Below are 60,948 nucleotides of genomic sequence, written 5' to 3' on the forward strand. Positions count from 1 at the left end.
ATAACAGTGAAATACGAAAGCAACAAAACTTTTTTGGAGGCTAATTCAACTAAGGACTCATGTCGAATGCTGAGAACTTTTTAACTCCTAATGAAGTCACAGCGTGTCAGCACCTCTCTGGATCAAGCCTGTTGTGATTGCCGATCAATAAGTGTGTGGTGTCATTTTGGGAAGGAAACTCACCTTTCAGACAACCTTCCATATTTCCTGCTGTTTCAGGAGTCAAAATGTGCAAGAGGCCCTTAGAACTCATGGCTGATCAAAACACAATCGCTAGAACTGCATGCAACATTTAAAATAAAAGTAAAATGTTGGTCAAATGTAAACTATTAAAAAAAAACAGGTTTTCCCCCTCTTTTCCAATGACCAAACAAAACAAACAAGCCAACAAAAGGAAATATTTCTTCATGCAACGCTCAGTCAACCTATGGAACTCCTTGCCAGGGGATGTTGTGACGGTCAGGACTTTAACAGGATTCAAAAAGGAGATAGATAAATTCATGGAGGTTAGGTCCATCAATGGTTAGTAGCCAGAATGGGTAGGAATGGTGTCCCTAGCCTCTGTCAGAAGCTGAGAATGGGTGACAGGGGTGAAATCGCTTGTGGTTTGCTGTTCTGTTCATTCTCTCCGGGGGCATATGGCATTGGCCAATGTTGGAAGATAGGATACTGGGCAAGATGGACCTTTGGTTTGACTTAGTATGGCTGTTCTTATGTTATTATGACCCCTAAAAGCTAATTATTTCCTTTTAGGGAAATAATTCTAGTGCAATATTCTAGTCTGCTTAGTTTCTATGGCATACTATTGCCTGAATGCTAGGGAATAGCATTTCTTTTTGGACAGCATGAAGGGATGATTGGCCTGTAAAAGGAATATGCATCTGTTCCATTCGTGGTATGTGTCTGATTTAGTTTAGTGAGAATCCCGCACAATACAACCTGGAGAGACTAGGAACAAATGATGAGTGAAATGGGGTGGAAGCTGTGCACTTGGGCAGCTGCCCAGGACCAATTCAAATGCCACCCAGCTGATTAGCAGAGCACTACAGCTAGCAGGCCGTGTTTCTACTGGTGGTGCACATCCACCCATGGCTTGGTGCACAGAACAAAATTTATTCCGCACACGGATGGACAAAATTAGAGGGAACATTGGCAGCCTCCCCCAGTAAGGGCTAATAGCCTGGAGGCAGCCAGTCCAGTACAGTTAGTCTTGCCTGCCACAGTTAGTCTTGCCTGAGAAGGGAGTTGGGATTTTTACTTAAAAAGAAACAGCTGTGTCTAGAGGAGATGGTGCTCTTAAAACAGGTGTAGGCACAACAAGAGTTAAGCTGGGGGTGAAAGAGTTCAGCGGAAGCCTGCTAAGGCAGGGAACGGCTGCTAGTAGAAAATAGGCTCTGGAATGAGAACTCTGAGGTATCGGGAGGGAATTGAGAACCTATAGCAGGAATTGGAAAAGACTACACAGCCTGCTATAAGTGAGCCAGCTGCACAAGGGGGCCTTGAGACTTTGGGGGAGAGACTCTAGGGCAGTGGTCCCCAACACGGTGCCCACGGGGGGCATTAGTGTGCGCCCGCCAAGTGCTCAGGGCTGGCCTGGCCCCGGGCGTGTGGCGTATGCATGGTGCCGGAGCCGGAGCCGGCCCCGGGTGCATGGCGCATAGTGAGCGCCGGCCCTGGGAGCGCCGTGAATTGGCCGCCCGCGCTCTGGGCACGCGGTGCTTGGGGGAGAGGGCACCGGCCCCGGGTGCGCGGAGCTTGGGGAGGGGGATCGACGGCCCCGGGCGCGCAGCTATGGGGGGGGCCCCGCCCCACACCCAGGCGCGCAAATGTCCCCGCCGTCTGGCGCCCGGCGGGCGAACGGCCACGCCCCCTGGCGCCCGGCAACCTCTATTGGTTGAGGACCACTGCTCTAGAGAGATAGGCCTCATAGGCCCTGGTAGGAAGGATTACACAGTTGCATTTGTGGAAGATTTGAAAGCTCTGTTCTGGGACTGATTGGTCACTTTCCTTGATAAATCCAGCCCCACAAAGGAGTTTTGTTTTTAGAGTTTGATTTGCAGGACTCTGAGTTGAAAGAGAGTGGGGAAACTGAGTCTGGTTTGCTACAGACTGACCTTGGCCACAGGAGGGATTTGGGAGCTGGTTGGCCTGGTTACAAAGGATTTTTCTTCACAATCAATTCCAGTTGGCAACTGGTACGCAGCTTGTTTTCATTTTCTCCTTAAAAGGAACAGCCTGAGAACATTTTTTCCCACTGATCCTGAGAAGAGCTCAGTCAGTGCTTTCATGTGCTAGACGTTATGCACATGTGCAAAGTTAAGGGGTTTCGGCTTTAAAGTTTATAGAGCCTGTACTTAAGCCAGCCTCCTATTACAGCCAATGAACTGTAAAGCCTGACACAAGTGAGGCGGGGGTGGAGGGAGCATAATTAGCTGTTTTGACAAGTGGGGAGAAAGTTTTTTAAAGTTTTGCAGGAGGGGATCAGGAAAATATTGAGACAGTTTAAAAAATGTATAGGGAAGGATGAATCTTTGAACTAATCACCTTCCTTTGGAGATGGGGAAGGATCTTTTTGTTTGCTTTCCGTGCCTCTTATACGTGCATTCAAGTCATGGCATATGTTGGCCCCAACTCCTTTGGTGGTCCTCAGCAGCACATCAATGGACTGTATACACTTTGGCATAATCCCAGCTTCCACGTGGTGTCTCCCACTAGAGAGCATCCTGGAAGTCTGCGTCTCTGTGTGTGGGTTTTATATTTGCAGTCATTTAAAAAATAACACAGCATCTTTATGTTTGCTTTCTGGGTCAACTATTTAGCCTTCTAATCTCTAGGGCAGTTCATCTGAAAAACAAAAGGCCCTCGATGTCTCAGCTGGCATGAAAGGAGTGTCAGTTTCTAGTGCGTGTTTTTGAATCTGGGACTGTTCCTCATCTCTCATCAGCAGTTTTTATCCTGTAATCTTGGCCACATACAAAGGCTCCAACAAAGTAAATGTAATGGTTACACATAAATGGCCAAGATATAATACAATAGCATCAGGCCTTCTGCTGGTCTGACATATTTCTGATGAGCGGAATGAACTTTTGTGAGATCACTTTGCAACTTTTAATAAAATGCCCTTTATGATGTATTGCACCATAGGAACTACAGGATGAAAGGGAAAGTGCCAACTTAAACTTGGCTCCAAATAAACATTTTGCTGAAGGAAGATTTCATGCCACCTTAGACTGATGGGAATGTTTCCATGCACAAACTTCCCAATGAAAACTTAGCTGACGGTTAATAGTCACTCCCCTACGGTGCTTGAAACCCACACATTTCAGCACCAGTTCTGTAAGTCCTTCCTCACTCAAGTGGATGGGAATTTTGCCATTAAGGAGGAGGAGGAACAAGATTTCACCATAAGGTTCAGTAAGCCTGTGATAATTTATACCACCTGAGGACTGGACTCCTTACTATGAAGTTGACCATACCTAAAAGCCAGGGACTTGCAATTTGAAAACCTCACCCATTTCCAAATACAAAATAAAAGTCATTTCAGGACCTTGAGTTCCCAATATTCTCATTTTACAATCACAGTCTCCTTTTAAAGAATTTCTTTTCGGCTGTGTCTAGACTGCATCCCTTTTCCGTAAAAGGGATGCAAATTAGACACATCGCAATTGCAAATGAAGCAGGGATTTAAATCCCCCCAGCTTCATTTGAATAAAAATGGCTGCCGCTTTTTTCTGGCTTGGAGCTTTGCCAGAAAAAAGCGCCAGTCTAGATGCGGATCTTTCGGAAAATAAAGCCATTTCCGAAAGATCCCTTATTCCTTATTTTAAGAGGAACCTTAAAATTCCTTATTTTAAGAGGAATAAGGGATCTTTCGGAAAAGGCTTTATTTTCCGAAAGATCCGTGTCTAGACTGGTGCTTTTTTCGGCAAAGCTCTGAGCCGGAAAAAAGTGGCAGCCATTTTTATTCAAATGAAGCGGGGGGATTTAAATCCCCGCGTCATTTGCAATTGCGATGTGTCTAATTTGCATCCCTTTTACGGAAAAGGGATGCAGTCTAGACACAGCCAAGAAGCCTGAATCTTAGTCATACTAAGAACACTACATTGATTCCTTTGTGTCACCAGTGCCGGATTTATGCCCAAGGTAAGAAAGTTACAGCTTATAGCCTCAGATTATGAGGGGCCTCCGAATCAAAAAATTACTGGTGTTTAGTTGCATCCTTGCCTAAGTATTTATACTCGTTATTATTTCTATTTTCACTGTCCTTTCTCTTAGAATAATACACATTTTGGGGATAATGCTATGCAGACTTTTAAACTTGACATAGTTTAGGGCCTCAGCATGTAGGGTTGCCAGATGTCCGTTATTGAACCAGACAGTCTGGTATTTTTGGTTTCTGTCTGGTAAAGAAATTAAAGAAATAAAATGTCTGGTATTTTCGGCTTTTCCCAGCTCGGCATCAGACGGACGCGCAGCAGGGGTGGGAGAAGTGGCAGGGGAGCGTCCCTTAAAGGGGCCATGACTGCATTTCAGTAGCCCAGCGCTTTTTTTTTTTCTCAACAAAATTTTCCCAGCACTTTTTTGGGGGGGCGGGGTCCGGTATTTTGTAAACTGTCTGGCAACCCTATCAGCATGTCTTGATCCAGCCCCGCACCAGAGCCATGTAAAGTTGTTTTCAAACTCCTGGGTGGTGGAATGTCAGGCACTGGGTCTCGTTGCTGCAGGGAGATCAAGTGACCAGCGGAGGTGCAAAGGCAGCTTCCTGCCTGCCCTGGCACATCAGACTGCGCTGCACCCCAGAAGCAGCCAGTGACCGGCCCAGCACCTAGGTTTGTGGTGCACGGGGAGAGTGCACAGGGCTCCATGCACTGCCCCGAGCATTAGCTCCACACTCCCATTGACTGGGAACCTGCTGCTGGCTGTTTCTGGGGTGCAGCCTGGTCTGCGGTGCCAGGAGAGGCAGGAAGCTACCTTAGCATCCCCGCTGCACCGCTGACCAGGAGCTGCTCAAGGGAAGCCATTCCTGCCCCAGCCCTGACCCTCCCCTCTCAAAGCCAAAGCCCCCTCCTACATCCCAAAGCTCTCCTCCTCAGCCCCACCCTGGAGCCTGCACTCCAGTCAAATTATGTTGGGTGGCACGAGAGAGAGAAATGCTTGGTGGGCTGGATTTTGCCCACCCCTGCTCTAGGCAGTGCCTCCTGCCCTTTCCACATCCCGGTATCCTGGGGGACAATATGTTGGGTCACTCCCACAGTGCTTGATGAGCCCTTTTGCAGGTTTTTTACCCAGAAACTCAAGGCATCAGGTTTGTAAAGAACTAGTTCACAAAATGCTGAATAAAAAATGTGCTGCCTGACGGCTCAATGAAACTTTATCTATCTATCCCCATACACTCTATCTATCTATCTATCTATCTATCTATCTATCTATCTATCTATCTATCTATCTATCTATCTATCTATCTATCTATCTATCCATCTCCTTCTACATGTAAATGGTCTCCTCTGAAACTGTAAGTCAGGTGTGGGCAATCATTTTTTATGGGAGCTTCTCCAAGAATTTGGAAGTGGTCAGGTATCACCCTCTTCCATGCTATTAATGGAGAAGATGTGGGGTCTGGGATGGAGGTTAGGTGCAGAAGGTTACATTATTGATAGCACATACTGGGTTGAAGTGAGATTAACAATAAACCCAGGGCCGGACGGAGGTATGGGCGAGACGGGCAGCTGCCCAGGGCGCCAACCGATGGGGGGCGCCTGATGGCAGCTGTAAGGGGCGTAAGGCATCCCTTACAGGTGCCATCAGGCGCCACGTGCCTGGCTCCCGCAGCGCCGGCCCGCCCGCATCCCCATGGCGCCGGCCAACAACGCCCTTCCCCCCACGGCCACGGGGCCCTACATGGCCCAGCGCACGCGCCAGCAGCAACAGCCAGACCGGACTGGGCCGCACTTGTGCCATGCGCCCAGGGGGCGGGCCTGCGCCCCCTAGGGGGGCGGACCCGCTCCCCATGGGCGGGCCCGCGCATGCATCATGCGCCCGGGGGCAGCGCCGTGCGCCCGTGCCCAGGGCACCACAATGCCTCAGACCAGCCCTGAATAAACCACCCTACTTTGGGGCAACCATGTACTCAAGCACACTTTCTCCCTACTCCTCTGCATCTCTGGAAGTGACAGCTTTGTTTAATGGGTCAATGCTTCAGTGAGGGTAGGCTGTGCCTACTGCTTTAGGGTAGGCACTCCTGACTCTGTGTTTGGCTCATCAGCCCACGGGCAGCGCATGTTTCACACACAACTCTCGGAATCAAGGGCCTGGTCCCATACACAATCACATTCCAAAGTGCTAGCAGGATCAGGCCTTTCACAAAAGAGTCCTTTGCCAAATATTCATGGTGATATCATTAATAGTGCACCCAATTTTAAATTCAACGGGCACCAGTGACGACAAGCAAACTGAAAACTAGAGTGCTGGCTGAGAGGAAGCTTTAGAAGAAATGGACCCAAGCAGATATAGCTGGGCAGACTTTGATTCTGCAAACAGCTTTGCATGGATGCAAGGGTCCATCTGTGCAGAGCAATGGGCAGGAATAAGCCGTCTTCATGCTAATTGTGTGTAGCTTCCTGCGATGGATTTGGAAGTTGGTTTCAAATTGACTTTCCCTTGACCGGGCCGTGTAGAGGGGATCTGTAATGATTTATGAACAGTGTATGGGACTGGGTTGGGCGGTGAGTTTTCACTGTATGGTTGTGTTGGTTTAGTTTTATGGCAGGCTATTGGGAAAACAAGAGGAAGGTAAGACCCTGGCTCCAGTTAAGACACCTGGGGATGCCTGAACCATGAACAGAAAAGATCCCACTTCTTTGTCTCCAGCCACGTTACACAGCGGCTACGTCTACACTGGCATGATTTTACGAAAATGCTTTTAACGGAAAACTTTTCCGTTAAAAGCATTTTTGGAAAAGCACATCTAGATTGGCTTCTCCACAAAAGCACTTTTTGCGGAAAAGCGTCCGTGGCCAATCTAGACGCGGTTTTCCACAAAAAAGCCCCGATCGCCATTTTCGCGATTGGCGCTTTTTTGCGGAAAACACTACCGTGCTGTTTACACTGGCCCTTTTGCGCAAAAGTCTTTCGGAAAAAAACTTTTGCACAAACGGGAGCAGCATAGTATTTCCGGAAAAGCACTGACGATCTTACATGAGATCGTCAGTGCTTTTCCAGAAATTCAAGCGGCCAGTGTAGACAGCTGGCAAGTTTTTCCGCAAAAGCAGATGATTTTGCAGAAAAACTTGCCAGTCTAGACACAGCCAGCTTGTTTTGTCAGTGCTGAGAACCAACAGATCAAAAGGACCAGAAAGAGTTAAACAGATTCCGGCCAGAGGTCAGGCTGTTGCAAAGTATAGATTGACACACAGTGTGCTGGGGGGTGGGTGAAAAAGAGGTTACCTGGGCTACCGAAGGGATGGTGAACCTTCAGCAAGACAGCTCTATGAAGGTACATCTACACTGCACACTTATTTCAAAATAAGCTGTTCTGGAAGAAATACTGGGAAATAGTTTATTTCTAAATAGCACATGTACGCTACAAAATTCCAGGCAGGCTTCCCTAATGTGGATGCACTAACTCAATTTAGAACCCCAGGAGACACTGGAAATTAGTTACTTTGAATGGCCCAGGAGCGTCCACACTACTGCTATTCCAAAATAGTGAGTTCAGAATAGGCATTATTCCTCATGGAATGAGGTTTACAGAAGTCGAAATAAGCCATCAGTTATTTTGAATTTATTTCAAAATAACGGAATTGCTGTGTAGTCGCACGCACGGCCGTTATTCCAAAATAACGCTGCTGTGTAACGGTGTGTCTAGACTACACCTCTCTGTCAACAGAGAGATGTAGATTAGGCACATCAAAATTGCTAATGAAGCAGGGATTTAAATATCTGGTACTTCATTAGCATAAACATGGCTGCTGCTATTTTTTCGAAACGGAGCTTCGAAAACAGCAGTCTAGATGCAGATCTGTCATAAATAAAGCCCTTTGCCGGAGGATCTCTTATTCCTATTTGAAAGATCCTCTGGAAAAGGGCTTTATTCCGGAGGATCGCGCCAGGCTAGGCGCTTTTTTCCGGCTTTTCCCCAAGCCGGAAAAAAAGCGGCGGCCATGTTTATTTAAATCCCGCAGGGGATATTTAAATCCCCCGCGGATTTCCCTACTCCCAAGTTCAAAATTAGCATACCCCTTCCGAAGAAGGGGCCAGTGTAGACGTAGCCTTATAGTTTAAAACCTCTTTCTCTTACATTCTGCTTTGTTCTGACTGTTCAGATTAAACAACACAGAAAGGTGCCTTGGATCACTGTGTTTACTGTTGGTTATAAGCTCTCAGAGTTAAGAACATGAGAATGGCCATACTGGATCAGACCAAAGGTCCATCTAGCCCAGTGTCCTGTCTGCCAACAGTGGCCAATACCAGATGCCCCAGAGGGAGGGAATACAACACGTAATCGTCACATGATCCCTCTCCTGTCATCCTTTTCCAAACAGAGACTAGGGACACCATTCCTACCTATCCTGGTTAATAGTCATTGTTGGACCTAACCTCCATGAATTTATCTAGCTCTTTTTTGATCCCTGTTAAAGTCCTAGTCTTCACAACATCCTCTGTCAAGGAGTTCCACAGGTTGACTGTGTGCTGACTGAAGAAAAACTTCCTTTTGTTTGTCTTAAACCTGCTGCCTATTAATTTAATTTGATGACCCCTAGTTCTTATATTGTGCAAATAAGTAAATAACTTTTCCTCATTCACTTTTTCCACATGAGTCATGCTGATAGACCTCTATCATATGCCCCCTTAGTCTCCTCTTTTCTAAGGTGAAAAGTCCAAGTCTTTTTAATCTCTCTTCATATGGGACCCGTTCTCAACCCCTAATCATTTTTGTCAGCCTATATTTTCCAATGCCAATATATCTTTTTTGAGATGAGGTAACCACATCTGTACTTAGTATTCAAGATATAGACATACCATGGTTTTATATAGAGACAATAAGATAATCTCTGTCTTATTCTCTATCCTTCCCCCATGCCCCTTGTCACAGATACTTAACCCCATTCACATCTATAGGGAGTAAGCATGCACAGGTTGTTATAGCTAAGGACTCAGTCTAAATTGGGAGAAGGGTAGGATTCCCCCACTGGGAGAGAAAGACCTCATAATCGAAAGATTGCATTCAGAGAAGGGGCCGGTGAGGAACTAGCCTTGTAACTGTGACAAGGGCAATCATTGCTGGCAACTCTGGAGTTGAGAATCTGGACAATCCCATTGGTCAATTATAAGTATTTTCATTGTGTGCCACAGTAGCAGAGCTCCGTCCAATACACTAAACCTCCCCAAGGTCCTTTGGCCTACATGTATCCAGACAGTTTGTAGAAGTGCAAGTTCTCTTGAAAAAAATCTAAAACTAAAAACACAGCAAGGATCCTTTTTCCATTATCTCCTTGAAGATGGGATTTATCCCTCTCTTCCCCCCTCACTATGTAGACCCTGCAGAAAAAACTATAAGGGGGACTTCCCCAAACCTACATGACCCCCAGAAACCTATTCAAGCCCCAGATATCTGCATCAGCTTTAGCAAGTCCACTGTGGCTGCACTACTGAGACCCAGAAGTTGCTCCACAGAAAACATGATCCTGCCCCAAGCTGTTATCCTTGATTCTAGCTACACAGCCCCTCACCCATTACTCTCTCAACTGCCTGATTCTTCTCCCCCCCGAGATGGATCTCAAGCCAATCAAGCACTTTCCATGGGATCTGAAGGAAAACTACATTTTGTAAAAGTGGTCCACTCCCTACTTTAGTGTAGGTAGGGCCGATATATAATGCAGTGCCTCTTCACCCATGGTTCACGAGGGGAACAAGACGGGACTTGGAATTTAACCACGCAAGAAACTATGATTTAGTTATTCCACCGTCCTCCTTTTTTACAGCTCTTTGGGGGACTGAGACCACGTACATTACAAAGGAATGCAACGAGGCTGCCAATAATGCAATTAAAGAATCCGGCCCTGTTTAGCAAAGATCTCCAGCCAGCTGGCGTTATGTTGGGACAAAATCAAATTCAATAAAGATTTTTAAGGGAAGATGAGAGAATTTTATTGTGTTATTCAATTACCCAATTAGTACATTAGTAATTCATATAAAAACACAGCAGAAATTACAGGCAGGGTAGGAAGAGAAGCATGATTGTTTGGAATTGAAGTTGCCCCAAAAGGAATTAGCTTCTGGCAGAGCCTCAAATTAGGGAGCCAGGGAATGAGATCAGAAACTCATGCAAAGTCAGCCTGCGTTCATCTGGTCCAGGGCAAAAAGAAACACACTTAAGAAACCAGCCAAAATAGGATCCCATAAAACCTGAACTTCCCAAACTTTCCCTGTGGCTTTTGATATGTAGGACCAGATGGGTGCTAGCTGTATCCCCTCCGATGAGGAGATACGGGTACCCATGTCCACATTACAGATATTATGGTGATAAGTATAGTGTAAAGGACCTAGTAAAATAGAAGTGTTCCCTTCTTCCCAGTACTCTAGAAGCTGTATTCCACATTCGGAATGTGTCTGGGGAGGCGAGGCAGGGATTGGCTGAGAGCAAGTAGAGGGCGACACCATCCTCCAATGGTTCCACAGAGATTACCCAGGACAACATGGGTTCATCTACGCTGCACCGTTATTTTGAGATAACTAGCGTTATTTCGAAATAACAATGCGAGCATCTACACAGCCATTCCGTTATTTCAAAATAATTTCAAAATCACGGATGGCTTATTCTGAAATCTGTAAACCTCATTCTATGAGGAACAATGCCTGTTCTGAAATAACTATTTCAAAATAAGGTGTGTGTAGACGCTCTGCAATTTTGAAATAGCTCCACAGCAGGGCCATTGTAAGTTATTCCTCCCCAGTGCCTCCTGGGACTCTAAACTGAGATAGCATGTCTCAGTTAGGGAAGCACGTCTACATTAGGGAAGCCTGCCTCGGACTAATTTTGAAGCTTCCCTGAAGTGTAGACGTGCTATTTCAAAATAAGCTATTTCGGAGCAATTCTTCCAGAATAGCTTATTTCGAATAAACGTGCAGTGTAGACATACCCAATATAATTTACATGGTATATTTAGGGCTAGAGATGTGAGGCAGTTTCTCCAAGAATTTTGTTCAGAAAAAAAGAAAGAATCAGGAATGTGGTAGGGATGAAAGATTTGGGTTTTTCTTGTTGTCTGTTGTTGTTTTGTTTTTTCACCATTATATTGAAATAAAAGTGAGCTACGTACTCTGCAGAGCATTAAATTCACATGGCGTGTGACAGGAGAAACTACTCCACAGAGAGCTTTAAGCATATTCCTGTCAGTGTTACAGCTGAGACTGCATTCCATAGCTTCATCAATGCAATTCCATTCATCAATTCGGACGGTAATGACATATCACAGGTCGGTAATGCAATCTGGTTTTGAGCATTGCTCCTAAGCCCAGCACAGATCTTGTAGGGTGACCTAGCTTTTTTCAATTTGTGTTCTGCAAATAACCAGCTCATTTTCCTGCTGAAGTAATGTCTATTGTTAATTCCGGTGGGTAATAAACAACATACTTATATTCAGGCTTTACAGTACATTTTTCATGTTGTTATTTCTCTTGATATAAGCAATTCCCTGAGTCTTCCGAATTTTCATCTTCCTTTCTGTCTGAAATATGTGGTAGCAGATGCACAAAAGGGAACATGGAGGGAAACAGAATGTGACTGAGAATGCAAATCATCAATTAAGGTTTTGTCTACCCTGCCAGCTGAATGACAAAACTTTGGTTATTCACAATCATTTTAAAAAGTCCTTCCTGCCCCCACCCCAAAATAAAAGACAAAAGTTTTGCCGTGGTGGTACAGCCAGTGAGAGTCCCACTCTTAGGGGGTAGAAGTAGTTTGTCCACAGAAATGCTGACAAATTGCGTTCACGCTACCAGGTGTTAGCAACACGGCTGTGTCAAAACGGTCAAGTGGCTAAAAGCTATGTAGTGTGGATAAAGACTTAAGGGGGGCACTTGCACAGTACGTCCAAATAATTTCCATGTTCCCCTTTATGTCTGACATAGGAGGATCTCCCATAGATAACACCTGTGGAAAAAGCAAGCTCCGTCATACTTAACAGCCGCGACTGATGGGGACCCTGCGCTTCAACAGTGAAGTTCTACTAAGGACCCTGCTCATCTGGAAAGTTTTGTGCGCAAATAAAATGGTGGCGCTGCTCACGATATGCTTCCTGCCTGCAGAACTTTCATAAGAAATCCAGCTGGAGTTCGGAACCTTTCTGTTCTAGCCAGTTACAGGGGGACCTCCCTCTGAGTTACTGGTGGGTTTGAGACCTGGACTTTTATGCTTCTTCCAAAACCTGCACAAAACTAAGCTATGGCTCAGCAGGCTGAAAAAATGTGACTTGAACAGTTAAGGAAGTTATATCAGCCAAGCTCCAGATGTGACCCACAAAAAAGTTTCTGTCACTCACACACAAACCTTTACCCAGTTCTTAGAGCTTATGGTGTGACCCTGTTAATTTACATATCCTAGGGCTCAGGGAGTAACTTCCTGCAGGTTTGCAGGACCTTTGACTGGTGAAATAGCCTTACGCCATAATATCCTTACTCTCTATTTATTGATAATTACCAAGCAAGCAGAATACACATACTAAGCATAGAGTGCCATGCTCACCGATCCTGATCAAGGCAGGTGAACTTCCCCTGATGGCCAGGCGAGGTCAATCTCCTTTTGGTTCTTGTTGCTGCATGTCACGGTCATGCAGGGGATTCTTAGCAGCTCTGATCTTACGCTGCGTTTTGGAGGTGAGTTCTTCTATTATTATTCTTTCTGTTACATAAGAACATAGAACATAAGAACGGCCGTACTGGGTCAGACCAAAGGTCCATCTAGCCCAGTATCCTGTCTGCCGACAATGGCCAGCACCAAGTTCCCCAGAGAGGGTGGACCGAAGACAATGATCAAGCGATTTGTCTCCTGCCATCCCTCTCCAGCCTCTGACAAACAAAGGCCAAGGACACCATTTTATCCCCTGGCTAATAGCCTTTTATGGACCTAACCTCCATGAAATTATCTAGCTTCTCTTTAAACTCTATTATAGTCCTAGCCTTCAGAGCCTCCTCTGGCAAGGAGTTCCACAGGTTGACTACACGCTGTGTGAAGAAGAACTTTCTTTTATTAGTTTTAAACCTGCTTCCCATTAATTTCATTTGGTGTCCTCTAGTTCTTCTATTATGGGAACTAATAAATAACTTTTCTTTATCCACCCTCTCCACACCACTCATGATTTTATAGACCTCTATCATATCCCCCCCTCAGTCTCCTCTTTTCTGTTCTGGCTTTTCCTTTCTTGCTGGTCTCCTTCTTGGACTTCATTCTATACAGGGCAACTTAGTCATACTTAAAAACAATGAGTGGTCCTGTGACACCTTAGGATATGTCTACATTACCAAGCTATTTCGAAATAATAACTCCCGAAATAACTGTTTCAAAATAAGTTTATTGCTCTTTACGAGCAGGAGTTATTATTTCGAAAGAACAGGCTCGGTAGTGTGGACGTTCGCTGTGTTATATCGAAATAAGGGGAGTTATTTCAAAATAACTACCCAATGTAAACATGCCCTTAGGGTACATCTACACAGCAATGTTATTTTGGAATAACTGACATTATTCCGCAATAAGATAGTCCACGTCTACACTACAAGCAGTAATTTTGACATAATGTCAGAATACTGTCAAGCTGGAGGACTTCTTACTCCGACTCCTGTAACCCTCATTTTACAAGGAGTAAGTGTAGTTGGAGGAAGGGTGCTCTTCCTTCGACTTCCTGCTGTGTAGACAGTGCCAAAAGCTGAAATAAGCTATTTCGACTTAAGCTACGCAATTAATGTAGCTGAAATTGTGTCGCTTATTTCAGCGTTAGCCCTGCTGTGTAGCTGTGCCCTAAGAGACTAACAAAATATATAGAATCATGAGCTTTCATGGGTAAAATCCACTTCACAGATGAATTGGAGTGGTACCACAGGATTACTCCCTTTTTTAAAGTTACACCACTCCACGGAAGCTCATGAGTCTATATATTCTATATACAGTGCATCTACACCTCACCGTAACTTGAAGTAAAATACGCAATTTGCACTCTCTAATAGCTATTTAGCATACACATAGCCATAGAGCACATCTCGCAAGGAATCGTTTGTCTCCTGAATTACACAGAGGCACCATTCAAGCTCTCAGGGGCGATGCCCTTTAAAGGGTCTGTGCAGAAAGCTACCCAGCTCCCTCCTGCTTGTGACAGAGCATCCTAGGCTTCAGAGCTTCAGTCGAGAAGCTGATAGGCAGCTGCTGCTGTGTCTTCCCGCAAGCCTCTGGAGAAAAGAATCCCTCTCGCATTATTCATTGCTGCGAGAAGGATTTCTCACCTGGGAAGAGGCCACCGCCGCCCCACACACACACACATTGTGGTGAGGGCTCTGAGGTAAATATCAGACAGTCCCAAGATTATGGTAATCTCCACAGGGCTGGAGGAGGGCACAATGTGTCAGTCTGGCTCCACCGGCCTACCTAGGCTTCACTTCTGCCCGCTTCACAGATTTCGAAGGTGCAGAGAGGCCTCATGGAGGTCCGGAGAGGTGAGGAAGTATGTTATGGAAGGAAAGGGCTGGAAGGGGTGGGAGGAGCCACCATTTTGCAAGGGACAGTCCTGCCTGAAGAGCTATTTTGGCTTCCCACACGCTCTTCTGAGGGCATATTGAAGTAATAAATGCTACCCACCGTGCAAAAAAGGCACAATTGTTCTCTAGGCTGAGTAAACATGGCTCAGAAATGTGTCTCTCTCGCCAACAGGAGTTGGTCCAACAAACGATCTTACTTAAAAAACAAGGAATAGTCTAGTAGCACTTTAAAAACTAACAACACATGTAGATGGTATCATGAACTTCCATGGGCACAACCCACTTCTTCAGATAACTGGGTTGTACCCATGAAAGCTCATGATGCCATACATGTTTTGTTAGTCTTTAAGGTGCTGCTAGACTATTTGTTGTTTTTTAAGTTTTTCCAGTTACAGACTAACTCAGCTACCTCTCTGAAGCTTTTAAACAGAAAAGATTTTACCTCACCTATCTTGTCTCTCTAAACTTCCTCTTTGTAAGTGGCAAAATGTTTTGAATACATACATCCAGGACGCAGTGTGAATGGGAACATTTATCTAATCAAATTCATTTGCCTAATGTGTCTGATGCACCATAAAACTCGTTAACAAGAACAAACCCTTTACATCCCATTTGCCCTGCTTGAGGCAAGCCGCTTGTACAGAATCACTTGCCTGCATTTTGCATTCCCTTTCATCTTTATTCCATGCTATACATTTCCTGCACCCATTGGTAACACACATCTGACATGGCATCCAGCAGTCAGCTTTCCCCCCTCACAGAAGAAATAAACATACAAAAGAGTCAATATTTTTAGATGGTACTGAGCCTAATACACTGTCCTAAGAGGAGAGAGTTGCCTGGACTTTATGGGTATGTCTAGACTGCATCCCTCTGTCAGAAGAAGGATGCAGATTAGGCAGGCTGACATTGCAAATCAGGCAGGGATTTAAATATCCCGTGCCTAATTTGCATTAAAATGGCTGCCGCGTTTTGTCAGAAAAAAGCAGCAGTCTAGAGGGGGATTTGTCGAGAAAGAAAGCCTTTTTCGACAGATCCTATAAACCTCCTTGCTCGACAGATCCCCCTCTAGACTGCCGCTTTTTGCCAACTAAGTGCTGAGTTGGCAAAACGTGGCGGCCATTTTATGCAAATTAGGCACGGATATTTAAAATCCTGCCTCATTTGCAATGTCGACCTGCCTAATCTGCATCTCTCTGCCGACAGAGGGATGCAGTCTAGACATACCCTATGAGAGGAACAATTGGCTCAGCTCAGGTCTTAGTAGACGTTTTTCCACCAGAAGTGGAGTTGATTATAACTTTTTGATTATGCTCTTATTCCCCTATTTGTCGGATTCATTCATCCGTTTCTGGATGTTTGACCACTTAGAAGGTATAGCACAAGTAAATATGAATGCTGATAATATTTCAGTGGAATGATAGATATATTCTAGTAGCTTTTTTATTCTACAAGCACAGGCAACCAATCTTGCATCCAAAGTGCAGGGTCCAGCGGTGCACAGTTTTGCAGCAGTCTCACTTTGATCATAATTCATCGGCAAAGAAAAGGAGGAACATAAGAACAACATAAGAATGACCATACCGGGTCAGACCTATCGTCCATCTAGTGCAGTATTCTGTCTGCCGACAGTGGCCAATACCAGATGCCCCAGAGGGCGTGAACACAACAGGTAATCCTCATGTGATCCCTTCCCTGTCATCCATTTCCAGACAAAAGGAGGAGGAGGTAAGGTGGAGAGAGAAAAGGAGGAGGAGGAAAGAGAAATGGCAGATTTTACCTCCCATCCTCATCTATGTATCTCATTGCATGAGCTTAGTGGTTATCCAGTTACATGCCAGCTCTCGGTCCAGCTCCTGGGGAACCGGCTGCTGCCCCATGCTGCTGCCTCTGTAAATTTTTAGTGGCTAGACGGTTACAATAATAACCATTTTTAACAGCTGTATGTTCTAATAGAACATATCATCCAGCTGTGTGCGATAATAGAACATACAGATGGATGATAACATTGAAAGCAGATGTTCTTCTATCTGTCTGTAGGGCATGTCTACACTAGGAAACTATTTCAAAATAACTAAAATCAACTTAATAACTCCCAAAATAACAAAATGGAAATAATGTGTCCTCACTCTAGGGAAGCCTCGAAATTAGTTTAAAGCAGGCATCCTTAATGTGAATGCGCTACCTCAACTTAGAGCCCCAGGAAGCACTGGGGAAGTAATTGGTTTGAATTACTCTGGGGAGCAGTTATTTCAAAATAGCGGCACCGGAGCGTCCAACTGGCAGGGAAAACAGAAAGCTGCAAGCTCTCAATGCAAGGAATTCTTGAGAGCTCTGGCATGCCAGAACTGGACTGGGTCTGAACATTGAGCGTTACTCTACCCTGCAGCATGGTATGAGCCGTGTGTTCTCGGGAAAGAGTCTGACTTAACCTTTCCCTTGGAGCCAGACCTTTCCTGTAGGAAAGGAGGAAGTCTTGGCATTGTCTGGCCAGCTTAGTCCCTTTTTTGGCTGGACAATAGCATTTTTCTGTGGCTGCACAAAACACCCCGTGAGTTCTATTTGGAGCCTCTCCGAGAACATTTTTTTAATTGTCATTTAATTTATTCTGGTTCAACAGGGAGAGTCTAATTCCAAGAGTGATTTTGTTCTCCAAGTCCAAAGAAGTTGTCTTCCCATCCACATGGTGCTAGCCCGATCCAGCATCCTGTGCCTCTCCACAGTGAATAATGCAGCAGAAGCCTTTAGTTGTGTCTTGCAGGTCTTTGGGCCATATGCAAGCTTACATCATTGGATTCATTCTACTACAGGTCGCATCCGATCCTGGGGGGCCAAGTCTCAGGACAGCTAGACTATGTCTACACTGCTCCCTCTTGTGCAAAAAAATATGCAAATGAGGCAAACGGTGGACTATCACTGCACCTAATTTGCATAATTAATGAGGTTCCATTTTTGCGTAAAACCCCCCTCTTGCGCAAGAGCCATTCATCCTGAAAAAAAGAGGAAGAATAGCTCGTGCGCAAAAATGGAGCCTAATTAATTATGCAAATGAGGCACGGCGATATTCTTGTGCAAAAGTTCCTGCACAAGAGTGCATCCACAGTGCTATGTGCTTTTGTGCAAGAAAAGTGCTTTTTTGTAAGAGTGTCCATGGCAGTGTGGACGCTCTCCTGTGCAAGAAAGCTCTGCTGGCCATTTTAGCCATAGGGGTTTCTTGTGCAAGAAACCCCTGTTCCTGTCCACACTAGCCTTTTTGCACAAGAGCTCTTGAGCAAAAAGACGTATTCCTCGTGGGGAGAGGAATAATTCTTGCGCAAAAAGCCCTTTCTTCTGATGATCTACTGTAAACTTTCTTGCACAAGAACAGGCTTGTAGTGTGGATGCTCCACAAGTTTTTGTACAAGAAGCCTACAGTGTAAACATAGCTCCTGTTTGTACCATCATGATGACTACACTGGAATTACACCAATTTCCACCACTGGGGGATATGGCCCATCGCTTTGTTTTATACATTCATTGATTGAAAAATTACATTGATCCCTGCATGGAGGAATGTGGTTTTTCCATATGTAAGGATACCCAGTCAGGGCAAGGAAGCTGCCTCGTCAGAAGGGTTTGAAGTCAAAGGACATTTTGCCCATGAAGACACAAGCCCCACAGCTGTCCCACCATTTTTATACACACGAGTGCGGGAAACTGGACTTCTTACAGAATTGCGTATCCCCAGGTTTTGACTCAAGACAAAAGATAAAGAATATGGAATAAAATATTTTGTTAGAGGAAAGATCTTTTCCAAATGTGTCCAAGACAGTCTCTGGATTTATCAACTAAGTCTACACTTATTTTTGATGGTATAAACTTTTGTTTGGGAGGGTGTATGATTGTACACTGTGGTAGTGCACACTGCTGGAAATATTTATGTGGACACAGTTATACTGGTCTAAAGATGGCTTATTATACGGAGACAGCTGATTGCCTTTCCCATATGGGAATGATCAGACTGATCCAAGCATCATTATATTGGTAACACACCATCAGTGACACCAATTGCGAGCCTTCGAGGAGAAATAATCCCCTGGTGCCCTCTTCCAAAGTTTTTGTAGTTTCAAAATTCCACAGGCTGAAGAGCCTCTGTGTGTGTGTGTGTGTGTGTGTGTGTGTGTGTGTGTGTGTGTGTGGGTGTGTGTGCGCGCGTGCATGCGTGCATGCGGTAGGGAGAGGGAGGGAGTCATAACCCAACCATTTTTAAACAGTGACTCCATATTTGATTATTACAGATGCTAACAAAGCATTTCTCCAGCTGTGTGGTGGCAATACCACTGACATTTGAGCCAACTTCTCCTCTGTACAAACAGAAGGACACATTTCAGTGAATCCCTAGCAAACAACGACTGGCAGGGACCAGATGTTGCCTGTCTCCCTTGTCCCCACTGCATCCCCTCTAAAGGGTTTGTAATTCTTCAAATGTATTAATAAAGTTGCAATAAATGCATGAACCACAGAGTATGAAAGCGTAGGATCTCCACAAGTGACTTGGGCCAGCCTTCTCTGTCCCCTGGCTTTCCGTCTCCTATAGAGACCAACCACAGCCAGAGCACAAGGACGGATTAACTACACCCATGCAGCTGAAGCGAAACAACTTTTTCTGTTGCAGATAAGCCCTAGTTCATCAGAACAAGCGGCTAACATAATCCCTGTGTTGCTATCTCTGTTTTTAATACTTTCTTAAATACCTCGCAGTTAAAGCAATACAATTCAGAACTCTGCTGAGAAGTACAGTTCAAGATTTCAACAAATCATAAAAAAGGTTAGTTAGGGGATATTCCTTTTAAACTTCTAATTATTCCCGTGGCCTCTCTTTGCAAAGGATTTGTGCCTGATTCCGATAATTACATCCCAGGCTGCCAAGACTCCTTTGGAGCAATTGTGGGAACCATCAGCCTGCTGTGAACTACTTTGTTAAACTAGAGGCTCTACAGCAAGAGAATGCTCCTTTTTTCTGAAAGGGTTGTTTAAATCCAAGCGTAAAAGTGAACTTGACAAAACCTAGCAACGGGAAACAAAGCTGGGCCAGCTGGTGGGCTCTTATTCAGTCTACTGCAGAATTAAAGAAGCAGTAATTTGTTCCCTCCTCTCCCCCGTTCCAGTCTGGGTGAATCTGCCCAAGGGTATGTCTACACAGCACCCTAAACTGAAAATAAGATATGCAATTTGCCCTGCACACATTGCATATCTTATTTCGATTCTATTTCGAAATCGCTTATTTTGAAATTTGGCGCTTCTTATTTTGAAATTTGGCGCATCGTGGAATGAAGGTTACAGGAATGCCGAAGTAGCACACCCGTTATCTTGAAAAATATTTCAAAGTAACTGGCAGCTTGTTACGATGCAGGGTAGCTATTTCGGGATACCTCAAATTGGTTGTGACAATTTTCTTCCACTATTTGATCTGAGGAAGTGGGTCTGGTCCACGAAAGCTCATCACCTAATAAACCATCTTGTTAGTCTTTAAAATGATACATAGTCCTGTTTTTTGTTCCAGCTACACCAGACTAACACGGCTACATTTCTATCCCTAATTCCAATAGGTGGAACTGTGCTCATCTAATTACACATTAGGCCAATGTTTAGCAATTTGGTAAGTGGCTAAGGCAGGGGGAGAGGCGTCAGGAATCGGAGCTTCATCCTCAGCTCTGTCATTAACTTACCCTGTAATATTCAGCAAGTCCCTTAAAAAAAAAAACTCTCTCCGTGACTCAGTTTTCCGCCTCTGTAAAGTGGGGTTAATAATGCTCTTACAGCTTTGAAAATTTAGGATGAAAGCTACCAAGTAGACAAGTGCTAAGATTTAATAGAACTCATGTGTCTGCTAGTGACATGAACAGCTTTAAATCGCGCCTTTAATCACCTCCTGATATTTAGTGATGCAAGGGAATTCTGCAATCTATAAATCAGGATGGGGGGAAGGAACTCTAGCCCACTGGCTGCATGCAGTTCACCAAAGTTAGCTGCTGGTGGGCCATTGATTGGGAACAGTGAACTCTGGCCATTGAGAATTGTGAGCAGCTGTACCTGTGGACGTTCAGGCAAACAAAGCATTTGGTGGCCCGCCAGTAGTGAGCCCTGGCAAACCATGTCTTCCCCCACCTATAAACATGTGTCCTTATTTCTAGCAGGTAAGTGTCAAAGCTGCATATCTGTCAAGAAAAGAGCCAGCAAATGATTTCTTCCCTGACCCTTAATCTCTAGAATGAATAGCTCCAAATCCAGCATGTGCATGTATTCAAGAGCCAAATGAAATCAGCACGATTCATAGCAAACAACTGGCAGTTGACACATGTTTTGGTTTCAAAGATGCAGCAAAGACGTGAACTATCTGCACAAGTATGTTGATGAAGTGGGAATACTGTCCAGAAAATGACATTTCTTTCAGCCATTCAGCCCTGCCATTTATCACCCAACTCTTGATAGTCAGAACACACCGATGCTAGCTACCAATTGTGTCTGATCAAAGCTTTGTCGAAGTGTTCTTTATTATTAATGACAGCGATAACAGGAGGAACTGCATTCTAAAATGAATGAAACCCGTTTGAGGTGTGTAATCATGTCAGCTGAAGACAGATCTTGCTATTGGAGCTTTCCGAGCAACAACAGAATCTAAAGCCAGCCACAAGCATGATTATGGATTTATATGAGGGGAAAATTTGTCTCTGGCGGTACTGAGATATCTCGGCAATGCTCCAGGTTTATGCCGGGTTTATGCCGCCAAAATTTAGGATTGAGTATAGTGTTGCACTGAGGTCAAAGAGGGACTAAAACACGGATTTCCTCGTGCAGTTGCAAATCCAGTCTTCAAGTCTGGGTGCATCAAGATTGGGGCCTTCAGCTCAGGTATCAATAGCTTCCTGCTGCTGGAGGCACTTGAGAGTGGGTTTAAGTGGCTAACACAGGACGAAATATTGATTTCTGCATCTCAGCCCCACAATCAAGTCTGAAAATAGGGTCCTACATCGTTATCTGAGATAACTGTCTCAAATCCAGCTCAGTTTCACCTATTGTATGGCCCTGTAAGCCAGCCATTCATCTCCAGGCCTGCCTACGGGGGGCGGGGCACAAATGGGCTGTTACTCTGGAGCCCGTTGACTCAAAGGCGTCCGGGCTCTGGCTACCATCACTGCTGAAGTAGCAGCGGTGGCAGCCGGTGCCAGGTGCCCTTTAAATCATTGCCAGGATGCTGTGCGCTCCGGGCAATGCTGAGGGCTGGAGGTGCCACTTTTGGGGCAGTCGAGAGGACCTGCTGCCTTCTGCCCCACTTTTTCCGCTCTGGGTCCCACCACTTCTGGGTGTGTGGGGCACCTTGCCCAGGGGCCCACAGAAGCTGTTGTGTCCGCTGTTTCTATTCTATGTTTAAATAAACTCCTTTCCCATGGGCACACTATTTCCAGCATGCTCGCAGGCCCTTCTTTCCCCAGTGGCCCCCTCTGCTCCTCATGTAAATCAACCTTAGAACGAACGCTAAAGTTTGCAGCACTCACTCTTCCAGGACCTTGATTTCCCCTGGCAGCAGCTGCCATTTGATCCCCTGCTTTGGCTTTTGAATGGCGCGCCCTGAGAATGCCAGATGTGGTGAACAAAGGTCTAAAAATAATCCGTCCAGTGATCAGTCCAGGGGAATAGGCGCCTCATGGGAACACGAGACGGGAGAATCTGATCTATTTTTGCACAAGAACGTTCAGCAACCGCTCCAGGCTCCTGGCTGTGGGCTCCAAAGCTTTTTGTGTGTTTGTTTGATTTTTTTTCCCCTCCCAGAAGCTGTACAGCAAAGAGCCGTTTGCTCCAGCAGTCAGCTCTCTCTCTCCCTCTGTCTGATTCGCCGGGCTCCTGGAAAGCTGGGATCCTTATTTCTATTTCTCACCAGGAACATGGAATCCAGCAGCAATGGGCTGGTGCCCACGCTGCATTTCTGTAAAAAGATCTTTGCTGCAGCCTTGTGTATGTCAGTCTTGCTCCCAGAATCGGGCTTGTCCAAGAATCTTTGGAAACGTGCGCTCCATCTGAAACGGACAGAGAAATATGATGTGAGTACCTAGCTGGGGAGGGGAGGGAGCTTTGCGTGTGAACTAGGCAGAGTCGGATGTAATGGTGTGAGTTTTCTATGTCCTTTTAGGATAAGTACGTGAATCCTAAGCTTTTTGGCTACGTCTAGACTACAAGCCTCTTTCAAAAGTGGCTTTTTCGAAAGAATTTTCGAAAAAAGCCCCTTTCGAAAGAGAGCGTCTAGACTACAAGCAGATTTTTTGAAAAAGCAAGCCACTTCTTCGAAAGAGAGTCTAGATGCTTTCTTTCGAAAAAGCACAGTTTGCATTCAATAGCACCTTTTTTCGAAAGAGTACTTTTGAAAAAAAGGCATTATTCCTTGTAAAATGAGGTTTACAGTGATCAAAAAACTGCCGCTTTCATTCGATTTACTTTCAAAAGAACACGGCTGCTGTCTAGATGCAGGCAAAGTTTTTTCAAAAAAACCCTGTAGTCTAGACACACTCTTTCTGTTTGGAAGAGCTCTGGTTCAGGCTTGTGACGCTGTGTTAAACTTTTACCCCAGATCTGCTGCTGCATGAGACAGGCAGAGAAGGGCACACTGTCCACGGAGAAATAAATTTGTAACGCAATAGCTTTGGTCAAAGGAGGAACTCTGCACTGGGAGAGGCCGGAGAAGGGACATGTGAATGGAGAAATGTGGTTGCAAGTGGAAAAACCCATATAAATGTGCATAGAAGTGCTAGCATGAAATACCAAAAGGAAAGTAGCATGGTCTGCTGCTTAATGCAAAAGAAGTGGGAGTCAGAGTTTCGGGGCTATATGCCCAACTCTACCACTGGCGTGGTGCGTAAGATAGGGCAAGTCACGAGCTAGTGACTCGTGTTAGCCATCCACTGTAAAGCGCGGATAATACGTGCCATAATTCACAGGGCAGGTTGAGAGGCTAACTAGTAAAAAATTAAAAGGCCACGCCCTTCCTCTTTCTTTTCTCTTTCCCTCTCCTATTTATTTCCAGTTTTCATATCCTCTACTCATAACTCCAGTCATCTGAAGAAGTGGGCTGTGCCCACGAAAGCTCATGATACCATCTACATGTTTTGTTAGTCTATAAAGTGCTACCAGACCATTTGTTATTTTTTTCTGTAAGGGTGTGTCTAAACTACATGGCTCCATCGATGGAGCCATATAGATTAGGCTGATCGGCAAAGGGAAATGAAGCTGCGATTTAAATAACCGCGGCTTCATTTAAATTTACATGGCTGCCATGCTGAGCCGACAAACAGCTGTTTGTCGGCTCAGCGTGCTAGTCTAGACGCTCCCGCACCAACCTGAAAGCCCTTTATCGACCTCCCCGTTATGCCTCATAGGATGAGGTTTACCGGGGAGGTCGATAAAAGGCTTTCATGTCGACAGGGGAGCGTCCAGACTAGCGCGTTGAGCCAACAAACAGCTGATCAGCTGTTTGTCAGCTCAGAGCATCAACCATGTAAATTTAAATGAAGCCGCAATTATTTAAATTGCGGCTTCATTTCCCTTTGCCAAACAAACACACCTACATGGCTCTGTCGACGGAGCCATGTAGTTTAGACGTACCCTAATAGACTAACTCGGCTACACCTGAAGCATTTAAAGCGGTTGTTACTGCAGGTAGCTCAGGGGAGAATTCATCCGCATGTCTGCCTCTTATAGCATCATCGAAATTCAGGACTGGAGGGGATCTGGTCCAGCCTCCTGGGCTGAGATAGGACCAAAATACCTAGAACCATCCCTGACTACAGGTGTTTGTCTAACCTGTTCTTTAAAACCTCCACTAACAGGGATTCCACAATCTCCCTGGGAACCCTATTCCAGAACTTAGATATCCTTATACTGTAGTTAGAAAGTTACCCCAATCCCAAACCTAAATCTCCCTGGCTGCAGATTAAGCCCATTTCTGTTTGTTTTGCCATCAGTGGACATAGAGAATAATGGATCACTTTCACTATCTTCTTTATAACAGCCTTTAACATATTTGGAGGCAATTCTTAGGTCCTCTTTGTCTCCCCCGCCAAGACTGAATGTGCCCTTTTTTCCCGCCTTTCCTTACAAGTTAAGGTCTTTTAGACCTTTCATAATTTTTGTTGCTCTCCTCTGGACTCTCTCCAATTTGTCCACATCGTTCTTAAAGCGCTGCCCAGAAAAGTTCTCAATACTCCAGTTGTCTCACCAGTGCCAAGTAAAGTGAGACAACTACCTCTGGTGGCCTGCATACCCCTTTTCCACAACTCTGTCCCATTGTTGGCTCATCTCTAATTTGTGGTTGCCCATAATCCCCAGACCCCTTCCTGCAGGTTTACCACCTAGCCCGTTATTCCCCATTTGTGCAGGTGATGTCACTTTCCTGGGTGCAGAACTTGGCGTTTGTCTTTACTGAATTTCATCTTCTTGATTTCAGATCGATCCTCCCATTTTTTTCAAGGTCATTTCAAATTCTAATCCCCTGCCCCCAATGTGCTAGCAGCTCTTCTCAGCTTGGTGTCATCTGCAGATTTTATAAGCATACTCCCCACTCCCTTATTCACATCATTAATGACAATGACAATGTACCAGATGCAGGAAAAGCCCCTGCAAGACTTCACTAGATATACCTCCCGCTCCCCCACCCCAGTGAACTACTCATTGAGTACAAACAAAAAACAGGACTATGTAGCACTTTAAAGACTAACAAGATGGTTTATTAGCTGATGAGCTTTCGTGGGTCAGACCCACTTCCTCAGATCAAATAGTGGAAGAAAATTGTCACAACCATATATACCAAAGGATACAATTTAAAAAAATGAACACATATGAAAAGGACAAATCAAATTTCAGAACAGAAGGGAGATGCGGGGGGGGGGGGGGGTGGAGCTAATGGTATTAGAGGTGATAATTGGGGAAGCTATCTTTGTAATGGGTAAGATACCCGGAGTCTTTGTTGAGACTCACGCGTAGAGTGTCGAATTTTAGCATGAATGACAGTTCAGAGGATTCTCTTTCAAGTGCAGATTTAAAAGGCTTTTGGAGCAGGATGCAGGTAATCAAGTCGTTGAGACAGTGTCCTTTCTGGTTGAAATGGCAAGAAACTGTTTTTTCTTTGTGATCCTGTCTAATATCTGTTTTGTGGGCATTGATCCTTTGGCGAAGTGTCTGAGACGTTTGTCCAATGTACAAAGCAGACGGACACTTACGGCACATGATCGCATAAATTATATTTCTGAATGCACAGGAATATGTGTTCTTGATCTTATAACTCACTTGATTAGGTCCAATAATGGTATCAGCAGAATGAATATGTGGACAAAGCTGGCAAGTCTTTCAGCCAGTTTTGCACCCACCTTATGGAAATTTCCTCCAGACCACATTTCTCTACTTTGCTTATGCGAATGTCCTGTGGAAAGTGAAAGTAGTCTGGACACAGTTTTTTCCAGAAAAAAACACCCCTTCTTTGAAAAACCACGTAAACCTCTTTTGTTTAGGAAGAGCAGGGTTTTTTTTTCTGAAAAAAAAAAATGCTTCCAGACTACTTTCACTTTCAAAGGACCCACTTTCAAAAAAGCAATTGGAAGAAGATATACAAATTCCCGCACAATTTGCATAGCCTCTTTTGAAATTATAACATAGTCTAGACGTGCCCAAACTGTGTCAAAGCCTTACTGTGATGAACATATAGCACAGCTGCAGCTTTGCCCCCAATCCTGTAAGCCAGTCATCCTGTCAAGGAAGGAAATTGGATTGGTTTGGCATGGTTTGTTCTTGAGAGATAAGGCAGGTGAAGTAATGTCTTTTATTGGACCAGCTTCTAATGGTGTAAAAACTAAAGCTAAGGCTGTAGATCAGACTCATTAATCTCTCTGGGTATGTCTACACTACCACCCTAGTTCGAACTAGGGTGGTTAATGTAGGCAACCGAAGTTGCAAATGAAGCCCGGGATTTGAATTTCCCAGGCTTCATTTGCATCTTGCCGGGCGCCGCCATTTTTAAATCCCTGCTAGTTCGGACTCCGTGCCCGCGGCTACACGTGGCACGGAGTAGGTAGTTCGGATTACGCTTCCTATTCCGAACTACCATTACTTCTCATGGAACGAGGTGTACCAGTAGTTCAGAATAGGAAGCCTAATCCGAACTACCTACTCCGTGCCGCGTGTAGCCACGGGCACAGAGTCCGAACTAGCGGGGATTTAAAAATGGCGGCGCCTGGCAAGATGCAAATGAAGCCCGGGAAATTCAAATCCCGGGCTTCATTTGCAACTTCGGTTGCCTACATTAACCACCCTAGTTCGAACGAGGGTGGTAGTGTAGACATACCCTCTGTAAGGGGTCTCTGTGCCACGGGATGGGACAGTGCACCACACCCAGCAGGTGTTTGGGTGACACATGGGTCTTGTGGGCATGGGTCATTGTAGCACAGCTCCGTCTGCCGGTTTTATATCTGTTCTGGCAAGGTCTGGTGGATCTGTGAGTTGGTAACGCTGTGGGAAGCTGGCTTCCAACTATGAGCTTGGCAAGGTTCAGAGATGGGCAACTAAAATGATGAGGGGTTTGGAACGGGTCCCGTATGAGGAGAGATTAAAGAGACTGGGACTTTTCAGCTTGGAAAAGAGGAAACTCGGGGGGATATGATAGAGGTCTATAAAATCATGACTGGTGTGGAGAAAGTGAATAAGAAAAGTTATTTACTTGTTTCCATAATATAAGAACTAAGGGCTACCAAACGAAACTAATAGGCAGCAGGTTTACACCAAATAAAAGGAAGTTCTTCTTCACACAGCGCATAGTCAATCTGTGGAACTCCTTGCCTGAGGAGGTTGTGAAGGCTAGGACTATAACAGGGTTTAAAAGAGAACTAGATACATTCATGGAGGTTAAGTCCATTAATAGCTATTAGCCAGGATTGGTAAGGAATGGTGTCCCTAGCCTCTGTTTGTCAGAGGGTGGGGATGGATGGCAGGAGAGAGATTGCTTGATCATTATCTGTTTGGTTCACTCCCTTTTGGAGACTTGGCATTGGCCACTGTCGGCAGACAGGATACTGGGCTGGATGGACCATTGGTCTCACTTAGTATGGCCATTCTTACGTTCTTAAGGTTGGGGTGTGATTTGAAGGCCTCAAGAGGGGTTCAGGAAAGATTTCTTTCAGGATGCGGCACCCATTGAGTATGGCCGGCAGTTGTTTGTTGATATTCTGTGGGGGTGCCAGTGTGGGTTAGCAGGCAGGGTGATAGGTGACAACTAAAGGTATAGAGTGGGAGGGGGTTTACTTCTGTACTGAAGCTGGTTCTCTCAGGGCACTTGGTGCTTATGTTAAACCATCTGCTCCCCTTTGTATTGAGCTGTGGCACTTCCCAGACCCAGAGAAGAGCTCTGTGTAAGCTCGAAAGCTTGTATCTCCCACCAACTGTCTTCAGTCGCCAACTCCTGGGGGAACTGCCCCTCCTGTCCCCTTCCGGGTCTCCAGGCCTGCGGACACTACAACCGCAGCCTTCCAGTTCTGAGAGGGCGTCCATCAGGATCAGCAGCAGCCATGCTGGCACTGTTCTGGGTACACAGAACAGAAGGGGGTGGGTCTGAGCACGTTTCGGGAGTTCAAAGTGTTCTTCTTCTGGAGCTAAAAGCCACCTCTCGGTATTGCCAAAGGTTCAAAAATGATGAGTCAGGCTCACCCAAAATCATGAGAGCATAGAAACATCATAGATGTGGTGCCTTTAGGAAGCACTAGGCTCACATTGTGAAGTCTTCTTTGCAGCTAGGAGGGCTAGTTTCTTACTTTTTTCTTTGAGAATGAAGGCCGAAACCAACCCATAGCTGCGTGATTCCAGGAGCCCGGGCTACAAGGAAACCAATAATTACCATAAGACTGATGACAAAAAATAAGGAGGGCTGGCAGTACAGTCTTCTAAACAAAAAGAGGGGAGGGAGGAGGACTGTCATTTTTGTAAAAAGGAAATTCTTATTTGAAAATTCAAGGCATGCTATTTAAAGGAGATCTCAGAGAAATCGTTGCTGTTGTTTGTTTAAAGTAGCAAATCAAAACAAATTCAAGTTGACCATGTCCTTTTTAAAGTCAGTATTGCCTAATGCCTTTTGCCTCTTGAATATCTTGGGTCAAAGGCTATGTCAACACAGCAGCGTTATCTTGGAATAACTCACGTTATTCCGAAAAAACATAGTCCATGCCTACACACAAGCAGTTATTTCGACATAATGTCGAAATAATGTTGAGCTGGAGGATGGCTTACTCCGACTCCTGGAACACTCATTGTATGAGGAGATGGGGAAGTCGGGAAAGAGTGCTCTCTCTCGAAATAACTGCTGTGTAGACAGCACCAAAAATCAAAATAAGCTATTTCAACTTAAGCTACCCCATTAGCATAGCTCACCTTGCGTAGCTTATTTCGATTTTAGCCCGGCTGTGTAGACACGCCCAAAATTTCAGCCATTGTTAAGCTGGCATCTGTTGCTGCAAATTCAGGTCTGACGGTTTCCACAGCAGATGCCAAACTTGTTTTATATGTGCACTGTTGGTTCAGGCTACCCGCTACCCCAGAGGAGCACAGGTAGCAGGTTGTGCACACCAAGAAGTTGGACACCGACAGACCTGCTGACAGGGGAGTGGAAGCGGAAGCAGTAACAATGGTGGCCAGAGTCCGAGGTGCTTTACATTGTTGACGGCCGTGTGGCACACTATGGGAAGCACCGAGGGCTGTGGGGGAACACGTGTCGCGTTCCAGGCAGTGCTGAGGGCTTCCTAGTCCCAGCCCCGCCCTTCCACATGAGGCCCCTTCCGGTGGCACAGAGCAGAACCCCAATGCCTTTCCCAGGAGCCTGGTGAGACTGTCAGCCCCGCTGGACACTAACATTAGCAGGCACTATCAGGGACCATGAAGATAAAATTCACAGCCCACAAGGCTGGAAATGACACGTTACGAAGCAGACTGGCTCTGCGCCCGTGACAGGTGTTTTGTGGACTGTGGCGCACGCATCTGATAAGCAAAGGCCCAGTAAGCAGAGATGGATGCAAAATTTCTGCTGTCTTTTCAGGAACATTTTCCAGCAAAATTGTCCGGACAATGCAAAAAATGTTTCATTGTCCAATTTACCTCACTTTCAGGAGTTTAAGAGCCTTCACTGGACTTCAGCAGTCTTATGTGAACATGCAAGGCTGCAAATTATTTTGCAACCGAGAGCAAAGAACAGCTTTGGCTTGCTGAATCTCACAACTGCACTGGAAAAAAATATCTTTAACAACAGTAATAATTCTGCCATGTTGGAAAACCACTGTAAAGTCAAAGTCCGCAATCTTCTGCTTTCCACAGAAATTATGACGCAATGGTCCGGAAAGATAGGATCCTAACTGTTGGTGTTCAGATAGCTTGTTCTATATACAGACAATCCTTTCCCTTAAGGCAGGGTTTCCCAATCTATGGGTTGGGACCCAAATATGGGTCATCATTACATTTCAAAAGGGTCGTCAAGTGTCTCCCCAGGTGGCTCTGCCCCCGTTGCTCCCCCCCCCCCCATTTTTGAATTGCCTTGAGTCACCAAGTCTTCCTGAATTGTCCAAATGGGTCCCCATCTGGAAAAGGTTGGGAACCACTGCCTTAGAGCTATGTCCTTCTCCATGAACTAGATGTACCTGGCCACCAGGTGAATTTGAACCTGGGACCTCTAAAGCTTAGTATAGGAGCCTCTACCCTCTGAGCTAAAAGCCAGCTGACTCCCAGTCCATGCTGTAGAGGTGTCTTGAGTTTAGCTGTTGCTGTGGTCTAGGTGCCACTGCATTGGTCAGTGAACCACACTAGGGGTGTGTCTAGACTACATGCCTCCTTCGACGGAGGCATGTAGATTAGCCAGATCAGAAGAGGGAAATGAAGCCGCGATTAAAATAATCGCGGCTTCATTTAAATTTAAATGGCTGCCCCGATCTGCCGATCAGCTGTTTGTCGGCAGATCGGGGGAGTCTGGACGCGATGCCCCGACAAAGAAGCCTTTCTTCATCGACACAGGTAAACCTGGTTTCACGAGGCTTACCTGTGTCGATGAAGAAAGGCTTCTTTGTCGGGGCATCACGTCCAGACTCCCCCGATCTGCCGACAAACAGCTGATCGGCAGATCGGGGCAGCCATTTAAATTTAAATGAAGCCGCGATTATTTTAATCGCGGCTTCATTTCCCTCTTCCGATCTGGCTAATCTACATGCCTCCGTCGAAGGAGGCATGTAGTCTAGACACACCCCAGGTGTGTGGGTTACATAGACACTTTTCAAAGAACTGTTTTTCTCCCAGCTGCTAATCCAGGTGCTACTGCTCTGGCAAGCTCAGCTTGAATTGCTCAGAAGGGAGAGAACCTGCATTTCTCTTTCCTTTCCCTTGCAAGCTTGAAGAAGGAGCGTTCCAATGTCTGGTTTTCTCCCTTAGCAGAAGTCTTGTCTTGGGGGTGGTCTCTGGTGTGCACCAAATGCACACAAGTCACACAGCGTGGGGAATGTGTAATGCACACACCTGCTGGGTGTGGTGCACTGTCCCCTGTAATAGCGTGTAGATCGCGTACAGTGAGCGAGAACAAGTTTGCTCTACAGCTGTGGCTGAGCGCCAATGAGATTTTAGCTCAAGCGGAAGAGGCTCATGCCCTCCGCTCCAGAGATCCCAGGTTTGGTTCCCCCTCTCGGCGTTACAAATGCTCCTGTGATCTTCCTTAAATCCTCACATACAGAGCTGTCCTTAGCAATGCTGGTGCCCTGCAGCCCAGTACCTGTATTGCCCCCCCCCCCACCATAGGCCGGCCGGCTGGCCCCTTTGTGGGAGCATGGAGGGTGGTGTGAACTGTGGGGTGCAGCATCCGTGCAGAGCAGGGAAGCTCACTTGCAGCCTCAGGAGAGGTGTGTGGGCACTGGCAAGCGGCGGACTGGAGGATTCAAGAGGAGCAGTGGGCAACAGCACCACTAGCCAGAGAGAAGCAGCAGTTTCCCACGGAAAAGGAAAGTGCCGCTTCTCTCCAGCCAGTAGTGCCTTCGCCCGCTGCTCCTCCTGAATCCTCCAGAATTTAGGCTCATGCTGCTCACTGCCCCCTGGTGAACATCAGCTGGGCACAGCCCCTGGGTGGGGAGGCAGCAAGGGGGTGAGGCTGGCCACCAGTACCATGAAATTGGGGGCAAGTTGGTACTCCACATTTCGTGGCACCCTATGCAGCTGCGTAGTTTGCGTATCGATAGGGACGGCCCTGCTCACATCTCATTAACGGTTAACTCGTTGGGGGAGAGAGGAAGAAATGGGACATTGTACTTAGTCCGTAATGTATCGGTGGCTCCCTGCTTAGACCAAGAACAGTGTTTGGAATTCATGCAGGATCGTGCTTCAGGCCCGTTGCTTCTGATGTCAAAGGGAAGGAGTGGATGTATTTGGGACCAAACATTACACGCAGGCCTGCAGACCGGGAGTGGGGTGGGAGGTCCAAAGGGGGCAACTAGAACAATGAAAGAAAGCCAGCCTTGAACTTATAGGATCAGACCCGCAGCTGCTGCAATTGGTGTGGTATTATTGACCTGAATGGTGCTGTGCATATTTACCCCAGATGAGAATCTGGCCCTTAATTGCACTCAACAGGAACTCCAGTTAGAAATATGTCTCACCAGATCCCATTCTGCATTGGAATATCTTTATCTGCAGCAGAAATCTATTTAGATTTCCGTAGCATTCGGGTATCAGAGCATTGTGCAGAGATACAAACTGGTTCTCATTTGCAGACAAGGAAACATCTAAGGCTGGGTGGAATTTTTATGAGGCAGGTCATATCCCTCAGATGTTATTGAAAGTCTTGGACTACAGCGAGTAATTTAGGATAATGAGGCGACATTCCATTTTTTTCTACCCACTATGGACTTGGCTTTCCAGGTTCCTTAGCTGAACTTTTAACTCCCCCCACCCACCCCACACACACACCCTTGTTAACTAGTTCCTGGATGTCTTTAATGCAGATATCACCATTAAAATGGGTTCACGAGTCTACTGTGATAAATAGCAACTTGCCTCCAGGATTGAAAAATATCCTCACATGCAGAAATTTTAAGATGTGCCAGCATTCATAAAATTTAAAAATCCAAGCCATGCTCATAGCCAAAATATAAATCACAGGCAAGCTTTTAAATGGGCACTTGTGGAAACCATTATTTCAAGGCAGCATTCATATGAGACTTTTTAAATGAAGGAATTACTTCCCCACCTTTTTCTTAAAAATCTTATGATACCTAAAGCAGTGACAACATGTTGATTCATTAAAGACTGCAAACATGCTGTAGTGCAGTGAATTTTTAAGTGCCGGGATATCAGAACACTAAGGACATTAAGAAAATGAGAGAACTCAATAAGGAAAAGGCCATGCTGTGAATTCTTGGCCTTAGAACTTTTATTGTTCTCAAAAGGAAGTCACAATCATTATGGTCAACTGTTCATTATGAATTTTGTCCTTTTAATTATTGAATCTTTTGTGAACCAATAATGTTCATTTTCTTTTAAGTAACCATTAGTCATCTCAGAGGGATAACTGTGTTAGTCTGTAAATTTAAAAACAAGCAGTCCTGTGACATTTTTGGGTATGTCTACACTACAGCATTATTTCAAAATAAGTTAATTCGAAATAACGCGTCTACACACAAAATACATTTCGAAATACCACGTCTACACTGAGTGGATATTGAATCACATTTAAGGCTGCTTGGAACCAGTTCCGGCAGGGCATCAGGTCAGAAGTTGTCTTGTGGCCAGGGTGGCCACCCTGGGAAGGCCTGGAGCCCCCCTATTTCAAAATAAGCGGCTACACAGTGCTTATTTAGAAATAGCAGTTTCAAAATTGGCACTATTCCTCGTGGAATGAGGTTTACCAATTTCGAAACAAGCCCTCCGCTATTTCAAATTAATTTTGAAATAACGGAATGGCTGTGTAGACGCTAGGAAAGTTATTTCGAAATAACTGCTGTTATTTCAAAATAACTTTGCTGTGTAGACATACCCTTAGGGCTCGTCTACATTGGCCCCTTTTCTGGAAGGGGCATGTTAATTTCACGAGTCGTAATAGGGAAATCCGCGGGGGATTTAAATATCCCCCGCGGCATTTAAATAAAAATGTCCGCCGCTTTTTTCCGGCTTTTAGAAAAGCCGGAAAAGAGCGTCTACACTGGCCCCCGATCCTCCGGAAAAAGCGCCCTTTTGAAGTAGGAATAAGACCCTCCGGAAAAGGGCGCTTTTTCCGGAGGATCGGGGCCAGTGTAGACGCTCTTTTCCGGCTTTTCTAAAAGCCGGAAAAAAGCGGCGGACATTTTTATTTAAATGCCGCGGGGGATATTTAAATCCCCCGCGGATTTCCCTATTATGACTCGTGAAATTAACATGCCCCTTCCGGAAAAGGGGCCAATGTAGACGTAGCCTTAGAGACTAACCAAATTATATAGAATCATGAGCTTTCGTGGGCAAAACCCACTCCATCTGATGAACTCTAGTGGAAATAACAGAAAACAAGAGATATAGGCTATGTCTACACAATCAGACACAATAGCTGACATTATTCTGAAATAACAGTCCATGTCTACACTATAAGCAGTTATTTTGACATAATGTCAAAATAATGTCAAACTGGAGGACTTCTTATTCCGACTCCTGTAACCTTCATTGTATGAGAAGTAAGGGAAGTCAGAGGAAGAGTGCTCTACCTTGGACTTCCTGCTGTGTAGACAGCGCCAAAAGCTGTAATAAACTATTTTGACTTCAGCTATGCAATTGACATAACTCAATTTCGTAGCTTATTTCAGGTTTGGCTGAAGAAGCAGAAGTAGTACCTGTCAGTTGTAGGACCATAATAATGAGGCTAATTAAGTAGGCTGGATATGTCCCATACATAGCTTTTGATGTGGAAATGCAGGTGTCAATGGCAGGAGAAAACTGGCTTTGTAATGCACCAAACAGTTAATGCCTTTGTTCAAGCCCAGGGTAAGGGTGTCAAATCTGTGTAGATGATTTCTGGTTCTGCAGACTCTCTCTGTAATTGGTTAGTGAAATTCCTTTGCAGAAGAATGGCTACTTTTAAATCCATAATTAGTCATCTGCATTTGCTAAATATTTTGGGCCAGCACATTTCAGACTATGGGTTAAGTGACAATAGCATTGGAAGTAGGAGAATAACAAATAATGCACTTCTGAAATGAATGCTTTGATGAACAACATTTTCAGTGATATCCAGTGTTTGGATTGGACGATGAATTATAAATAGACGTGGTGCAAAAGAAGAAAAAATATGTTGTGATTTTTTTTGCAGAAAACTCTCATTTTCCAAAATTCAAATTTGAATTTTTTTTATTTTTTTTTAAATTCAAAACTTCAAAATTGGAAGTTAGTGTTCCGAGCAGTTCTACTGCTGGTTAAAAATGGGAGGGAGAGAAACTGGGGACATCATTGTGAACAGCTTTCTTTTTGTGGTTGCATTTGTCATTTGGTTTTTTGATGTTGGGTTGTTTTTCTGTTTGTTTTTTGGAGAGGGTTTTTTTTTTGTTTTTTACATTTTGAAAAAATGTAAAATATTGATTTAAAGAAAAATCAAAGAGTTCTCATGGTTAATAATGTGGCCCATCAATTTACAGGGAGAGATTCTGATGGCCTTCCTCATTTGAGCAGCATCTTCTTCCATGTGTAGCGTGAATGTGTTAAATACATGGACTGCTAGTGGAATAAGGTGATAGATAACAGTGTGACTATATCTCGGAATACGTCTACATTGCAACACTATTCTGAAATAACTTAGTCTGCATCTACACATCAGGCAGTTATTTCGAAATAGTGTCAAAATATTGTCAAGCTGGAGGACTTCTTACTCCAACTCCTGTAACCCTCATTGTACGAGGAATAAGAGAAGTCGGAGGAAGAGTGCTCTATTTCAAAATAAGTGCTGTGTAGACGCTTCCTATTTTGAAATACGCTATTTTGAAATAAGATTCACAATTGACGTAGCTCAATTTGCGAAGCTTGTTTCGAGTTAAGCCCTGCAGTGTAGATACATCCTCAGGCTATGTCTACACTATAGCCTTTTCCACAAAAACATATGCAAATGAGGTGATGCCTGGAATATCGCTGCACCTCATTTGCATAACTAATGAGGCTCCATTTTTGCGCAAGAGGCTTTTGCGCAAAAACTGAGCCTCATTAATTATGCAAATGAGGTGCAGCGATATTCTATACTTTGCCTCATTTGCATATGTTTTTGCAAAAAAGGCTATCGTGTGGACATAGCCTCAGTGTCTTCATTTGTGCAAATACTGGTGAATTAGGTTTTTCCCCTCACTTCTCAACACATTAAACACCAACCATCAACTCTATCTTCCCTATCACACCCCAGGATCTACAAACTCCAACTGTTTATTTATTTATAACCTGGATGGGCTTATACTACAGTTTCTATGTAATATATTGGCCGAATCTCCATCAAAAGGCATTTCAGCCATCTGGGAATGTTCACCATTATTAAGGGTGGTTTTCATCATTGCACAAATATATGAGATTGGATTAATAAAGAAATATTCTATTCTTACTGTATGTTATGTATGATCCATTGCAAAGAAAGTGGAGGTAAAACCTATCCTGTCACCATTACAAATAAAATACACCATTACCCCTTATCCTGTCAAACTGAATTACATCAATTTTCTATTAAATGAGCTATTAGTCATTCCTAATTGCATTTTTAAATAACTGATTATGGCCCAGTCATTCATAACTGCAAGGCCATGTAGTAGCAGCAGCCAGTCCGAAAGTTAACAGTTAATATTTGTGCCCTATCTCATAACAGTTGCAAAATGAGGCCACCTGTTGGACTCTAAAATTATTACCATGAAGCCCCAGAATCTTGCTCCGATGTTTCCTTGTACACTGACGTAATGACAGTGTTTGAATGAAGGACTCCATCTGATGAAGTGGGTTTTGCCTGTATTTGGAAAGAGACGAATGAGGCTGCATCTACAATCTATGTCACGTCCAAGGAATGCGTCCGCTTTACTGAAAAAATGTTTGGAAAAGCGGACGTGTCCTTTTACCATCCCTGTAAACCTTGTTGTATGAGGAAGAAGGGATGTGCTGAAAGAGGAGGTTTTTCCAAAATCTGGCTCCGGGTAGCTGTGCCAAATTTCAGAAAAAACGTTTCCGAAAAAAAAGCGGGAAAAGATACACAAATTGCGATTCACAATTTGCGTATCTCTTTCTAACTTTTCTTTGTAGTGTAGACACAGCCTGAGTGACTGGAAAATCTAGTTGTACTCCCACTGAAACAAAAACAGTTTCCCAGACACAACCCTTACGAGGCCCACAGAGAGAGGCAGAAACTCTTGTGACTGAGGCTGATCCACTTACTCAGCTCCCCTCCAAAGCAGGGGGAAGCTGAGGCAGCAGTAGTGTCTACAGAGCACCTGAGGTGGGGAAATTTGTTCCTCCTCTTTCTCACAGAACTCCCCCCTGCCTCACACATGTCTGAGCACCAAGCAGGTGGGAACATTTTTTAAAATGGGGGCACTGAACCCCCTTATCCCTGTTCAGCCTCGCTCCCCCCCCCCCACCCAGCAGAGGCAAGGAGCAAAGCCCCAGCATGCAGGGCAAACAGCCATGATCCTGGGAACTGGGTTGGCAGCAGAGCCCCCTGGCATGAGGGGCAGCAGCTGGAGACCCAGAAGTGAGGCCAGGAGTCCCGGTGTGCTGCAGCACCCCCCACACCCATAGTTCACACACCTATGAGCACAGGGATGAGGGCTGGCCCATGGGGAGTATGATTTAGGCTTGAGTGACTTGCCAATTTCTGTGGAACCCCGGGTACGTCTACACTACAGCGCTAGTTCGAACTAACTTAGTTCGAATTAGTTAATTCGAACTAAGCTAGTTCGAACTAACGCATCTAGAACTAAAAACTAGTTCGAACTAGCGTTTTGCTAGTTCGAACTAGCAAGTCCACATTGAGTGGACTCTGAACAGGGCTTAAGGATGGCCGGAAGCAGTGCCGGCAGGGCATAAAAGGAGGACTTAGAGCATGGAGATGCTGTCTCAGGCTAGCCGAGGGCTGCGCTTAAAGGGTCCCGACCCCCACCCCGGACACACAGTTCTAAGGGGTGCCCCGCTTGCAAAGAAGTTCTGGCTTGGATTGCCCGGAGTGCCCACACTCAGCACATCACAGCACTCGGCCATCAGCCCGGCTGCACTTGCCGCAGGCTGCCATCTGGGGAGAGGGGGCAATCGGGGGGCTGCAGGAGAGCTTCCACCCCCAGAAGCCCGCAGAGACAGCCCAGTCCTCCCCATCGGGGGCTCGTACCCCATTCCTCCCTCACCTCCTTCCACTTACCCTTCCCTAGCCCCCCTTCTTATTGATGTACAAAATAAAGATAACGTTTCTTCCAACATTGACTCTGTCTTTATTGAACAAAACTGGGGGAGACTGGGAAAAGGAGGTGGGAGAGGGGAAGAGAAAGACTGGGAGAGGGGAGGGCAACTAACATGATCAGGGGTTGGGAACAGGTCCCAGATGAAGAGAGGTTACAGAGACTGGGACTGTCCAGCTTAGAAAAGAGGAGACGGAGCGGGGACAGGATAGAGGTCTCTAAAAGCAGGGGTTGGGTGGAGAGGGTGCATTCAGAAAAGTTCTTCCTGAGTTCCCATAAAGAAGGACTAGAGGACACCAAAGGAAAGGAATGGGTAGCAGGCTTGAAACTAGTAAGAGAAAGTTGTTGTTGTTCTTGACAAAGCAAATAGTTAACCTGCGGAACTCCTTGCTGCAGGAGGCTGTGAAGGCTACAACTAGAACAGAGTTGAAAGGGAAGTGAGATCAAGTCATGGAGGTTGGGTCCATGGAGTGGTATTAGCCAGGGGGTAGGAGTGGTGTCCCTGCCCAAAGTTTGTGGAAGGCTGGAGAGGGATGGCACGAGACAAATGGCTTGGTCACTGTCTTCGGTCCATCCCCTCCAGGGTCCCTAGGGTTGGCCGCTGTCGGCAGACAGGCTACTGGGCTAGATGGACCTTTGGTCTGACCCAGGACGGCCATTGTAAGCTCAGGGCTCAGGGTCGGGGGTCTCAGTGGACCCCCTTGATTTTCATGCACACCTGGTCCTGGGTGGCCAGGCTGGCAGCTCTCCTGCCCTAGACGGTCACTTTCCTGTGCCTAGTGCGGAGATCGTGGACGAGGTCCACGATGTCCGCACTAGCCCAGGAAGGTGCCCGCCTCTTGCGGTCCAGGGCAAGCTCCCGGGAGCCGCCAGCCTGGTCCCGGCAAGAGGGGGTGGGCTGGGGGGCATCGGGTGGGTGGCTCTGTGCCGTGCCAGGTGCAGGGTCTGCTGGCTGGGTGCTGGCAGGCTTGCACCTGGCACGGGCACCGTAGCCAGCCCGTGCCCCTTTAAGGGGTCCGGGGCCGGGAGGGGGGCATAGAGTTTCCCTGGTGTTGGCCAGAGTGGCCACCAGGGAAACCTGGGGAGGGCTAGCCTCCCACTAGTTCGAACTAAAGGGCTACACAGCCCTTAGTTCGAACTAGCTAGTTCGAACTAGGCGTTAGTCCTCGTAAAATGAGGTTTACCTAGTTCGAACTAAGCGCTCCGCTAGTTCGATTCAAATTCGAACTAGCGGAGCGCTAGTGTAGCACCTATTAAAGTTAGTTCGAACTAACGTCCGTTAGTTCGAACTAACTTTGTAGTGTAGACATACCCCCAGGGAGTTGACTTCTCATCCGACAGCCACCTGTGTGAATCAAATTGCCCTGTGTGCTGCTCCTAATTCTCATTGGGGAAAATGCCACCCACTGCTAACTCCACTTCGGAATTGTCCACATTGTTGGAGTGTGATTAAGAATAAAGAATATTTCCCCCATATCCCAATACAGTTTGATTGGCATGTGATTCAATGGGCATATGTCCCACTCTGCAGCATCTGGTACAAGGAGTTACTCTGGATTTACACCAGTAACTGAGATCAGACAGGGAATCTGAAGTTCCGCATTTTACACACATCTGGAAATTCAGAAATATTTATCTTTAAGGCCAAGGGTGGCCAACACTTTCAAAAACAGCCCTGAGCTCCTGCACTCCGAGGCTTTGTCTATACTGCAGGGTTCTTGTGCAAGAAGCTTTTTATGGAAGAGATCTTCTGCAAAAACTTCTTGTGCAAAAGCGCATCCACCCCTCAAAAGCTCGTCGCAAAAGTGATGTGCTTTTGTGCAAGAGAACGTCCACACTGCATGGACACACTTGCGCAAGAAAGTTCTCATTGCCATTCACAGGATGGCCATCAGAGCACATGTGGTTTTTCTTGACAGGCTCTTTTTGCTCAAGAAACCCCTGTTGAGCACTCACACACACCTTTTTGTGCAAGAACTCTTGCGCAAAAAGGAGTTATTCCTCGTAGAAGGAGGTATACCTACACCGCAAAAAGCCCTATGTTCTGCCATTTTACTATACATTTTCTTGCACAAAAATTCACTTGAGGTGTGGACACTCCATGGCTGTGTCTAAACTGGCAAGTTTTTCCACAAAATAATTTGATTTTGTGGAAAAACTTGCCAGCTGTCTACACCGGCCTCTTGAATTTCCGGAAAAGCACTGACGATCTCATGTAAAATCATCAGTGCTTTTCCGGAAATACTATGCTGCTCCCGTTCGGGCAAAAGTCTTTTTCCGAAAGACTTCTGTGCAAAAGGACCAGTGTAGACAGCATAGTACTGTTTTCCGCAAAAAAGCCCCGATTGCAAAAATGGCGATCGGGGCTTTTTTGTGGAAAACTGCGTCTAGATTGGCCACGGACACTTTTCCGCAAAAAGTGCTTTTGCGGAAAAGCATCCTGCCAATCTAGACGCGATTTTTCTGAAAATGCTTTTAACGGAAAACTTTTCCGTTAAAAGCATTTTCAGAAAATCATGCCAGTGTTAGACGTAGCCCATGAGTTTTTGCGCAAACACCCTGTAGTGTAGACATAGCCTGAAAAAGAAACCCCTTAAAGTTCTGTATATTGGATAAGTCTAAACTATGGAACCATGAATCTTGCCAGGGGCTTTCAAAAGTAAAAGACAATATTTAAACTTCTTTATCCATGGGCAGAGAGATTTTCAAACCGGCTGAAAATCCCGTTTCCCTCCAAACATTCTGTAAGCTACCCAGATCATCATCTATATATATATGTTAGAGTGCATCTATCTGCATGATTGTCTGTGAATCTGTTTGTTCAAGAACTGCTCCTAAATGGTAAGAGCTAGGGCCACCAGATCGGGTAGGCAGCTTCCTCTGATCATCAAAGCAGGGTCAAGGTTTGGTTGTACCAGGACAACCGGAAGCCCCAGGAAAAGGGCTGTGTTCCATAACATGCAAAGGGAGGGGCTGCTGTTCTGAGGGACGCGATACAACAGTGGCCACTGAGGACAGTGAGCCCACAGGGAAAAGCTATCAGGGGGATAGCCATACCACCAAGGGAGAGGCCAGCCGGGCGGGGGCTCTGCCATATTAGCTGCCAGCCCACAGGTAAGTAGCCCTCTGCCCCAAACCCTTTCCCTTCTCCCTGGGCCTTGGCCACAGTGCTGGAGGGAGACAGAAAAAAGACCCCTGACAACCAGGCGGGGTTGGGAGGAGAAAAGGCCTGTGATAGATGGGACCACCTGCCCTGAGCCCCCCAGTCCGCACTATTGCACCCCCCCCCCCAGCCTCCTGGACTCCCTTCCTCCACCACATCTCCAAAGCTCTGCCCTAAGTCCTGCACCCCCGCATCGCCAGCCCCCTGCCTAAGGACCCAGGCAACGCCGGGTAATCTGCTAGTGTGTTTTATAACATGGCCAAAATTCCCTATAGCCCCTGGATGTGAACTTTAATTTAAAAGGTTGGAGAAAAGGAAAAGGAGAACCTTGAGAATTCTGATACTGCGGGCGAGATGGGGATGTTAAATATCGATTAATTGAATAGTCGATTAACCTTGTGAATCCTTATTGGTTACTCAACTATTCTATAGTCCCTAGTGTGGGGCCGGCACCCAGTGCACTCTGGCCCCATTCCGCACTGTATCAGAGGCAGTAGCTTGGGGTGACAGGTAGGAAAGGAGCCAGTTTAAAAACCAGCACCCTTCACGGACTGGATGCCTGCCACCCCACACTGCTGCCTCTGACACAGAGATAGCAGCACAGGGTGGCAGCAGTCCCTGTCCAGGGGGTCTCTGAGCGTGTGGACCTGGCACGAGCCAGAACTGAGCCGGGCTGCCTGCCCGCCTGGCTCCTAATACACTTTAAATGCAGAACTGCAGCAGGGGTAGGTCCCGGACCCAGAGCAAGCTGGGACTGAGCCAGGCAGCTGGCAGCCTGCTAAAAAATGTACTGGCAAGGAAGGGTGAGAAATGCATGTAGTCAATAGCATTAAGTGATAAGCTTTTGCAGATCAGTTAATCAACTATACCAGTGTTTCCCAATTTTATGTGGCCACGGAACCCTTTTAAACTCAAAATAATTTTGCAGAACCCCTAACAACTATCTAATGTATGGACAACAGCGCTGAGTAGTGACATCATCATCCCAACTCTCTGACTAAGCTGGCTTTACACAGGGGCACTTATCGTGGAAATTGTTTTCCATAAAATTAATAAATGCTTAAATATTCATTATTTTTAATCATAAAATGTTATTGTAATGGAATTTTCTTGTGGAACCCTTATTTTCACTTTGCGGAACCACAGGGTTCTGCAGAACACCGTCTGGGAAACTCTGGACTACACTATTACATGCCTAAGGAGAGACACAAAATATTGGTCAGAAAGGGAACAAATGGATTAGGCAGCAAATGCATGAGAGAAAGATCATCGTTTCAAGACATTCAATTGCTAACCTCACTTCACTGGAAGGTCTTAAATTAGTAAGAGGCTGATGTAGTGAATCATCTGCAATACAAAACGCTTATCAAACACAGGAACAATAAAGCCTATGTTTCATCATCTTCATTTCACAACTTCTCTCTCTTTCTCGCTAGGGTATTTTTAAGGCATCTGTTACTGAAGCCAAAACAAAAAAGTAGTCAATATAATGGTCTTCTGTTGATATGTATTTTAGTAGTTAAATTCCTGGACGGTCATTGCTGACTTAAAGTGCTGTCATATGGGTGGAAATTGGGTAAATATTGTATTTTATTAATACCGGCAGAACTAACTTAAATGGGGCCTGTGTGTTGTGTAGTCTTGCCTTAATGTTTGTATTCATACCCATCAGTGTGAAAGAAGCTATTTATTTGCATATTTATTTGCATGCATATGCAACCACACTTAAGTTGTGGCTCTCGGCATGTGCTGAGAGTATCATTGAGTAGCCATGGCGTAGTGGATGGGATTTAGAATTTAGGCTCTCAAACACTTCCACATCCTGAAACAAATGTAATAAACAGTAATACTTGGTCCTTAGCGCATTTCATCAGGTGATCTCCAAACACGTTGCTTAGGTAGCGATAGAGTAGTGTCTTAATTTTGCAGGTGGGGAAACTGAGGCACTGTATGGTGGGGGTCACTTCTTTGATGCATACGTGAAGTCGATCACTTCTTAATGCTCACTCCAGTTATGTCAGCTGGCAGTAGGTTGGTTTTGGCTACATGTTCTCCCTTATGACAAATCCCTGTGTTTTTTTCTTTTGTTTTGCAAGGATTATGAGTACCCTCTTCATTCTCACAGTGCCCACTACCAGAAGAATGACCGCTGCCCTCCGCCCCCGCAGACTTTACCAGAACGAGCATGTGAGGTGTCCAGCTGCCGCTCAGATTCCGAATGTGAAAGACACAAGCGTTGTTGTTACAATGGGTGTATCTATGCCTGCTTGGAGTCAGTACAGCCACCTCCAGGTATGGTGGGTGGTGAGATCAAACTGCCTCAGAACAAAATTTCCAAGATGTTGCCCAAATACAAATAGAAACAGCTTCAATGGTAGGCTGTACAATTGTGGTAGAGCCTCTTCTTATTTGGTCTAAATTAGGACTTGGGGATTTAGTGTGAATTGAGAATTGAGCTTTGGTTTCATGGCAGTGAATAGTTGAAAGCTTCTCCAGGGTGATTTTTGGCTCAAGAGAGAGAAAATTGCACATGATTAGTTGGTCTGGCAAGATTTCCACCAACTTGAATGGCATAAATCCCTGGAAAACAGTTATTTTCACTGTATTTTACATTAGCCCAGTTCATGGCCACCTGGCTGGTAACTAGAGAAAATGGACAAATCTCAAATGTTCCAAATTGCAGTGAAAACTTTTGGAAAGCTTTAAAAACATCTGAGAACATTTTTGATGGTTTTAAATTGGTTTTGAACTTTTTCAAAAACTCAAAATTATGACAAAAATGGTGTCTGCATTTTGGACCACTTCTGCAGATAACCTTTTTATAGGAAAGCCCAAGATGCTTTAACTCGCTATTTCCCCAAGTCATAGATTTTGATGACTGTTAAAAACTTGCTTCTGGACAGTTATTTTTCTTAGGGATTGTCTACACTAGGAAACTTTCAAAATAACTAAAAATCGATGTAATAACTCCTGAAATAATAAAATCGAAATAGTGTGTCCTCACTACGGGAAAGTCTCAAAATTTATGAGGCAGGCTCCATTAATGAGGATGTCCTACATTACCTTAGAACCCCAGGAAGCACTGGGGAGTAATTAGTCTGAATTACTCTGAGGAGTAGTTATTTTGAAATACCGCCACCAGACCATCCACACTACCGCTATTTAGAAATAATTATTTTGAAATTAGTGTTATTCCCTGAGGAAAGCAAAAATACAGATTTTAAAATAAGCAGACCATTATTTCAAAATAACAAACTTGGTAATGTGGATGATCTGTTTATTAATTCAACCTAAAGGGGGTTATTTCGGAATAAAGCCCTAATGTAGACCAGGGCTTAGAGGGGATACTTTTCATCATGCAATGGATTGAATCTCTGCCTATAGATGAATTTATCTGAAATGTTTGAGCAAAAGCCTTTCTTCTGTTCCCAAGTTCAGGAGGAATTCCAAAAAAATTCTCTTCCAACTGTGCAATAATTCTAACACCATATTTTTAAGTAGGTCTACACTTGCGGTAGTGTAGAGAGTACAGATGTTGCATGCCCAGCTAAGACAGGTGTAAATAGTAGTGTAGAAAGTGAGGCACTGTTTAGGCAGGTAGAGAGGAGCAAGTGTCCTACATGCCTGAACCCCAAGGATATGTACTCTACTTTGCTATTTTTAGCACTGTAGTGTCTCACTGCTGGAGCCTTTCCCCACCTCAGTGAAAGGCTCTGGAAAGGGGAGGAAGAGGGGAAAGGTCATGGCAGTGGGGAAAGTCTCCTCTTTGCTGACAGAACCTTTCCCCACTGCATAGAATCATTGAATACTAGGACTGGAAGGGGCCATCAAGTCCAGTCCCCTGCCCTCATGGCAGGATCAAATACTGTCCACTCTAGACCATCCCTGATAAACATTCATCTAACTACTCTTAAATATCTCCAGAGATGGGGATTCCACAACCTCCCTGGACAATTTATTCCAGTGTTTGACTACCCTGACAGTTAGGAACTTTTTCCTAATGTCCAACCTAAACCACCCTTGCTGCAGTTTAAGCCCATTGCTTCTTGTTCTATCCCCAGAGGCCAAGATGAACAAGTTTTCTCCCAAGTTTTATCCCAGCTGCCAGAGACATTCACAGCCACGGTTAGCTACACGCTGCAGTGTCAGGTGTGGACCCAGCCTGTCTGCCATGCAGCTTGTACAAGATACAGTAAAAATAGCTTGAAACTTATCGCGGACACTTTTCTCATTGAGCTATGGCTTCTCTTGGGTTGTCTAAGGAGCAAGGAGAAAGCTTCTGAGCATGCTGCAGCGGGCATTTACCGTAACATTTAGCAGCACTCAGTGAAGCTCTGTCCAGCCTGGACCTGAGTTTACAAGGTGCAAAGATGTCTCAATCCCAAGCCAATGGAAGTTAATGAGAGCCCTTCTGTTAACTCCAGTGGATTTAGGATGAGTCTCAAAGGTTTCTCAGCATTTTGCAGGCTTAGGCCCTTTGTGTCCCCACGTTGCTGGGGTCCTTGCTGTGATCAGGTTGTGTCTGGGACATTCTGAATGACTGTGAATGTAAATACATCACGGAACCACACCCAGCAGAACCATCCTTCGAGAACATCTCCCCCACCCCGCGCTTTATCAAGGACTGGAGAAAATCAGTGGCATGAAAATAACTCTGCGCCCTGTGACCACTCTTCCTTAACAATGTGGGTTTCTTAATAGTTTTGGACTGGTTGGTGCAGCCGAAACCTCGCTGGCTTGGAGGAAACGGATGGTTGTTAGATGGACCAGAGGAAGTTTTACAAGGTACTGTGAACGTGACTCGGCATGTTAATCACCTGGGTATTGCGTGGGTTGTTGAATTCTCCTAGATGAAGGACACTGATTGGGAAAATAAGATGCAAGTCAGATGCAGTTCGGTGCCAGTACATCAGCCCTTATTCAAGGGAGAGTAGTGAGTCTTGTGGTTTCAGTTCAGAGCCTCCAGCTCCTTGCAGAATCAGCATTAGCCAGGAAAGAACACTTCCGGCAAACAAATCATCCATTAAATGAGATGCCAATGTAAAGTGCAAAAGGTCACATATTAACAGATTTGTGGCTGCACCTATGTGGAAAGGTGACTCCATGGCTTGTGAACAGTATTTCAAATCTAAAGCAAAAGGTTTGTTTTAAATACAGCTCTGCTGAAAACCTGCTTAGTAGAGGCAAAAAATCTCTTCCATCTGCCATGCAGATGCATAACCAGTCCTCATTAGCATATGTAAATTTGATTAGTCAGGGGAAGTGATGTTAAGAGGATGAGCAATGCAACTTGCAGAAGGTTTTGCCCTCAGGGATGGGCATGACGTGATAGTATACCCTGACAGTTCAATAGTGCATATCTTTCTACATGAGTGGTTGTTTCCATAGATGAATAGGTAAAAGCAATTTTCTTCCCAATACATAACCCCAACTACATATATCTGACTTACAAGAGTCCATGGCAAGATTAGTTTATGTGAAGTATTCAGTGACAGACGAGAGCCATTCCAATTTGGGCTTAAATCATTTTGTGCAATCTTTATTTTGTACATTTTAAGACAGTGTTATTACTACCTATCACTGACATACACATGCAAAAAGATCAAATATGCTATGAACGAGAAGGGAAAGGGTGAAATTTTTTTCTCCAAATCTTTGGCCTGTGCTACATTCTTCCCGTGTCTTCTACTGTTTTTTGTACCCTGTTCCATGACTTTGCACAGCCTCAGTTACCTCATCTGTGTACCCTCCCATTCTAAACCAGACTAAACATTTTTATGCACAAGTCATTAACCTAAACGGATGCATTTATGCTTATCCTGCTAAAACTTTTCTTTGGTCTGCTTCTATACTGACCTCCTTTGTATTTTCTGCTGTTAATTCTACTGGCTCCATAGGGTGGATTTTTATCTGACTGGTGTTTTTTGTGACCTTGGCTTTTTGCTTGTTAGCTTGTCTTGCAAGGCACCTGAAGTTCACAATTCCCTCGTGGCATTCTGTTTCACCCTGATATTTACTCAGATTAAGTTTTACAAAGCAAGACACACAAACTAGATTTCATAGTTTATACAACCCCAAAGCTCTTAAGTGTTGCATCAGCCGGAACAAGCCAAAAAGCAAAAGTGCCTTTGTATTTTTCTGCTCTCTATTGTGGCAAAGCTCCAGCCATTCCCTGTGAGTCTCATGCTACTGGCGGATTGTTAGCCTCAGAGGTTCACTAAGGCCCTCCACAGTCTCTTTCTCTTTACTAGAGCCAGCAGCCACAGCCTGCTGAACCATACTCATCACAGGCTAATTCATAAGTTTGGGGTAAAATCCCCCTCTGGCATCCCAATCTCCCTTCTCGAGGCAGAGGTTGAGATGTCATGAGGAGGTTTGGCAGGAACCCAGGCTCACCCACTACACCAGGTTCCAGCCCAGGGACCCTGAGATACCAGCAACAGGCAGGGTTACTACCACTCCCAATCTGGTAGCTTTTCCCTGGGCCATTTTCCCAAATCATCCCCCCCAGCATTTTTCCTTTAGTACCTGCTCATCACACCCACACAACACTTCCTATCCCTCACTCCTTTCCATCCCCCTTTGTAGCCTGGGGGAGCCCTTTTAAAGCAGCACCACAGGCCTTAACTGGCTGCAGGTGTCTAATCAGCCTGTAGCTTCTAGCAAGCTGGAATAGACCCCAGGTGCTTGCCTGATTATACTGCAGTTAGATTTGGGACTTTCATAGACTCATAGGGCTAGAAGAGACCTCAAGAAGTCACTTTACTCAGAGAAAAGAAAGCGGTTCACCCAAGTCCCAGTGTGTCTCCCCTCCATCAGTGTGCGGCAGCCAGCTAGTCTGGGTCTGTCGCACTATATAATTCATTTCTCCAACACTGTTTAACATATATATTGGACTGACACACTTCATTGCACTGTTTTCCTACAGATGGTTGAGATGCACTTCATTTAAATGAGTTTTAGATTAATAGATTTCAAGGCCAGAAGGGATTAATGTGATCATCTAGCCACATCTCCTGTATAACCCAGGCCAGGTGATTTCACACAGAAAAGTCCTGCATCATGCCCTGGAGCAAGTCACATCCCCTCAGTTTACCCATCTCTAAAATGGGGTAATAATACGGCCTTCCTTTGTAAAGGCTTTTGAGATCTACTGATAAAAAGCTCAATGTAAGAGCTAGCTGCCATTATTTTTATCTCGTTTTTAGCCAGCATTTCTATAGTATCAGTTTCCAACTACTCAATTTTGTTAGGTTTAGTCTTCTAACTTAAACACCCCTTTATTAAAAATCTTCACCCTGCATAGGTGCTTGTAGACAGTGGTCATGTCATCTCTTAAACAAACATGAAATCACATCGCATTACCAATGCTCTGAGCCACCCAGTCCCACCTCCATAGAGAGATGTGTGAGCAGAGCAGTCTTAGACAGTGGGCACTCAAGAAATGGCATCCCAGCCCTGACACTGATGACCTTGGTGGCTGTAAACCAGCCTCTTGGGCTCTGATTTTCAGACATGCAGATTTTGCTCATGCTGGGCCATGTGTGTTTCCCATGCTTGCATAGCTGAGCATACAGAAAGAAGGCTCCCAAGTAAGCACAGGCCTGCGGTCTGAAAAACAGGCCTTATTGCCTCAGTTCCCAGATGTATAAAGTGAACATAAAGCAATCAGCCTGGCAGGCTTAATTATTTACTCACTGGCTCTAAAGTGCTTGAACAGCCTTACTTCAAGACTTAGATCCGTCACTGTTAGGGACCAGGATGAGATCTAAGAAAAGAGGCAAATTATCCCCCATGTGCCTATCAGGGATCCTTCCACCTTGCTCTGAAACATCTAGGCTACGTCTAGACTGGCAAGTTTTTCCGCAAAAGCACCTGCTTTTGCGGAAAAACTTGCCAGCTGTCTACACTGGCCGCTTGAATTTCTGCAAGAACACTGATGAGCTCATGTAAGATTGTCAGTGTTCTTGCGGAAATGCTATGCTGCTCCCGTTTGGGCAAAAGACCTCTTGCACAAATGCTTTTGCGCAAGAGGGCCAGTGTAGACAATGCTGTATTGTTTTGCGCAAAAAAGCCCCGATGGTGAAAATGGCGATTGGAGCTTTCTTGCGCAAAACCGCGTCTAGATTGACACGGACGCTTTTCCACAAAAAGTGCTTTTGCGGAAAAGCGTCCGTGCCAATCTAGATGATCTGTTCCGCAAATGCTTTTAACGGAAAAATGTTTCCATTATAAGCATTTGCGGAAAATCATGCCAGTCTAGACGTAGCCCTAGGGTGCGTCTAAACTACATGGCTCCATCGATGGAGCCATGTAGATTAGGCTGATGGGCAGAGGGAGATGAAGTCACTATTTAAATAATCATGGCTTCATTTAAATTTAAATAGCTGCCGCGCTCTGCCGACCAGATGATGATCAGCTGTTTGTCGGCAGATCGGGGCAGTCTGGACGCGCAGCGGTTGACAAGGAAGCCTTTGTTGACTGGTGCAGGTATGCCTCATGAAACCAGATTTACCTGAGCTGGTCGACAAAGGCTTCCTTGTCAACCGTGGCGCGTCCAGACTGCCCTGATCTGCCGACAAACAGCTGATCATCAGCTGGTCGGCAGAGCGCAGCAGCCATTTAAATTTAAATGAAGCCGTGATTATTTAAATTGCAGCTTCATTTCCCTCTGCCCCTCAGCCTAATCTACATGGCTCCATCAATGGAGCCATGTAGTTTAGACACACCCCTAGGGTTGGTCATTATCAGAGATAGAGTATATAGATGACGAGTCTGATCCAGTCTGAAAATGCCTACTGAGAAACTTACACTGTCTTCACTACAATTGTACAAGTGTTAGGAAAATATTCCCATCCATAGCCAAATACAGAAACAGGCGGTAGGAGTCCCAGCTTCTGTCCCCAACTCTGACACTCACTTGCTGTATAGCCTTTGCAATGTCACTTAACATCTCTATGCTTCCGTTTCCTGTGTTACTTTCACAGAAGTCATGTGTGAGCATTAATGAATTAGTTAGCTGATGTAGAGCATGTTGAATAGTTTGATCCCAAGGGGGAACTACCAGGTTGTACTTCTCTGGGTCTCTCAACCCAACCCTGGATTGATGGCAGCTTTAAATTGTGCCAGCTGGTAACAATCCTGCAGAGGCCACCTGCTATCCAGAGTGTGGTCAGCCTCCTTCTTTTCCTCCAGTCTCCAGCCCCAGCACACACCCTGTCCAATGGGCTGAAGGAAGAATGGTAAGGCAGCCAGCTAGGCGGGTTCAACAGGGCATTGCCTGTCTTTTAATCAGAGCCATTCCTAGGTGAGGTATGGGGGCTGGAGCAAACCCTTCACCCTGTGCCAGGCCTCACCCTGCCTCTTCCCACCCTTGCCCTGCCCTCTCCTGCCCCCTTTGCATTCCTTCTTCAAAGCTCCCTCCCCCAAAGCCACCTCCCCCAAGCAACACGAGTCGGGGAATTACCAGTGAACCTGGCACAGGGGCAGCAGGCGCTGAGGTAAAGCAGAGCCACCTGGCTGGGAGACGGCATCAGAGCGGAGCAGGCTTCTGAGTCACTCCACTTCACCGCCGCTCCCGCCAGCCCCAGGCCCCCAGAGGTAAACTCCCAGGCCTCACAGGTTAACCTCAGAATGGGAGGCCATCTTGTCCGCAGGACAGTTGGGGTAGCCAGCGTGCAGGGCCTGGGACGGCCGCCCCAAACCGGTCTATGGATGGGACAGCTCTGCTTTGAGTGGAGTAGGCGGACATGCCGTGTCCAGTTCCCTGTAAGTGTTAAACGTTCAGTGTTATTGTTTGGGAAGCACTTTGAGGTCTTTGCCTGGGAGGGGCTATCAAGAGCAGGGTTTTCCTTCTCTGCTTAGCCCTGGGCGATAAGACCCAGACGTGTGACCCGCAGGCGTGTTTTGCAGCCGAGGCCTGCAGCACCACTGAGGACGGGGACGAACCTCTGCATTGCCCCACGGGGTACGAATGCCACATCATCAGCCCTGGGAACACGGCCGAAGGGATCCCCAACAGGGGTCAGTGCATCAAGCTACGTGGAAATCCTGGTCAGTTCATTCGAAATCGCGCGGCCCCGCGTCCTCTGTCCAGCCCAGGAACTATGCCAAGGGGCCTCTCACCTGCCCTGCGGCAGATTAGGCCTCAGAATATCAGGCCAGGCTAAGTAGCGTTCGTGGTTTCCACCTCCTCCTGGAGTTGCCAATTTGGGTCGGACGTAGTCCTAGAGATTTAACCACGCCATGATCTTTAATTAAAGGTTAATCTCTCATTCCTGGACACTCCAGGACAGGGGTCACAGGGAACCTGGGAGGCTACCAGCCTCATGACACCCTCCAGCCTGAGAAAGGGTCAGAATAACCCTCTTTCACCAGGCCCCATCCATCCCTCCCTGCCCCTGCTCTTGTTCCACCCCACCTCTTCTCCCAACCGAGGTGGCCTGGGGAATTAGGGAGCCTAGGGGCCCAGGGCTGGCAGCAGGGGTCCACCCCCTCTCTGCACTCAGCAGCAGCAGCAGGGGAAGCAGAGCAAGGTGGCTCCAGCTGCCTTGCTCCCCAGCTGCCACGTCACTCCACTTCCCACTGGGGGAGCACGGGGTCGTCCCCCCACAGCTGGGAGAGCCAAGCGGCAGGGCTACCTGGCACCGCTGGTGAGTGCAGGGGGGCTGGACCCCTCCTGCGAGTGACAGGCTCCTCCTGCTAGTCCCTCCTCCCCCCGTTGGCTGCTGGCCAGCCGCTCCCGCCTATGGCATGGGACACGTGACCCCTTGTGCCCTCCACGCATCACCGCTGCTCCAGGCCAATCCTGTAGGGCTGGCAGTCCTACCGCCTCCCTCTTTTAATCCTGGGTTCCTCCAGCAACGCACCCGGTCTCTCCAGCCTGGTTCCCTCACGCTTCCACATGCCACAGGAAATGCTCCGGCCGTGTGGCAGCACATCATCTCCTGCCCCGCCCCTGCAGCGTCTCCATTCCCCGCTCTCTCAGGCGCGTGCCGGCTTCGAAACCAAAGTTTCCCTGGCATGTGGCTTGGCTTGAAAAGAAAATACCCGGGGACCAACTAAGTTCAGCAAGAGACGGGGAGTTGAGAGAGCAAGGACCACTCTGTATTAACATGGCTGGGAGGGCTAACATCTGGTCCCAGTCATATACTTGTCCCCCCTTCCCCCAGAGAGAACAGTGGACTGCCACTATGTAACTTGGGGGGCAGGGCAGAATCTGCAGCATGTTTTTGTGGGTAGTCATTATTGTGTGTTCTGCGGATCACACTAGTACGAATCTCGCAGATGCAGGATAGGAAACCAGTGAATTGGGGAACCCACTGAACACTTAAAAACTGTGTACAGACAAGCGAAAACTAAGCTGCTGCCTTTGAAAGATGCAAAGAGAACGATCAATACCAACAGCTTGTGTTATGGTCTTCCAGAGCTTCTAGGAAGATGCTGACTGACCTCCATCCCCATAGAAGCCAAAGGGAGATGAGTGTTCAGCACTGCTCAGGATCAGCCCCTAAAAAACTCCTAGCAGCAATTCACTTCTCTCTCTTTTTGCTTTCACGTGTGCAGTACATGGCATCCGTAAGCCAATTCCTCATTGTAACTCCACTGGGTTCTTTAACACCTGATTGAACAGAGCTAGGCCAATTTACAAGCTGCAGAACAGGCCTTGTAAATTTATTGTATCCCTGTCTGTGCATTTGCCTTTTGGCTGAGACAAGAAAGCACGGATCCCTGTCAACAGGCGATGGTAAACCTTTGCTCATTCCATTTAAATATCAAATAGCAAAGTTCTCAGTAGAAAAGCAAGGCTGCAATTGTTTTCTGTCATCTGACCATGATTTCTATTCAATCATGAATAGAGTCAAAAAGAGTAAAAAAGATCATTCTTTGCTTCTCACGGGAGTATTTGCCAATAAGAGCTCACACATGCTGAGGAATCTTCAACCTCTGCCATGGTGTGCAGTTACTGTGAAAGATTTATGGAATATATACTCTGTGATGCAACCTATCACAGGCCAAAACCATTAGCAGCCCCTTTTCCTACTTAATCACAATAAAAACCAGTAGAAGTATCAAACCAGAGTCCCTTGGAAGGGGAAGTTATAATAAAGACTCAAAGACTTCAGTATTTTCAACTTCCTTTGCTTTTTTCATGTTTTTAATGTCCTCTGGTCACTAATGTAATGCTATATCCCCACATTTACATTGTTCATGCACAAGATGTTTCTTTGAGCCATAAAAGTTTCAGACAATGTGGTCCCTGGTAAACAAAGGTGATGAAGCAGGAACTTGAACAGTATGGAGCCTGTTAGATTGTCTCAAATTCCAGCAATGTTTTATTTAACAAAGGCTTTCTGTTTAAGAAAGACTGTGGTTCCCTACATTATGACTCCTTTTAATGGTCAGAGTATTTAGGAGGATGAAAATTTAAAATCAATACAAATAGAAAAAATGCTTAAAAATCTGTTGGAATTATTTTTAAAAAAATCGAATTCTGCCAAACCTGTTCATAATGTATCTTATTGTTTTGCAGATGGACGGAACCTTAGGAATAAATATTACAAGGAGTATTTTGGTAAGGTGCCATTTGTGGGGGGGGGGGGGTCTTTGGCATTGCCAAGCTTTACATTGGTCAAATTGTTTAAGAGGACTTTGCTGCTCATGAAACGGCACAGTGGAGAGGCATTCCTCAGCAGCTTCTCTGCATACCTCTGACACTGCCAAGAGTGTTGCAATGTGTGGTGGGTTTATGATATGGAAGACACGTCTGGAATGGGAAACATCCCATCAAATTCATTTTAACTTGTGATTTAATCAGGAAAGGCATCTTGTTCTTGCAAGGGGAAAAGCTAGAAAAAGCTTCATTACAGGTTGACCCTCTCTAGCCTGGCATTCTCTGGTCCAGAAACATCCATGGTCTGGCATGGTTTTAGTTCACCGGATGTCCACTTATCATGGTTGTGGCCAAATTTCCTGCAGTCCCATAGAGTTTGTCTACAGCCAACAGTCCTGGCTGTCAGTGTTCTGTGCTGTTATTTAGCTCTAATTCATCCCTAAATGTCTCCTAAGAGCCCAGTAAGCAGTGGAAGTGTTGGAAATGCTGCTAGACAATATTGACATCCCATGGTTCAGCAAATTCTCTGGTTCAGCACCGGTCAGGTCCTGAGGGTGCCCGACTTGAGAAGTTTAACTGTACTTTTGCACCTTTTATTTTCTTGTTGATTTTCCATATCTTAGTTTGGTCATGGAATGGTCATATCAGGTGAGAATCTGCCCTTATGTAGTCCTGTGTAACCTAATGGATGTGCTAGAGTAATGAAAGGCAGAGTTTAGGGACTTCGGTGGTGTAACTTAAAGAAACATTTGTCCCCAACTCTAAACCTAGCACTGCTACCAAGAGCCTCACTAAAGAACTGGGAAATACGACACATACCATTTAAAATATACAGCTAGGAATATTTTTGGAAGCATTCATTACTGAAAGGACACACAGCAAACCCTAATTTTGCAGAATTTTGTTTTACAGGGAGTAATTCCAATAATGTAGTTGGATATGTGAAACAGCAGCAGAAGCACTTAGGTTAAGCCGGGTAAGTACCTTCTGAATAAAAGGATGGGAGTTTGAACATAAGGACGGCCACACTGGGTCAGACCAATGGTCTATTTAGCCCAGAGTCCTGTCTTCTAACAGTAGCCAATGCCAGCTGCCCCAGAAGGAATAAACAGAACAGGTAGCCATCAATTGATCCATCCCCTGTCGCCCATTTTCAGCTTCTGACAAACAAAGGCTGGGGTACCATTCCTATCCATCCTGGCTAATAGCCATTGATGGACTTATACTCCGTGAATTTATCTAGCTCTTTTTTGAACCCTGCTAAAGCCCTGGCCTTCACAACATCCTTAGGCAAGGAGTTCCATAGGCTGACCGTGCATTGTATGAAGAAACACCGTTCTTTTGGTTTGTTTTAAAACTGCTGCCCATTCATTTTGTAACCCACACATGTAGGCTATGTCTACACTCGCAGCTTCTTGCGTAAGTAATATGCAAATGAGGCTAAGTGTGGAATATCCCTGAGCCTCATTTGCATACCTATTGAGCCACCATTTTTTTCAGAAGAGGCTCTTGCGCAAGAAGAAGTGTCTATACTGCCTCTTCTTGTGCAAGAAAAACCCTCTTGCGCAATGCCGTTACACCTATTACTTTTCAGGAAGAACGGCACAAGAGCCTCTTCTGAAAAAAATGGTGGCTCATTAGGTATGCAAATGAGGCTCGGCGATATTCCACACTTAGCCTCATTTGCATAATACTTGCGCAAGAAGCCGCGAGTGTAAACATAGCTCTAGTGTGGTTACTGAGTAATGCAAGTGGTACCTAGACCACAGCAACAGTTAAGAACAAGAGATCTCTACAGCATAAGCTGGGAGCCAGCTGGCTTTTAGCTCGGCGGGTAGAAGCTCCTATATCCAGCTCCCGAGGTCCCAGGTTCAAATTTGCCTGGTGGTGGTTACAATTTCATTTGGTGAAAATGCCTGATGGATGCCCAATCTACAGAGATTTAAAGAAACAGCCCTTTACAGGTGAAATTACCCCTCCCTAGCATCAGGCATAAGTGCCACTTAGGTGTCCTTGTGGAGCTGAGACCACAAGAACAGTCATACTGGGTCAGACCAACAGTCCATCTAGCCCAGTATCCTGTCTTCCAACAGTGGCCAACGCCAAATGCTTCAGAGGGAATGAACAGATAATACCGGCCCAGATAATACAAGGACATTCATGCTATGGTATGTCTATGCTGCACTATAGCAGACTCTGCTTTGAACTCCTTCCCCCTTCCATCCACACACAAGTCAGCACGACTCAGACCTATGGACCCTGCTGGAGAGGTGGTTCAGAGACTGTGGCCTCTGTGGATGCAGCTCTAGCCATAGACTCGAGTCAGAAGAGCAGCATACGTTAGTGTGACTGAGACCTGGATCCAGCAATTGTGAAGCCAGGTTTATGATGCAGTGTGAACGGTCAAGCACCAGCTTAGAAACTTCCAACCCACGAATGTAGGTCCCAGCGTCCCAGACTCACAATGCCAAATCCACATAAGTGAATTTAATTGGAAGGCCATACACTGAAAACCAGGAAGTGATATTTACCATTCCACGACAGGCGTGTGCTGCAGGGGGATCGCTGCTAAATATTCAAGGAGAAATTCATCTCGTCAGGCTCTTTCCATTTTGTTTCAATTTGTCAATGTTGCCCAGTTTCCTGAGAAACCTCTGACATTTGATGGGTTCCCCCTGCCCCGCGCATTAAGAATAGGCCCAGGCAGCAAAACATTGGGATTCCCACACATTTCATAACAGCATTTAGGCAAATCTTAGCATTCCTGTCCATACATTGGATCCCAGCCTTTGGATAGGAGATGCCCAAATGTTTTATACGGTACATCTGGGACCCAGCCCTAAGGCAGCCACGGCTGATCCTGAGGGAGAAAACACAGAGACTGCTTAATTAGAACAGACCCCAATGGAACCCAATCTGGCAAACACGTAGGCATGGGAATGTAAGCGATGAATGTAAGCAATAGTGGCCTTGCACACAGTGAACTCTTAGGCCTGGTCTACACGAACAGGAAAGTCGACTTAGGATATGCAACTCCAGCTACATTAATTACGTCGCTGGAATCAACGTATCTTAAATCGCATTTTGGTGCCATCTACATGGCGCAAGGTCGATAGGAGCACACGTTCTCATCGATTTCCTTTATTTCTCTCAGGAGTAGGGTTACTAGCACCGATGGGAGCACCCTCTGAGTTTGAACTAGCGAGTCTTCACGAGACTCGCTCATTCGAACTCCAGAAGATCAACTGTGGCAGCTTCGATTTTCTCTGTAGGGTAGACAAGCCCTTACTCACACAGGGCCTGATCCAAAGCCCATTGAAATCAATGTAAAAGACCTTTTGTGACTTCAGTAGGTTTTTGGATCAGACTTATATGTAAGAATTTGCAGCATCAGACAACCTGTCCCAAACTGGTGGTCTCTTAACTTTCAGAATCACATGCATCCAAACAGAGAAAACATGAATCCTTTAATTTTTCATTAGACCTGAGGCCAATTGTTGAGGTTACACGCTGGGCTAGAATGTGTTATGAAAACACCACAGCAATGATAAACGGTGCATTTTGTTTTATTCTATTTCCCCTCAGTGGATCTAGCTATTAAGGAGCTCTTTGAAAAAAAGATGCCACCCAAGAGTTGTCTGGTTCAGATGAACTGCAGCCCCAAATCTTCAGATTCAACCCTTCAGCATCTTCCTGATATCACCACATTGTGGATAAAAGAACTGCCTGGTGCAAGAACAGCCATTCTAGACCTCAGAGCTGTGACCAGTGGGAGAAATCCATTCCTTTGCAAGCAGCTGGAGAGTTTATGAGTGGCACCGTTACAACTGGAACAGAAAACCAGCCTGATCCACAATTTCATTTCAGAGCTGTATCAGCATAGCACACACGTTAGCAGACTGATTCTGAATTCGCTTACAAAGGTGTAACTCAGGAGTGACATTGGTCTAAAAATGGTACCTGGGCATTTAGCATTAGACCCTTGGTTTTTCAAATATATGTGTGGTGAACATTCAGTGACCTTCATATTGTATGTACATCATATTAAGAGCACTCAGGGGTCCCATAAGGAAATGAATTGATTGGTAGTTTATGCATAGCATGACTTTAATATGTTCACTAATGAAAATGGGCCAAATTTGTCTCGGTTGCATCACCATTGAAATCAGTGAAAGCTCCACCAGGGATGAATTTACCCCAAGGAACAACTATTTTTTATTTAGTCTGCAAGGTGATCTATGTAATTAACAACATGTGTTTGAAAATGGTCTACCATGGTGCTCGTCTGATATTCCCTTAGGCCCGGTCTACACTAAAGGGGAAAGTCGACTCAAGATATTTTGACTCCAGCTATGTTAATTACATAGCTGGAGTCAAAGTATCTTAAATCATGTTTTGTTGTTGTCCACACAACAGGAGGTTGACGGGAGCACATGCTCCTGTCAACTTCCCTTATTCTTTGTGAGGAGCAGGACTACCGGCGCCAACAGGAGAGCCCTCTCCGTTCGAATTAGTGGGTCTTCACTAGACCTACTAATTCGAACCTCAGAAGATCGACTGCGGCAGCACTGATCTTCTCCATAGCGTAGACAAGGCCTTAAAGACTAACGTTTGTGCAAATTCTTCCTCTAGAGTTTGGAATCCCTATATGGTAAAGGGGAAGATAAAAATGCTCTGCATTCTATATAGTTTCTTTTTGTTTATTTTTTGACCAACTAAAATGTCCAGGTTTTGTAAAATTTCATTCCAGTGTTAAACTTATAGACTTTAAGGCCAGAAGGGACCACTGTGGTCATCTAGTCTGATCTGCACATTGCAGGCCACAGAGCCTCATCTCTGAAATCTCTCCCATCCCCCCCCCCCAACCCGCAGCCTCTGGCTGAGTTACTGACATCCTCACATCATGATTTAAAGACTTCAAGTTACAACAAATCTACCCTTTACTCTAGTTAAGGGATGGGGAGCATCCACTCTGCAGGCCAGATCCAGCCCCCTGGCTTGCGTTGCTTCTAAACCTAACCCTAAGTGGAAACAGCAGTGCAGGGAAGCTACCGCTTGCCTACAGGTGCTGCTCCCATTGGCTGAGAATTGCAGCTAATGGGAGGGTGAAGGGTGGTACCTGCCAGTGGGAGCTGCCCCAAGTAAACACCACAATCCCCTGCTCCCTCCCGCACCCAGCCTCCTACCCGGACCCTACATCCCCACACCCGCTGCTCCTGCCCCCTACCTTCTGGCCAAGACCCTGCACCCATCTCCCACCCAGATCCCACTCCCTAAATTACTCTCCAGCAGCCCCTCCCACACACTGAACCCCTCATTTTTGGCACCGCCCCAGAGCCTAGTCTCCCCCCAAAAATCTACTAGCCCAGGCCCCCAGAAAAATTAATCCAGGCTGGGGTGGGAACCATGAGCCTTGGTGCCCCCCTGCAGGGCTGGAGCATGAGGAGAACATTGGCACCGCAAGTTGTGAGTGGAGGTGAGTTTTCTGCTTCTGAGTTGGGGGCCATGTCAGGGAGGGTTTTTTCCTTACTTGGGTGGACCCCAACTGATTTTTCTGTGGGTCAATGGCCCTCAACCCGAAAAAGATCCCCCCACCTCTGCGCTAGTTTAAGCCAGCAGTGACTCCTCGCCCCACACTGCGACGGAAGGAGGGGGGGAAAAACAAGGTCCCTGACAACATGACCTGAGGGAAATTCCTTCCTGAACCACCCTCTCCTCCCGCTCCATTAAAGTGGGGAAAAAATGTGCAAACATTTTACTATTTTTGAGTCAGCTCTAGAGCTCAGAGCCCATAGCTCCCATTGGTTTCAGACAAAATTATGCATTAGGAGGCCCTCAAAGGCTCAAACCCCTATGCTCCGGCCTCATTGAGCAAAACACTCAAGCACGTGTTTAACATGAGGTGGGCATTTTGCTTTGCAATGCTAGTTAAACTCATGGCTGAGGGCTTTGCTGGATTGGAGCTCTGGAACAGGCATGTGCTCATTGCAAATTGAATCTTTATTTAAAAAAAAAAGGAAGACTGATAAAATAACATACTGTCAAATGGCTGCTGTTTATTACAGGCTGTAGATTAAATGCAGCCTTCCTCCTGGTGCTAGGGTGTTAATTTTTTCTTTTAAAGTTCTTTAAATTGTTAGACACGAGAAAAGTCTGCATGTTGCATTTCTAACATTAAAACCTATGCTGCTTTTGAAGACACCATCTATTGTAAGACGAATTTTCCTGAGTTTTTACTGCTGCCAAAGTTTTACAGCCGCATCATCAAAGCTCAACAGGAAAGTGGTAATGTTAGCTTTTAAATAACACCTCTGATGTGTGCATAGTGTCATTTCCAAGCCTGGCTGGTGCTACAGTGAACTTTTCATGTAACATTATATGCTCATTATGCTGCTCAGTTCTCAGCTGGTGTCAGGCAACGCCATCAAAGGAGCTGCTCTGATCTCCCCTAACCTGAGAATCAGGCCCAATGATTCACTCATGTTTTTGTGCTTAGAAATGTAGGGTCTCCTACTTCGGTGCTCAATAAAAACAAATCCAGTCTATTTTTCAACTCTGTTTGGTTTCAGTTGGGTGTTTTTAATATGGACTCTGCTCTTCTTTACCTTAAAAGAAAGTACATTTCACAGTGAATTTCCTTCCTGGTGAAAGTTTCCAGAGCAGAAGTCCTGCATTTATCCATATGATGGTAGAGATAACCTTTTCCGTCCTCACCGATGTACCTTGCCCATGTGGAGAGGACACAGGAAACTGAGTTGCCAAAACCCATTCGGTCATTGGGGACCCCATAAGGTTATCAGGGTGGATTATTACAATATTGCCAGTTGCCTGCTGGGAACTGACTCTACCCGCACTCCGCTCTGGAAATGTTTGGTCACCGCAGAGTAGGCTTGAACTAGAAGAGGCTTCGCCTTCCAGGAGAGAGGCCCAGCTCTGCATCCGAGTCAACAAGAACACAGATGAGTAAGGGTTGAATG

The 60,948-nt window shown here is 45.6% G+C and overlaps 1 protein-coding gene across 2 annotated transcripts; it reads left to right on the forward strand.

Annotated features, from left to right (window-relative positions):
• Window positions 1-22,285: 22,285 nt before the first annotated feature.
• WFDC1 (WAP four-disulfide core domain 1) lies at window positions 22,286-60,524 on the forward strand. 2 transcript variants are annotated; one of them, XM_006134873.5, is made up of 7 exons: window positions 22,292-22,820; window positions 43,455-43,650; window positions 46,060-46,143; window positions 51,271-51,411; window positions 53,891-53,932; window positions 54,884-54,947; window positions 57,557-60,524. In XM_006134873.5, exons 1-6 carry the CDS (start codon window positions 22,341-22,343, stop codon window positions 54,940-54,942), a joined length of 1,002 nt encoding a protein of 333 aa, XP_006134935.1. In that variant the 5' UTR covers window positions 22,292-22,340; the 3' UTR covers window positions 54,943-54,947; window positions 57,557-60,524. The 2 variants fall into 2 exon arrangements, with proteins under 2 accessions (XP_075796099.1, XP_006134935.1); XM_075939984.2 differs by lacking the exon at window positions 51,271-51,411 and having other exon boundaries at window positions 22,286-22,820.
• Window positions 60,525-60,948: the final 424 nt, after the last annotated feature.

Source organism: Pelodiscus sinensis, chromosome 12 (assembly GCF_052426305.1).
Source record: "Pelodiscus sinensis isolate ZL-2025 chromosome 12, ASM5242630v1, whole genome shotgun sequence".
Lineage (NCBI taxonomy): Eukaryota > Metazoa > Chordata > Testudines > Trionychidae > Pelodiscus > Pelodiscus sinensis.

What these genes read in the sequence shown, in the direction of transcription:
- WFDC1 (XM_006134873.5), top strand. Translation starts at nt 22,341, where the DNA reads ATGGCGCGCCCTGAGAATGCCAGATGTGGTGAACAAAGGTCTAAAAAT. An exon ending in GTCAGTACAGCCACCTCCAG is followed by an intron (nt 43,651 to 46,059) that starts GTATGGTGGGTG and finishes GTTTCTTAATAG; the next exon opens with TTTTGGACTGGTTGGTGCAG. An exon ending in ATATTACAAGGAGTATTTTG is followed by an intron (nt 53,933 to 54,883) that starts GTAAGGTGCCAT and finishes TTTGTTTTACAG; the next exon opens with GGAGTAATTCCAATAATGTA.